The sequence below is a fragment of the Mytilus californianus genome, unplaced genomic scaffold (genome assembly GCF_021869535.1).
Source record: "Mytilus californianus isolate M0D057914Y unplaced genomic scaffold, xbMytCali1.0.p SCAF_6, whole genome shotgun sequence".
NCBI lineage: Eukaryota > Metazoa > Mollusca > Bivalvia > Mytilida > Mytilidae > Mytilus > Mytilus californianus.
The window spans coordinates 105,258,683-105,326,902 of record NW_026262712.1 but is presented as its reverse complement, the minus strand read 5'-3'; the positions used below and the strand labels follow the sequence as shown (position 1 = coordinate 105,326,902).

General features: G+C 32.4%; 3 long non-coding RNA genes across 3 annotated transcripts; 1 reads left to right on the top strand and 2 right to left on the bottom strand.

Annotated features, from left to right (window-relative positions):
- Window positions 1-16,636: 16,636 nt before the first annotated feature.
- Window positions 16,637-20,110, top strand: LOC127706304 (uncharacterized). Its single transcript, XR_007984406.1, has 2 exons — window positions 16,637-16,685; window positions 19,635-20,110. It is a non-coding gene; the product is annotated as an uncharacterized LOC127706304 (long non-coding RNA).
- A 10,925-nt stretch (window positions 20,111-31,035) lies between these two features.
- Window positions 31,036-32,602, bottom strand: LOC127706305 (uncharacterized). Its single transcript, XR_007984407.1, has 2 exons — window positions 31,309-32,602; window positions 31,036-31,260 (listed from the first exon to the last, which is right to left on the bottom strand). It is a non-coding gene; the product is annotated as an uncharacterized LOC127706305 (long non-coding RNA).
- A 732-nt stretch (window positions 32,603-33,334) lies between these two features.
- Window positions 33,335-35,954, bottom strand: LOC127706302 (uncharacterized). The gene is made up of 3 exons (XR_007984404.1): window positions 35,706-35,954; window positions 34,424-34,515; window positions 33,335-33,669 (listed from the first exon to the last, which is right to left on the bottom strand). It is a non-coding gene; the product is annotated as an uncharacterized LOC127706302 (long non-coding RNA).
- Between the last annotated feature and the right edge of the window lie 32,266 nt (window positions 35,955-68,220).

The following is a 68,220-nucleotide window of genomic DNA, read 5'->3' as shown; positions in this document are numbered from 1 at the left end:
AATTCTTATAGTTAAAACCCTCATTATACCACAATTTACTTTTTTAGCGAACGTTACAGTTTTAAGTAACTCCAATATACTTGAACTAGAAAAAAATATTTAGTTTTATATGGGATGGTAAAAAAGATAAAGTTAAAAGATATACATTGGTAGCAGATTACAACCAAGGAGGGCTAAATATGACCGACATAAAAAGTTACTTCTCCTCTCTTAAGATAAGATGGGTCTCTAGATTGCTACAAGCAAAACAATATAATTGGACATTGATCCCAAAGCTATTTTAAAATAAATTTGGGGCAAATTTCCTTATTTTTAGAATGAATTTAAACAACCAAATCTTAAAAAAAAACTAGATATAACTAAGGATATTCCAGATTTTTACTTAGATATAATAAAAAGTTGGAATTTAATTCATGAAACGTAAATCACAGAATTGAAAAACTTTGTCGAGATAAGAAAGCAAGTTATCTGGGGTAATAAATTTATTAAATTTCAAAACAAGCCGCTTATTATGCATAATTGGATATTCAGTGATTTCATTTATCTTAATGATATTATTGACGACAATGGAAAAATTGCCCAAGAAAAAATATTTAAAAAACTGCGAAACACCAAAAATTGGATATCAGAAATTTCTATAGTAAAAAACGCAATATCAACATCATGGCTGAAAGTTTTAGCTACGAAAGAATCCATCAAATCATATGTAAATTTCAATAGATTATCTAAAAATATAAACAAAGAAAATATTAAAATTGAAAATGTAAGCAACAAAAACATATATCAATACCTCGTTCAACAAAAAACTTCTCCAAACATTGGCATGAATATATGGAAAAAAGAACTAGAAATAAATTACAATTTTACCAAATATATGTTTAGATTTATACACAAACATTTAAAACTGAATAAACTTAAAATGTTTAGATGGAAATTGATAAGTTGCATTTTACCAAATAAAGAAAATCTTTACAAATGGAAAATAGAATCTATCCCATATTGTCAACATTGTAAACTTAAAGACACGTATCAGCACTTTTTTATTGAATGTGAATTTCTAAAAGAACTTTAAGAAATTATATATAAAATTTTATCTCAAATGAATTTTGATAAAAAAAAAATCAACTTAAAAGATATAGTAATAGGCTACAAAGTAACAGATAGCGAGTATATCGGATAAACCAAAGGAATACATCTACTAATGTATTTTTATGATATTTTTAAGCAGACAGATATCTTAACTATATAAATAATTAATTACTCACCTAATAAGTTTAAAATCCAAGAATAAAGATGTAAAATCGACAAATTCTACAATAAATATCCATTAAAAAGCATGCTCTCACCTTTAAACAAGGTAAACAATCAGATCAAGAAAATCGATATCCCACACCCTCAAATCATTCAATTGATAAACGAGATGAAGGGACAGTAGATAATTAATTTCGGATTAGTGTACTGTATTATTATTGAACATTGTATTTTATTGTATTATTCTAACATGGAATATAAGAAAATAATACTTATCTATATGAAACCCTGTTCTCATAGATATTAACAATATGAGGGTATCTTACGGTTAAAGCTGTAGCGGTAAGGTCATTGTTAACAGCTATAGTGCAATAAATCTATAATCAAGTGTAAAAAATTATAAAAAAAAAATATCAAATGTATTCTTTTGATTAATTCATGATACATGTAAGAGATGCAGACGGGATTACAGCCTCAGCCACCCAGTTTTGTAATCAATACATAAATAGATAAATATAAAGAATATTTCATGAACATTTGTTTCTTCATAAAAATATATCTTTAACATAATCATTATTATAATACACTCATACTCAACGTTAAAATACCAGATTATGACTGATGAATATGAGGGAGACAATTTACGCTATCCCATGGCTCAGTGGGAGATAATTTATTGTCTGATGGGATAGAGTAAATTATCAACCTCGTATTAACCTATCAAAATCTGGCATATTGACATGAAGTATAATAATCTGCTCTATCACCATCTCACGTATGTGTTATCTATATACAATGTTGTATACATAACTTAGAACATGTTTTGTCATCAGGTTGTTGAATCATTCTGATGTCGTTATGATGGCCTGATTGATTTAATGTTGGTTTCTTTACGTTCAGGGCCAAATATTTCATTCATGTTCGTGACGAGGCTTTCGTTATTCGATTCATGTTTACTGTTGAATAATGATACAATACTTAAGTTTTCACTGTATAAGCGATTCATTTCTAATAAATATGCGGTATATTTTAACAGTAGGAATCTTATTCATTTTCATCAGTTTTAATTCAGCCTACTCGCTAACAAACTAAATAAAGTCAGAAAGATTTGATAATTAATGCTAACTTTGTTAGTGAAAGTCTAACAAAGTACAAAAAGTAATTCCTTTAAAATTGCATTTATTGCTTTAATATTCAATTCCATTTTTCTTATGTATATATATATCTATTTATGTTTATATATATATATATATATATATGCAGATTTATGTTTATATATGCAGATTTATGGTTATATATAGGATATTTATGTTTATATATAGGATACAATTTGTCCATTACAATGAATCGGTGTTTGTTCTATATCTAAGGTGGCCCGAGAACACAGTTATTTCGTAGTGCATTTCTTTTAGACAATAAATGAAAATTAAAAAAATCCCACCTGCGCTTTCTCAATAATTCTTTTACAGAGTAGTGTACTACTTTTGGGACAAATTATATCAAAATTATAGAAAACTTCATCAGCTCTAACTCAGGCTCTGTACATCCCATTCTAATGAACGTCATTAATGGATCCATCTGGAATAATAAAGAGCGTTCACACAACGGCCTTCATTTTACGCTTGAGTGACTGGTAACATTTTTAGTTTGGGTTTATATCTATGGTGTTATGCATCAAGTAGCGATGCAACTTCCTTAGTGCGTATATCTTAGACATAAAAAGCTCGCCCAAACAACATGACTTATATTTCACGCTTGAGTGACTTTGGATACTTTATATGTCACATACATCTTACACAGTAAAGATCTTTCAAGCAACAATTGATTCACCTTAACTTCATGTTTGAATGTCTTGCATATTGTTGTTACAAATAATCAAATATGTAGTTTTGAAGTTACAAAGACATATTGTGAACAATTTATTGTTACAAGTTTTAATGGTTTTATATCAAGGGTATAACCGCCGTACAGTTGATTTCGGACGTTAATACGTATCGAAACAAAGCTGATAGATAGAAAGTCTAAATATTTTTCATATAAGTTATATACTTGCTGATCTATATTTAAAACAATGGTAGGCATCAGTTATTATGTAAACTGGGTCAAATACCAATTAGTAGATTACATGATATTTTCCAGGAATGTGACACAATTTTGTTCGTCAAACAATTCTATTAATATTCGCGTATAATTACAGCTTTTTGCCACCATAGACTGTTCCCGCGTATCGATGAACCTGAACATCATAAACGACACGATCAATTTTAGATATGATCCATATGTCCATTTTGTTATTACGGGGGGCCTCAATTTCGTTCAAGATTGAGAGGTTAAAAAAAAATTGAAAAAAGGACCAAAATATCGTCCTTCATCTAAAATAGATTGGAATCAGTGTCATCAGGTCACAAAAGACGAACTTTCATCGTATTGTAAACATTGGTGTAAACGGGAAAAATCTGATTAAATTTCTCTTGATTCTTATTTATATAAATGTATGAATGTTGTGGATATTCGAATATCACATTTAAATAAAAATCAGAAATAAATAAAAGAGTACATAATACGCCTATTTCTAAAATAAGAAACAAACTTCAAGTTCTTTCAAAACGGTTTGTGTTTGTACTGGCCGACAAAGCAGCCAACAATGTGGTGGTGGATTGCCGTAAATACTACACGGAAACCAAATCACAGATTAAGGCCTCTTCCGAACATTTGAAGGTCCCTACTATGTATTGGTTACCTAAACTACACAAAAAAACAGTAAAATATCGTTTCATCTCGGTCTCTAGTAAGTGTTCTACAACTAATCTTTCAGTGCTTTTGACTAGTTCCTTAACTACTAATAAAAAACTAATCATTAACTTTTGTAATAAAATATATGAAAATAGTGGAATTAACTACTTTTGGAGTGTAAAAAATTCTTTGGATGTTTTTTTTTGACTTTTCAACTCTTTACACTACACTTCCACACAATCTTATCAAACAAAAGTTTTCCTATTTAATTAGATAGTCAGTAATAACTGTCCTTTCCTAGATTCAGTTTTACACGGGAAAATCTACACTAAATTTTACACAAAAGGGACGATGTTTTGTTCCTATTGTTAATTTTTCCTTTTTTGGACGGCGATGTTCCTTTGGTACCAATTTACGGTGTTATTATATCACAACTCGTTCGCTATGCCCGAGTCTGTTGTAACGTCTTAGATATCAATGAACGTAATCTATGAATAACTGGTAAATTATTAAGTCAGGCATTTCGCTACCATAAGTTACTTGAAACCTTCACTAAATTTTTCCATAGATATAATGATTTGGTTTGAAGTTTGGTTGAACCTGTAGAAAACTTATTTCAAACGGGATAGCACATTTTCATTATTACGAAGTGTTGTTCACCTAGTCCAGAAATTTGGAAACGATCTGGGTAAACTTAACGATCCTTTAAATAATCTTATTTTTAAATGTTACCAATACAACACTGTAATTAGAACTTTGAATATTGTTCTTATTGGTATTTATATTGATTTTTTTATCAGTAAATTAAAATCAAACTAAATATTACACTATTTACACTAAATCAAATGGATGTTGGATGTGTACTGATTGATATTTTAGTCTAAGATGCATGATTTTCTTCATTAGTTGTTATTGGCTCTGAACTAGCTGTCAGGAACTGCGAGTACTCTCAATTCTGTACTTAGTGTTTTCTGTTGTGTGGGATGTATAAGTACCCGTCCACGTCCACGTCCACTCTGTAAGATGTATTTTTATTTGTATCCATCTGATGAGTTAAGCCTATTTCAACTGATTTTTATAGTTTGTTCTTATGTTGTACTGTTACACCACTGTCCCAGGTTAGGGGGAGGGTTTGGCGCCAGCGAACTAGTTTAACCCCGCCACATTTGATGTGCCTGTAACAAGTCAGGAACCTGTAATTCAATGATTGTTGTTTGTTGCTGTGTCACATATTTGTTTTTCGTTCATTATTGTGTACATGAATAAGGCTTTTAGTTTTCTTGTTTTGATTGTTTTACATTTGTCATTTCGGGGCCTTTTATAGCTGAAAATGCGGTATGGCCTTTGCTCATTGTCGAAGGCCGTATGGTGACCTACAATTTGTTAATTTCTGTATCCTGACTTGGGAAAGGCGCAAAAATGCGGCGAGATTAAACATGTTTGGTGAGATCTCAACCCTCCCTCTATACCTCTAGCCAATGTGACATAATTTCACACAGCAATTACACACAGATAAACTCAGTTCAAAAGAAGTCCGAGTCCGATATTAGAATAGGTAACAGAAAAGAAATAAGCAAAATTAAAATGATCAACATAACTTAACAAAGGACTACTTGCAATTACTGACATGCCAGCTCCAGACCTCAATTAAAAGTGATCGAAAGATTATGTCTTCATCATATGAAAATCAAAAATAATCCCTCCCGTAAGGGGTTTAGTATCATGCCATCATAAATTATACGAGAAGAACATAACCTGTATCATGACAACAACTAGTTTTAGAATGAATGTTTTTATACATAAGACCCTATGAGATAATCAATATTAATTACAAAAAATGCCATCTTTTATAACTTGAAAACAGTATCGTAACTATATTCCTTTCTTAATAAGTCTGTTTAAAGGTTCGGTAAGCTTTTGAGGTGAATGACCACATTTATTTTGCTTTGTACAGAATATTACCATAAAAAATGGGTTGTGAAATACCTTAAGGTATAAGATGTCTGCAAGTTGATTTATATTTACGAATAATGTCTATGTACCGATGATAAAATTTAGTAAAATTTTTGACAAGTTTATGATATCGAAAACCCTGGTGCGATTATTTTTCAGTTATACATTTGTACAGAAATTTCTTTCGTTAAAAATCATATACTTTGTTACATGCACGGGCGAGTCGAACAAGTTGCGAGATGTAAGATGTCAAGAAAACGTCACCATCTGAAAAATGGATAATTAAAATTTTAGTATGAAGATTCCCGATAAAGATATAGATATCAAGATTCTGGAAAGGGCAGTGTTCATTGTTAGTATTAGCTTTATTTCAAGTAACTCCAACAGGATACATCTCTTAAGTGTACATACTAAAGTCGTCATTATTGGGAACTAATATATCATCCAAATATCTAAAACTGGTATATTTATTTATAGCTTAATCAAATTTGTGTTACACAGTCTTTTTTCGAGATGTTTGCAAGTAATTTCATTCACATGTCTATCTAGAATAGTCACAAATAATAAGAAACTTGTGGTATATTTCATTTATAGATGTTAAAAGACTAGACTCCAATTTCGCCATTGGTTCCTGTTTTGTTAATTTGTTTATTTAGTACCATTCATTGCTAATTGCAGATACTACTCCACACGTGACGATAATTTTCCAATTTTAGTAACCACAATCCCATCTTATTTTCCGCGAATGTGACCTACCAAACTAGACTTAATACCGGGTTTGTACTTACATAAGCAAAACGACGGGTGCCACATATGGAGCAGGATTTGCTTATTCTTTAAAGACCAAAATGATGCAAACAGCTGTCCTAACGACATGACAAATATGGTGTTGTCCCCACAGTTTAACACCAAACAACACTGTTTTTGTGTGTAAATCACTTAACATGAATAGATTGAAAGACGAATTAGGTATTCCCCATTTCAAACTAATAGTCAAACTGAAAGGTTTGGTCCTGCTTTGTTTCATATAAAAGAATGGCCAACGCAGATACAAGTATCTTGTTTTAGGAAGGTATAAATCGTACTTTATAAAAAAAATCACTCTGATTCAGACAAAAAACTTCTCTGACACTGACATTATCAAGATGTTTGATTTCATGATTGAAAACATATTTGTTACTTTTGCAGGATGTGTTTTTCAACAATCGGCATTTCCATTGGAACCAACTGTGCTCATCTTCTGTCCGACTTGTTCCATTATTCATATGAGGTTGACTCAATACTGGAGCTTTTTTGGAAGAAAGAAAAGAAGTTAATATTATCCGTTAATTTCACTTTCCGCTATATAGATGATGTTCTCTAACTGAATAGTTCAACATTTGGTGACTATGTTGAATGCATCTATCCGATCGAACTTGAAATAAAGGATAGAATAGATACAGTTTAGTTTGCCTCATATCTTTGACTTACATCTAGAAATTGACAATGATGGTCGGTTAAGAAAACAAAACTTTACGACAAAAGAGATGATGTCAGCTTCCAAATTGTGAACTTTCCATTTCTATTAGCATTATTCCAGCAGCGCCTGCGTATTGAGAATATATCTCCCAGTTAATACAATATTCCAGGTCTTTTGTGAAGTTGAAATCATCCTTTTGTAAATTTTACGGACGAAATCACAAGTTGGTTGACCGTTAAAATATCTGTTTCACAGATGACAACAGATGTGTTCCAATTGTCATAATCACAATCCCGTCCTCTTTTCAACGAACGTGACCTACCGAATTAGACTTATCACCGGGTTTGTACTTACATGAGCAAAAGGACGGGTGCCACATGGGGAGCAGGATCTACTTATTATTTCGAAGCACCTGAGATCACCCCCGGTTTTTTGGTGGGGTTCGTGTTGCTCAGTCGTTAGTTTTCTATGTTGTGTAAAGTCATATTCTTATCAAATTGTGTTCAAACATACATTCATTCAAATAAATTATTTTGTATTTTTGAAGCGTAAACAACATTGTTTTCTCATCATCCTTTATTCTACTATAGTAATACTCACGTATGACAGTGAAAACTGAATCCGCACTTTGAAAACAATGATTAAATTCTTTATAACTTCTTCATTTCTCTTCACAGACTAAAATGTTTAATACATTAATTAAAGCTGTCAAACCCCTAGGCATTCGGGTGGTTCGAAATTTCATAGATTGCTTATCATTGAGTGTTTTGATTTATTGGTTAGATTGCGAATTGTGCAAAGTATTTGTAATTTGTCTCTAAAATAATGACATTTACCCGGTTATTACACAATTGTAATATTGAATTAATACTAAAACAGGGAACCTTAAAGTTAGGTGCGTGAACAAAGTCATGTTAAGGTTTTTTAAGATCAGTAATTTTATACACAAGTTAAGCGCTAAGTACCTGTATCTTGTAAACTACTAAAATGAACATGTTTCATAAAGAAGCCGATCTGCAATGTATAACATCTACTTGCCACTTTACGTCATGTACAACTCTAGATAAAGCTGATGAAGAAAGGCATTACTCGACTAACGAAAGCTATATTTTATAGCCTAGTTGCTCAAGTGGTCTAGTGCGCTGGACACAGTGCAGGCGGTATTGCCACGATGTCTCAGATGCAGGGGTTTGAATCCCGCTGAGGGAAAAACAAAATATTTGCGTAATTTGCAGATTTAACATTGTTGGGCTAAATTTTAGTATATATAAATTATGGTGTTATCCCAGTATAACAATATGTTGGGAATGTATTTGTTCGAAGTCTCTGTTGTAATCACGTAACTTTCGTCACCTGTGAAATTTTAGAATTGTACCAGTTCGTATCGCACATTACTTTTGGTTTTAGATGCATATCTATGTAGTACTTAACCTACGTCATTTTTTAAATTTTAGCATTATTTAAGCGTTGTTCGGTTTTTAAATATCAGTAAAGATTGTTTAAGTTAAAACTAAAATAGATTGATATGATTCATTTGATATCACCATAATCACACTGATGAATGATATCTGTTATCCGAAATATTTATAGATACTTACATTTATTGTTTCCTTTTTTAAGATTAGTGTTGTTTTGTACACTTTTTCTGGCGTATATACAGTTTATTTATTGTGTACATAATCGTTTCTTATAACGATCCAGTGTCATCGTAAGAAATATATTGACGTGTTATATAAATAAGGATATATCGTTGGAAAGCCTTTTTTCACCAAGTTAACAAAAAATTCAAATCTTTGACGAATAAATTTTGAAATAGAGACAGCACAGCAATATTGTTATAAGATCCCAAAGTGAAGATACGATCTATTGACACGAGTTTCTTACAGCGTTGCCACTGCAAACGGGTTCCTAAGCAAAACTGATACTTCTAAAGGCCTCGTCAAAGATGATGAAAACTTCTATATCCGCCTGACGATATGACACTTGTTATAGAGGACGGCTATAATACCTTCTTTTACATTACAGAATGACATTCCAATACCAAAGGGGGGCTTGGTGGCCGAGTGGTCTATGTAGTTCATTTATAGTATCACCAGCCTGTCAACGCTAGATTGTGCGTTCTACTCGAATCTTCATTGACAAGGATTGTTAGTTTTCCTGTCGAAAATTGGTGGTTCTCGTTGATCTATCCAATTCAAAAGACATTTCCTATAAGGCTAATCGACATTGTTGTCAGAATAGCTAAAGCTGTAGTTAGTACTGACATATATGAATAGCCATATCAGTCAAGTAAATGATTGGGAAATCAAAAGGAAACACTGACAATTAAGTCCTTAAACATTCACTCACTATAAAGCACAAGTGCATTCAAAAGTGTTATAGGTTAAATCTAATACAGTATTAGGATGTTTAATCCCTGTTAGGCAATGAATGGAGTAATTCGGGCGATCTTGTCACAGCTTGGAGCTTTTATCTGCGTCCATTGGTGCATACGAACTGCGTTGCAACAAAATAAGAGACAAATGGAGCTTTTCACAAGGAAAAATTTAGATTCCGCCAGAAATATTGAAATTAGTGTATTAACACCTGGTATAAAATGTCGTACAGGAATGAGGAAGAGATTACATTATACTAACTGCATTTGGCAAAGGTGCTCGCTACAATTACGTTGAAAACGTAACAATAACAAATAAAATGCTCCACTAGGCGCAGCTTGATACGACCGCAGAGGTCGAACCCTTAACAGTTGGGGCAAGTATAGACACAACATTTAAGCTTAAAACAGCTCTGAATTTAAATTGTGATTGAATATTTGACACAGCATAGGTTTGTGACACAAAATGAATGTGGTCAGAGAACTGAAAAAATTTGAAATTCGACATTTAGCTATTATGGTCCAATATCCAAAATCTAAGTACATGGTTGGAATCAGCATATCAAAGAACCCCAAGAATTCAAGTTTTGTTGAAATCAAACAAAAGTTTAATTTAGGACCCTTTTTTTTTGTAAAGGGGCATAACTCTAGAATGGTAAAAGTGACGCTACCCAAATTTGTACTTGATCTGTGTTTTGTGGTAATAAGCATTGTGTATAAGTGTCATAACATTTCGTTGATGCAAACTTAAGTTAGAGAACGGAAACGAAAAATTCAGCAATGTTTCCATTTGTAAAGGGGCATAACTCTAGAAGGATAGAATGACGCCACAAAAAATCAAACTTGATCTGTGTTTTGCGGTAATAAGCATTGTGTATAAGTTGGTTCATAACATTTGGTTGAGGCAAACTAAAGTTTACCAAAGAAAAGAAAAAATAATTTCCCAAATATCATTTATCATTAAAATAATGTCTTTAAAAAATTTATAAAACTTATCTGTAATTTTCTTCAAAATATATAATAATGAACAGTAAATTTCAAACTATATCTATACGAGCTTATCATCAACAACACTTAGGAAACACAAAATTTTCAAATAAATCTGTCACTCCAATTATAATTGTGTTATTGATAATTGCCACATGTTTTATTATCTTGATAATAGGTGAAAATTATTGAATGAATAAATTAATAGTAAATACATTGTACTAATCCATATGTACAGATGTGTATATTTATTTAAACGTAAAAATCTATTCAACAAATTGTTTTGTTTTATAGGAAGAAAAATGAAATTTTCAATTTCTTTTTGTAATGTACAGGGGAATTTCATTATAAACTTTCCTTCATTCTTTTTTATATTTAATTTCTATGATTAGGTTATAAAGATGTTAATTATTGTTCAAAATATCTTATAATGAACAGTAAACTTCAAATTATCTCTATACATATTTTCTTCTAGAAAATTAGATATGATGCTGTATCTATTTTTAACTATGACTCAACTTGGAATTTCGATTAAAAGTGCAAGACATCTCTAAATTTAGATTATGATTAATATTTGATAAAGCATAGTTTCTGACACAGAATGAATGTGGTCCAAGTACTTAAATAATTTAGAATTGGACCATTACCAACATGACCATTTATGGTCCCATATACAAATTCTAAATACATGGTTGGAATCAGCATATTACGGACCCCAAGAATTCTTTTGTTTTATAGAAATCCAACCAAGTTTAATTTTGGACCCTTTAGACCTCATTGTGAACTAATTTGATAACAGGACCAAAATTTTAAATCTAAATACACACTTAAATTCAGCATATCAAAGAACCCTATATATATTCAATTTTTGTTGAAATCAACCAACTTGAAAACTGTGCAAAACATTTAATTATATGCTTAGATTCGGCATATCACAGGATCCCAAAAATTAGTTATTGTTAAAATCAAACTAAGTTTAATTTTGAATACTTTGGACCTTAATGTGGACCTATTTGAAAAACGGGCACCAAAATCAAAAATTTAAAACACTCTTAGGTTACACACATTAAAGAACATCAATAATTTAAATGTTTGATGAAATCAAACAAAGTTTAATTTTGGACCCCAATTTGGACCAACATTGTAAACCAAGCCCAAAATCAAAAATCTAAAACATGTTGGATTGGGCATATCAAATAACACCAATAATTAAATTTTTGATGAAATCAAACAAAGTTCAAATTTGAACCCCAATTTGGACCAGCTTGAATACTGTGCCCAAAATCAAAATTCTAAATACCCGCTTAGATATAGCATATCAAAGAACCCCAACTATTATTTTTTTCTTAAATCAAACAAAGTTAAAATTTTGGACCCTTTGGACCTTTATGTTGACCAATTTGAAAACAGGCCCAAAAATTTAAAATCAAGATGCATGGTTAGATTCAGAATATCAAAGAACACCAATAATTCATTTTTTTTAAGAAATCAAGCAAACTTTAATTTTGGACCCCTTGAACCTTAATATGGATCAATTCAAAAACATGTTTAGATTCAGCATATCAAAGAACACCAATAATTCCATTTTTAAAGAAATCAAGCAAAGTTTAAATCCAAATAATAAATACCCAATTAGATTCAGCATATTAAAGAACCCCAAGAATTCAAGACTTTGAATTAAACCCCATTGAAATTGCTAAAGAAATAAGCAATTTAAAAATAATATTTTTTTTATTAAGATGTTACATAACAAAATGTATGGCACAATTGTATTTAAAAACTTCACTTACCTACACTTCCACTTTAACAGATGGACCAAGGTTTATTTTAATTTCCAAGGGAATTTTCAACCATAAGAAAATATTCAAACATGTTAACAATCTTTAAATAGAACATAATGCATTCACAAATATCACCAAAATTAATATATCTGAATCAGCAAATGACTCAATTTAAAATTTCGTTAATGTGCAATAAATCTATAAATGTAGAACTTGATTAAATATTTAATATCTCAACCCTCCTATTGTGGTATGGAACCTTGTGCTAACATTTCTAACACATTTATACACTTATACTAAAGTTATTGTCTGCGAACCAATTTATTTTCCATGAACCAGTGATGTAAACGCCAAAAATAGTTCTCTTAAATTAGATATAATGTTATATCTATTTTCAACTATGACCCAACTTTAAATTTCTGTTAATTGTGCAATAACATCTCTGAATTTAGATTCTGAGCAAATATGTAATAATAGCATAGTTTCTGACACAGAATGAATGTAGTATAAGTTCTTAAATAATTTTTAAATTGGAAATTTTCCAATTATGGTCCAATATTCAAATCCTAAATACATGGCTGGATTCATATCAGATAACCACATTGTTTCATTTTTTGTTAAAATCAAACTTAGTTTTATATTGGATATTTTGGACCTTTATGGGGTCCAGTTTGAAAAAAGGGCCCAAAATCAACAATTTAAGACACTGTTAGATTGTACATCAATGATTTAACAAAGTTTAATTTTGGACCCAAATTTTGACCAACTTTGAAAACCAAGCACAAAATCAAAAAATCTAAAAAATGTTGAATTGACCATATCAAATAACACAAACAATTTAATTTTTTAAGAAATCAAACAATGTTCAATTTTGGACCCCAATTTGGTCTATCTTGAATACTGTGCCCAAAATCAAAAATCTAAATACACGCTTAGATTCAGCATATCAAAGAACCCTCACCATTCTTTTTTATAAAATCAAACAAAGGTTAATTTCGGACCCTTTGGACCTTAATACGGACCGGTCATGCCCCAAATAAAAAATCTATATACACGCTTATATTCAGCATATCAAAAAATCCAAGTATTTGCTGGTTTTTTTTTAATAAAAAAAAAGTTGTATTTTGGACCCTTTTGACCTTTATGTGGACCAATTTAAAGACAGGTCTCAAAATAAGAAAAATCTGAATACACAATTAGATTGAGCACATAAAGGAACACCATAAATTTAATTCTTAAACAAAGTTTAATTTTGGACCCTTTGGACCTTAATAGGAATCATTTCAAAAACGAACCCTAAATTCCATAATTACCCAATTAGATTCAGCATATCAAAGACTCCCAAGAATTCAAGACTTTTGAATTAAACCCCATTGAAATTGCTAAAGAAATAAGCAACTTATACAAAGCTCTTTTAACTAAACCAATAGGGTCATAACCCCTAAATCAATCCCAAACTTTATTTTATTTAATAACACCTTGTGGCACAATTAAATAGTAATAAATATACTTATACTCAAGGTATTGTCTAGAAATCAAAAAATCTTGGTTTTTTTTGCCCCTTTTCATCCCCTTATTATTAAACAGTTTGAACGATGACCCCTAAAATCAATCCCAACTTTCCTTTTGAAGTATGGAACCTTGTAGTAAAATTTCATAGAAATCCATACTCTAATACACAAATTAGTGTCATGAAACATGACAAATGCTTGTTTTTGACCCCTTTTTGGCCCTTAATTACTAAAGAGCTACAACAAAAACCCTCAAAATAAATCCTAAACTTCCTATTGTGGTATTGAATCTTGTGCTTTAATTTAATAGAGATCGATACAGTAATACTCAAGTTATTGTCTGTGAACAATACAAATAATTGTTTTTGTTAGGTCCTTTTTGGCCCCTTATTCCTAAACAACTACTATAATAACGCCCAAAATAACCCCCAACCTTCCTATAGTGGTATGGGACCTTGTGCTAAAATTGAATAGAGATCCATTCACTTATACTCAAGTTATTGCCTGCAAACCAGATAAAAGTTTGTTTTCTGCCCCTTTTCGACCCCTGATAATTAAACTGTATGGGCCATGACCCCCCAAAAATCAATCAAAACTTTCCTTTTGAAGTATGGAACCTTGTGGTAAAATTTCATAGAAATTTATACTCTTATACACCAATTATTGTCCTGAAACATGAAAAATGTTTGTTTTCGTCCCTTTTTTTGGCCCCTAATTACTAAACAGCTACGACAATAACCCCCAAAATAAATCCCAACCTCCCTATTGTGGTATAGAACCTTGTGCTAAAATTTAATACAAATCCATATACTTATACTCAAGTTATTGTCTGTGAACCTGACAAAACAATTGTTTTTCTTAGACCCTTTTGGCCCCTAATTCCTAAACAGCTATGAAACCCCAAAATAAATTCCAACCTCCTTATAGTGGTGTGGAACCTTGTGCTACAATTTTGACCAGAGAAATATCTCTTATACTCAAGTTATTGTCTTAAAACCAGACAAATAATTATTTTTGGCCCCTCTCTGGCCCTTAATTACACAACAGCTACGACAATAACCCACAAAATCAATCCCAATCCTCCTATTGTAGTATGGAACCTTGTGCTAAAATTTCTTAAACATCCATACACTTATACTAAAATTATTGTCTGCGAACCAATTTATTTTCAATGAACCGGTAAAACTGACTTTTTTGGCCCATAATTACAAAACCGCTAGGACAATAGCCCTCAAAAACAATCCTAACCATCCTTTAGTGGTATAGAACCTTGTGCTAAAATTTCATAGAGATCCATGAACTTATACTCAAGTTATTGTCTGCGAATCAAAAATGTCTTCAGACGCGGACAACACCATAACATAATACGAACGCAAATAAATTTGCGGTCGTATAAAAAGTTACACGTATTGCCGGAATGCTAGGTTGGGTTAGGAACCGATTAATTAAGAACATAACAATAATATTTAAAAGTAATCGTATTGAGTGGCTTTTGCAAAACCTTTCGGAATTTTAGATCCTCAATGCTCTATTAAATTCACATCAAAAATGGGTCGCCTGATATACAGTACAGACTAAAGTAAAGTAAAGCTCTTGAACTCCATACTTTATTCGGCCTTTTATACCCGTTTTATAAGAGTGACAGTGATGACTAGATAATTTTACTAATCCATGTTTCAATACAGGAATTGTTAAGAGTTTAATGATTGTTTATAATACGTATTCTAATCCCCTGACATGCATACTTGTTATTATACATTGTGACCCAAATTGAACAATGTCCTTTTTTCAACCTCTGCCATAAGGGGTAAGGGTAGTATTTTCCTTTTTTCTCGAATCTCTCTGGCTGGTATGATTCAAATTTGTAGATAAGGGGGAAAATGTTGTATATTATTCTGCATTTTATTTTCAATTTCCCACTTATAACAGCATATTTGCCTCGAACAATAAAAAAAAAATGCAACACAAAAATCTGATATCTAAAAATTTCCCACTTCCTTCATTTTTTACTTTGAAAATTCCCACAACCTTGCATAATTCATCCATTTATAAACATCCTACATCCTGTTTGAAAAGAATGAAAAATCATAGATTCTATTGAGTTTGATCAGTTTCATATTTCAGTTGAAATTTTTGTTACAATTGTAATTTAATAAATCGTAAACATTTCACCAAAAATAAACTAAGTGTATATAGGGATTCTCATAGTCATTATGATATAGGGTGGCATTAGAAAGCCAAAAATCTTTTATCAATTGTATGATTGTACGTATCAATTTTTATTAATAGGTACAAATTTCAACTGAAGGTGTACTTTCTTTTATTTACAGAGTAAAAATTTACTTTGCATTAAATGTATAGAGATTAAGAAATCTAAGTATGAGGAAATATCATGATAATTATGCATCTATGTTCATATCTAATTAAATTCGAAAATATGAACAATTGAAATAAATATAATATGAAAACAAAATGTTCATCAATTATCCAAATGCAAAGTTGATAAAGACAGCTTTATCACAAATGAAGGGTTTTCAATCAAGACAACACATTTAATACAGAAATAGTAGAGATTTATCTTCCCCTGTCAATGCACTGAGATGAATAACATGAATTATGTTGAGCTAATGCAGTAGGTATGCAAAATGCATGTCACATGTATTGTGTGTCTATGCAATCAATATGACAAATATGATTTTACTAAAACAGTATATGGTGTATAGCAGGTATATGCAAATCAAACAGGTGCACATGCTTCTTAATTAGCATATAAATACAGATTTGAAATCTAAGTCAATGGGCGTATATCTCTGACTAGTACTTGAAAGATATAAAAAGAAATTTTACTTTCAAAACTAGATAAAAAAAAAAGCTTTGAATTTGAGCAATTATAGAATAACCAGGAAATCTTTGACACGAAAAGGTAAAATCTTGTCGCAGACATAAATTGTAAAAGTCAGAAAAAACAAAGTAGCACCTGATATGTTCGAGAAATTCAAGTCTTGCACTCTTGTCGGTATTCCGTTTTGTTCTCTCACCTTTTCAACTTTCAAAATATTAAAAAATTGTCATTTAAGGTACAATTCTACTTATTTTTTACTCATAACACACTTTTCGTCATAATAAGACTATTAGATAAAAAAGATATGAAAATATCCCGGTCATTATAGCAACCACATGAAACTGTGAAATGTAAACAAATGACATTGCTTGTTCACGAAAAACTGAATTAACACCTTTAAATGTACACTTGTATTTTGAAGAAATAAAAATACTTCTCAAGTACATGTATCAAACCTTGACCTATATTCAACACATGTATTGAATAATACCCTTCATATAATCGTTTGCTTCAATGCACAATACAACACATGATATTTAACATCAATTGTCGATCTTAAGAGACACTCACCACTAATAACAAAGCACATTAGTCTATTATTCTGAAAGAATATATCCTTAAACAAAATATATAGTGAGTCCTTTTTTCATGAATCCAAACAACAGATATTAGTATATAGGGCATATCTTAGTTCTATTTGATAAGTCAAATTAGGATCACTTAGGATAACTGCTTCTCCATTATCAAATTTTAATTGCAAATGTCAGTGACTCTGTTCTTTTTTGAAAATGTTTTTTTTTTTTATGGAAGACAAAGTTATATTTACATATAAGTTACCAGCAAAAAGGTGCAGATTCTGGTAATTAAACCAGAAAAAGAAGATATAATACAGGATTCATACTGATAAATAGATGCAAGTAAGATTTCATTCCAAATCATCAACCCTCAGTTTTAGTTTGTAACCCGGATTTGTTTTGTTTTTTTTCAATCGATTAACCAAGTCAGGAAAATGGTTATATTGTTATATTATAGTTCGTTTCTGTGTGTGCTACATTTTTAATGTATTTTTCTGTTGTGTCGTAGTTCTCCTCTTATACTTGATGTGTTCCCTCAGTTTTAGTTTGTAACCCGGATTTGTTTTTTTCTCAATCGATTTATGAATTTCGAACAGCGGTATACTACTGTTGTTTTTATTCTACAACATCTTCTGATAGTTTTACTGCATCTGGAAATTTTGAGATAATAACTCATTTCCTGTTTTATCAAAACTATTTGCTCTTTCCGAACAAGAGAAAAGATAAATTATTTATTTATTGCTTCTATGTAAATTAGATGTAATCGTCTCATATCTGATGGGCTATGGCCCCTTAGATATAAGAAGTTTACATCTTATATTTGTTGATATTTACACATGTTAAAAGAGTGTGCATTCGTTTTTGTATTTTAAAGTATCATGTTTCAAAAGTTCATCTACGATTGCACTTTACTGATGTCAACAAAGGCCAGCTTGTAGAAGAGTCACCAGTTTTCCTGGCGATGCTGACCGGAAACTTTAAATAAAATGACACTAGAGAAATAGAACTTCTCGATAAAGACCCAACAGCATTTAGCCATTTTCTCAGACATACATTACCTGGTTTTAAAGATTAATATTGCCTGGTAATCTTATACTTGATAAGAATTTTTAAAAATATTGAATTGCGTTGTAAGTTTTATAATTGTATCTGGTTACGTTTTATGACTTTTTAAGATGTATTCACAAGTTGAATTGTATTTAAATACCCACACCCTTTCTTAATTGTTGTGAAGATATCACAATTGTTTATAGATATCAATTTTTAGACACCATCTAATGAACCATCTAGGTGACCTCCGAAGACTGCCGACGGTCATATAACCGCTATGAACATAAATATCAATATAAATAGATAGCAAAAACGTGCAATTGGATTTGTCTAGGTCTGTTTTATTTCATATTATAGCTAGGTTAAAAAAATGTGTTAATCATCGGTTTTACATGTATAAGAATGAGGTTTTGTAGGTCAGATCAGTCAAGTAAATGGTTTACCCTTGTTTCACTTTCAATGTTCACACTATTTTCCTTTAAATAGCTGAACACGCCTAGTTGATGCGTAACCCATCTCTAGCTATAGAAGGTCACATGAATACGGGTTCAATGAGGTCGAATTATTCACTTGTAAGTGAATAATTTATCAGCGATGTTTCTTAGCTAATTTTGACAAAATTTAACCAAACTGGCTGCCTAAAACGAATTATCATTTCCCCATTTCACTTTCATTAACTATGAAAAGAAAAAAAATCATATATTTTTTTTTATATCATTTTTTATAAATGCCCCTGAAATTTATGATGTGCAATAATAAAGCACAGCCACTCAGATACAGGCATTTCTATGATTTCTTATAAGCAAAATGGTGCTATTATTTCAATTTTCAAGTTAGTCGTATCCTTGCCCATTTGATTTAGTTTACTAGTCTTCATATTTTTTAAATGATGGTTACTTCAGTTAAACATAACCTCCCTCCCTCGCTTAGTGTTATTGCTTTTTACATTTACTTTTAATGTTACAACAGTTGAAATATTTAATGATTCTTTGTTTTTTATAAAACCAGGTTAGTCACTAGCATTTTCTTTCCTTACAGCCTGAACTATATAAGAATATAACTTTTTCGTTTTACGATAAACCCTTTATCATGCATATGAAATTATTGTTATTTTTCAGAAAAGGACATGAGTAACAGACTAAAACGACATTGTTAAAAATCGACGAGGCTTTGGCGAAGAGCTTGAACGGAAAGGAATACAAAAATACAAATGAGCTAATTGACGAGATTTTAGAAGCTGAATTGTATGAACGACCAAGATATTTACAAGCATGTACCAAGAAGGAATATACACACTCTTACAGGGAACCTTTAAATGCACCAAAATTTCCTTATAAATCAAGTGATACCAAATTCACCGTTTTGTCGAAGAGATGGGAAAAGTTGGAGTCGGTGAAAAGAGAATATCTGCAGAATATAGAAAATATTACGATGGGTCTATGTTACAAGTGTAAAATAGAAAAAAAAAGTCGTATTATCGAAGCAGCAAATAGCTTACTAGGCAAATAAACAAAGCAAATGGCCTGTTGTTTTCAAATAAATTGTTTGTTTTAAATTGACCAATCAAAGCCAATAAAAGCCAAAGCTACATGTTTACCTAGCTTATATTTTGCATGTCATACACTTGTTTTGTCTACTATACGAACGTCACCGGTGATTGAATCATTACAGAAATATAAGGCAAAATAAATTAATTAGTTGAAGAGTAATGAAACTTATAAAGGAAGGGAAAATCTTATGAACTGATTTTAGTTGGATTAAAATATAATAAAAACAAAAATGTATCCATAGTACACGGATGCCCCACTTTCACTATCATTTTCCTTGAAATTGGGGTCAAAACTCTAATTTGGCATTAAAATTAGAAAGATCACATCATAGGGAATATGTGTACTAAGTTGCAATTTGATTGGACTTCAACTTCATCAAAAACTACCTTGACCAAAAACTTTAACCTGAAGCGGGACAGACGGACTAACGGAGAGACGAACAAACGAACGAACGAACGGACGCACAGACCGAAAAACATAATGCCCCTGTACTATCGTAGGTGGGTCATAACAATTGGTTTTATCTAACAATAGTATTAAAATAGGCTGTGATTACTTCTGTCAATAGTATTAAACAAGAGGCTTTCAAGTGACAGCAAACCGGATTTTCCGCCAGAGGTCGAACCCTGAACAGTTGAGCAAGTATGGACACAATATTTAAGCTTAAAACAGCTCTGAATTTGGATTGTGATTGAATATTTAAAATAGATAATTATATTATCTAATTTATAATGAAAATGATACTTGCTAATCTGAACCCCAAACAGGATCATGTAAAATTTTACATTAACACACATAACAAAAATAAAATACCACATAACAACTATGACATATCTTCATAACACACATTACTTAAAACAAATAGTTATAAAGAAGCTTTGATGTTATCATTACTGGTTCGTGGAATAAGTTTGAGTTATTTCCCTTTGAACAGAAATATGGTTTAACATAGTACTCTAACATTAGATATGATTTAATCACTAAAAATAGTTCTCTAAAATTAAACACAGTGTATATTTTCAAATTATAATCAAATATAATTAATAGTCCAAATATTTTTCTTTCATTTGTCACAAACTAATATAGATCTGCAACTTATCTATCAATGTGATCAACTTTAAATGTAATGAAATATATCTTTTAATTTTATAAAATTATCAATTCACAACAGTTTCATGCAAATTGGTGAAAGCGTTGAAGAGTTGGTGAACAAAGCATTTTTAGAGTTAATGGGCGTTAACATGAAAAAATCCCCCTTTTTTAATGAATAAAACCTCACATTTTGAAAATGTATATTATAAAATTCCTAAAAATCTAAAAGGGAGCTCACGTCAGTAGATAATTATAATCAATTCACCAGAGTTTCATGCAAATTGGTGAAAATAATACTGAGTTAGTGAACAACATGCTAGAAAAAGACAGATCAGGGAAGACAGACGGACAAAGGCAAACCATAATATTTCTCATGAACAGGCGTATGAAAACTGCAGGGTACCATTCCAGGCCAACACCCTCTGAAGGAAACACTATAACGGAGCTTCCTTTCCATTTTTATGGGGGAAAAAGGGGTAGTGGTGGTGGTTGAGGGGGGGGGGGGGGGTGGCAGGCTAGGATGAAAAATTTTGTCCTGCATTTTTTTTTTTTAGTTCGAGATGTAATCTGTCCTGCCTTTTTATTTTTCACTCTTTTTTGTCCTGCCTTTTTTTCTATTAGTTTATCCCGACTGTTTTTACATAAATTGTCATCCTGCATTTTTTTTTCATATTGTCTCATCCTGCCTTTTTTTCAAATTTCATCCTAGACCCCCCCTCCCCCTAAAAATCAAATGGTAGCTCCCTAAGTTAGCAAACAAATTATTTTATTTTTACATTGACAAACCTGTATGACCTTGAAGCAGTATTAAGTTCATGTATTATCCTGCATATTATTACATGTACATTGAACTAAAACAAATTGTGGTCATTGTTAAAATTATAGTTTACAGTTTACTTTTCCAATGCTTTCAATTTTAAGATTAGGGCATTTTTGTCATTGGAATTGAGTTTTGTAGTCGGAGATTACTCTAACCTCCAACGACTGTTTTGAGACACCAGCTAGGGCAGTGGGACTTCAGCTGGTCCCATATCAGATAGATGATATTTGCCCATCCAAAGTGGAGGCGACTGGATTCATATAAATCAAGCCTCAATTTATTCATTTTTCTCTTCATATAAGTAAGTTTGATCAACCTGCCACCCGTTATCTTTTCATATTTGAACAGTTTTCACATTGACCCATCAATACTGACATTTTAGAGGGTATGAATGCCCTTTACCGTCAGGCGTCAAACGGTCATTTTCGGCTACCGTTAGCATCAAATTGGTTAACATTTTACCGTGATTCGTCAACATATCCTTATCGTGATTCGTCAGAGGTCTCAAATAATTATCGTTACAGTTATTTTTGGGAAAAAATTAACGTGATTCGTCAAAATCTGTCGATTTTTTTTATCGTCTTGAAGAAAGTCTTCATTTTATCGTCATGCAACAAAAATAACTGTTAACGTCATTTGGCAAGATTTTTTACCGTTATTCGTCATGAAGATACCCCCATTACCACCCTCATTTTAACTTTCACTTTATAAGAATGTCACATGACCAATATTATGGGAACTGATTTATGCAAATGACCCATATTCCATAGGAAAACATAATCTATATAAATCGAGCCTCAATTAGTTCATTTTTCTCTTCATTTAAGTAAGTGTAATCGACCTGCCACCCGCTATTTTCTCATATTTGGACAGTTTTCACATTGACACATCAATACTGGCATTTTTACTTTAACTTTAAAAGATTGTCACATGACCAACAGAAAAAGTAATTTACAATTTATTACATGTATGAGAACTGATTTATGAAAATGACCCTTATTCAATAGGAAAACATAATCTAACACCTCGTTCATTTATGATGCAAATAAGCTGAATGGCCGAGTGTGTATAATTTGAAAATAAAGAGTCAAAATGCGGAATCGCAAAAACAGATGTTGGACATCAGAGTAATCTCGGACTATGAGTTTTGGGCAATTTGTAAGGGGGGAGGGTTCAAGGGAAGCAAATGCTCTTTAAATTATGCATGTTTCAAAAATTGGGGAAAAATTACACAGAGAGTTGAGTCATTTTTTTTCAGACTAAAAGAATGACTAATGTATACTTACCTTCTAATTCTATAAAAAAAATTCACAACTAAATATAAATGTAATTAAATGTAAATAACTTTGAGAAGACTTGCTGCCTTGCCCGGCACTGCGCTAAGTTTTTTGCGGGACCATACACATTCAATATGAATTCGGTTCCTTACTTGGAAGAAGAAGAAGAAGAACTACTGAACAGGAACAATCATGGTACTTTTTTGTCTATGAAACTACACTATGACATCTGATCTGCAAAACCTACAAACAGACACAGAAATATCATCAAATAGTGAAATATAAGATTGATTGCACCTTGTATGGATAGTTCCGACACGTGTTACATGGGGAGCCCGTTTGTTTACAAATAATGTCACGTGATCACGCACTGACCGTCACAAATTTTTATCCTCCGCCATTATTCTTATTACACAATATTACTGTACTTACACAATTCACAAATGCATAACCCATTTATCTTGCGGACATGCAATGGGAATGTGCACGGTTATCAAAAACTACAAAAATATTGCATGTACAGTTAATGAAGAAGTTATTTCATCAAATAGATAAGATTTTCACTCATGACACAAATCGACTGTGTGTCATCGCCATCGGGGATAATTGATAAATGGGATTAAATTGACCGCCAAGAAGGTGTAAAGAACCACCTCTGGTGAACCTTAACATTAATTAGTAATACTCACCAAAATTTCTCTATAATTAACGCTATTTTCTGTTGGAAAATTTCAGAAAGATGCTGATAAACTTATTTGGTGACACAGATTATTTTCTTGTTTTGGCGCGAAATATATTCTTACTCTTCATGCTTGACGTAACAAAATTTGTATAGAATTATATTTAACTAAAGCTCAGCGTAAATATGCAGAAGCATGACAATACATTAATGATAAAATGTGTAAATATTTCTGTAAAAGAATATAATTTTACTTTACCAGTATACTTCACTTAGAATTACATTTGAGCGCAAGAAAATCTCTATGTGAATCGGCTGAATCCCGGGGTCGAAGTTCAACATATCAACGGAAATTTTTGCGTGTGCTTGCGTTGCTTTAGATCGAGGCCACAGCTTTTCAACCAATCGGGGAATGTTTACTTGGGGCATACATCTATTTTTACTGCAGGTTTCGACATGTTTAAATAGGGATTATAGAAAAATGGAATGTTGTTGGTAGATACAAAACAGAAAATGATGAACACTTTTAGCAAAAGATAAATTGGATCGGGGGTCTGTGAATTCACATTATTTGTACAACTCTCCTTACTCTTGGGAAGCGTGTGCTTTACATCGAGGCTTGCAATGCTTTACATCGACGCCATAGTAGTTCAAACAATCGGGGAATGTTTATTTGGGGCATACATCTATTTTTACTGCAGGTTTTGGCATATTTTAATCGAAATTAGAGAAAAATGGAATGATGTTGGGAGATATAAAACAGAAAATGATAAATATTTTTAGCAAAAGATGAATTGGATCGGGGTTCTGTGTATTCACATTATTTGTACAACTCTCCTTACTGATGGCAAAAAAGGAATTTCCGTGACCTAAATGGTTCGGGAAAATTAATATTTTTATATATATATAGTAAATACAGTACTTGTAGGACATTCATACTCAAAGTCATAAACATCACATTTTGGGGAAGCTATTAAACCAAGAATTCCAAATGGTGAAGTTGAAATCATCTCTTTGTAAATTTTACAGACACCATCACGCGTTGGTTGACCGTTATGGAATAACCGTTTCACAGATGATATCGGATATGTTCCATACGTCGTTACTACAATCCTCTTCCCTTTTCATGAATGTGACCTACCTAATAAGACTATTTACCGGGTTTGAAATAACATAAGCAACACGACGGGTGCCACATGTTGAGTACTTTTGTCGCAGAAAGCTCGACACATGGATAGTGATCCAGCGGCGGCGGCGGCAGTAGCTAACTTCTTAACAGCTTTATATTTTAGAAGGTAGAAGACCTGGATGCTTCATACTTTATTTATGGATGCCTCATGTTACGAAGTTTCCGTCAGTCACATGTTCAATGTCCTTGACCTCATTTTCATGGTTCAGTGACTAAGATTTTTTGTAATGTTAAATTCTCTCTTATTATAAGTAATAGGATAACTATATCTGGTATGTGCGTACCTTGCAAGGTCCTCATGCCCCATCAGACAGTTTTCACTTGACCTCGACCTCATTTCATGGATCAGTGAACAAGGTTAAGTTTGGGTGGTCAAGTCCATATCTCAGATTCTATAAGCAATAGGTAAAGTATATTCGGTGTATGGAAGGACTGTAAGGTGTACATGTCCAACTGGCAGGTGTCATCTGACCTTGACCTCATTTTCATGGTTCAGTGGTTATAGTTAGGTTTTGTGTTTTGGTCTGTTTTTCTTATACTGTATGCAATAGGTCTACTATATTTGGTGTATGGAATGATGTTAAGGTGTACATGGCTAGCTGGCAGGTCCAGTGTCATCTGACCTTGACCTAGTTTTCATGTATCAGTGGTCAAAGTTAAGTTTTTGAGTTTTGGTCTTTTTTTCTAATACTATATGCAATAGGTCAACTGTATTTGGTGTATGGAAATTTTTTATGATCTATATGTCGTCGCGAAGGTTTTATTTGACTTTGACCCATTTTCCCAGTTCATTGCTCAGTATTAAGTTTTTGTGTTTTGGTCTGTTTTTCTTAAACAATAAGCAAAAGGTCTATTATATTTGTTGTATTGAAGAATTGTTAGCTGTACATGCCTGCTTGGCATGTTTCATCTGACCTTGACCTCATTTTCATGGTTCATTGGTCAATGTTTAGTTTTCTTGGTTAATGTTAAGTTTATGTGACAGTTGTAATAAAGCTTTATATTTAGGACTATCAACATAATATCAATGATTAGTAAAGAAGGCGAGACATTTCAGTGTGTGCACTCTTGTTAGTTTTCTATGTTGTGTCATGTGTACTATTATTTGTCTTGTTTGTCTTTTTCATTTTTAGGCATGGCGTCGTCAGTTTAATTTTGATCTATGCGTTTGACTGTCCCTCTGGTATCTTTCGTCCCTCTTTTAAAAGCTCTTTAAATGATAAACTGTTGATAAAGTTTTCAATTTAAGGTTACAGGCATCACTAAACATGATGATGCCCTTTTACATTAAGACATGTTTTACAGTTCAGTGATGTCATGTTGACACATTTGGGGGAATCGGAAAAGTTGGGGTGGGGTTGGAGATCACATTTCTAAGTGTTACATATGTAAACTAGAGGAGCCTGTGACGCTCACCTGATTTATGTTTAAAATTGATGCATGAAATAATGCAACTGTTATATTTTGCTTTAGTTTCATAGATATAAGTCAAAAACTGCATTTTACCCCTACATACTATTTTTAGCCATGGCAGTCATCTTGGTTGGAAGGTGAGGTCATAGGTCACATTTTTTCAACTAGATACCCTAATGATGATTGTGGATAAGTTTGGTCGAATTTGTGATATCTGTTTCAGAGAAGAAGATTACAAAATTTTACAAAAAAAAGTTAAAAATTGACATTAAAGGGCACAAATTCCATAAAGGGACAATTGAAAATTTTTGTAATGTTGACTTATTTGTAGATCTTACTTTGCTGAACATTATTGCTGTTTACAATTTATCTCTATCTATAATAATATTCAAGCCGTTATAACCAAAAATGGGGGGAAAAAAATTAAAATTACCAATTTAGATTTGTCTGAATTTTAGGGCAGATAAATCTTGACCTGATGAACATTTTTACCCCATTGTCAGATTTGCTCTAAATGTTTTGGTTACAGAGATATATGCCAAAATCTTCAGTTTATCCCAATGCTCTATTTTTAGCCATGACAGCCATCTTGGTAGGCTGGGTCATCAGACATATTTTTTAAACAAGATGCCCCAATAATGACCAAATTTGGTTAACTTTTGCTCAGTTGTTACAGAGATGATTTTAGTAAAATTAAAGGAAGGACGCCAAGTGATGAGAAAAGCTCACCTCGCCCAGCTAAAAAGATGATGTGAATTTTTTTAACATGCAAGTTCACAAGAAAGTCCTAATGGAAATGTGTCACCCTATCCCAGACTCAATATTTCGACTCCAAACACCAGCATGCTTAGCGTAAGAACCAGTATGTACCAATTTTAGAGTCTAGTTCCACTTTGCTGTGCTTCAAACACTGACAGGAGTACCAAAGCTGTTTTTAAAAAGTTTAAAAGAGGCTTGGATATAAAATGATGTATGCCATTATAGAATGGCTTAGTGACCCATTTTGTATGTTGCGTGTGAAGTACACCCTACACACAATTTCAGCATTCTAAGACTGATAAAACGCATATGATGATAATGAACTACAAACATGACAGCAAAGATACAGAAGAAACATTAGACCAAGAAATTTATATAAGACTGGAAAGCAAATTTTCTCAGAATAAAAGAAACATTAATATAGTGTAAGTGTGCTGATCACTGCATCTATAACTGTAAGATAATGCTGTTAAAATTGAAGAAAAGCTGCAACCCTATCAAGTCACTGAGAAGTGCTACAATGTTTATATATAAGCAGCACATAATCAGTAACAAAAAAGGCTGTTAACTTGTTAATTTTTGACAGCAGTACTTTTAGAAGTTAAAATGTTTACTCCAGATTTTTGAAGAAAATAAGAACTACACAAGAGAAAAAAGAAAACTGCACTTCCATTAGACCAGTACATCAAGCCCTTATAAAGAAATTAACATTCTCTCCCTAACTACTTTACATACAACTCTCAATATTACCCTCATCTACTCAATTTTTCCTTTTTCTCCCTATAGAACATATATCCATACATACCACTCTCATTATTTACCCTCATCCTCCCTCCATTTCTCTCTTATCCATATCAACCTTAACCACCTATATTAGCCTACTCTGTGTGTTAAATATCCCCATGAAAGTGTTAGTTGATGAAAAGATTTTAATCATGAAGTACCAGGCATGGAAGAATGAAAAATTTCAATACTGAAAAGAAGATCTAAATTTTTTATGTTTTTTTTTTAATATTGAGCTAATTTGGAGTTGTAGTTTTTATTTCAATATTAAATGGTTATCATTATTTTTAAAATTAAGGTAACAGCCAAAGTTACAATAAGCCAAAATGTGTGATGTAAATTTTATTTGAAGAAATTATCCTTGGATAACCATTTTGCAGCCAAAATATATATTTAATTGAAAGGTGTAAAAAATATTTAAAAAATATTTAAAAAATATTTAAAAAATTAAAAAAAAAAAATTAAAAAAAAAATAGTCTAAAGTAAAAATTGCCAAAAGTTTTAAAAATGCCAAATGGTACAAAAGTACCTGTCTGCTAATGTACTAGCCAGCTGGCCTGAGGGTTACCTGGACTTTAAGGTGCTAGTTCACCGAAACAAATGGCCGCAGTGACCACCAGTCTCTTCCTTTCGGAGTACCAATTTTAGAGTCTCTGATTCGACTAAAGCATGACTTATACAGCCAATATGAAAAAACCTGACCCATTTAACAAATTAAAAAACCCATCCCCAATTAAAATTTAGATAAAAAGTTAAAAACACCCCCAATTAAAATATGGATAAAAATTTAAAACATCCCCAATTAAAATTTGAATAAAACATAAAAACATCCCCAATTAAAATTTGGATAAAAAGTTAAAAACATCCCCAATTAAAATTTGAATAAAAGATGAAAACATCCCCAATTAAAATTTGAATAAAAGATAAAAACATCCCCAATCAAAATTTGGATAAAAAGTTAAAAACATCCCAAATTAAAATTTGGATAAAAAGTTAAAAACACCCCCAATTAAAATATGGATAAAAATTTAAAACATCCCCAATTAAAATATGGATAAAAATTTAAAGCATCCCCAATTAAAATATGGATAAAAATTTAAAACATCCCCAATTCAAATTTGAATAAAACATAAAAACATCCCCAATTAAAATTTGGATAAAAAGTTAAAAACATCCCCAATTAAAATTTGAATAAAAGACAAAAACATCCCCAATTAAAATTTGAATAAAAGATAAAATCATCCCCAATTAAAATTTGGATAAAAAGTTAAAAACATCCCAAATTAAAATATGGATAAAAAGATAAAAACATCCCCAATAAAAATTTGAATAAAAGATAAAAACATCCCCAATAAAAATTGGATTAAAAGATAAAAACATCCCTAATTAAAATATGGATAAAAAGATAAAAACTTCCCCAATTAAAATTTGGATAAAAATTAAAAACATCCCCAATTAAAATTTGGATAAAAAAATATTGACATAGCCATGGGGCTCTGCCAAACTTGTACCAGTAAAGCGGATACATGGTACACAGTCTGACCAAGTCATGCCACTCGGTCTCATACCAGTACTTGCGGATACTTGATATGTATGGTACTTAAGACCGTGACTCGGTCGCAGTCTGACCAAGTCACCCTTGGTCACGGTCCAACTGAGTGATCGATCTCACTCAGTTCATGCATGGTACTATGGAAAAGGTTTAGACCACAACTTGGTCGCAGTCTGACCAAGTCACCCTTGGTCTGACGGTCAGGGTCCAACTGAGTGATCTATCTCCCTCAGTTCATACCAGTACTAGCAGATACTTGATATGTATGGCGGGGACGTTACTATACCTAAATGGGAGGTATAGTATCTGTGAACCCTAAACACAGATGGCGACTTAACTTCCCATACATGTAATCAAGTATGATAAGTTATATTATGTTTATAAAATAACTAATGAAAAACCTACCACAATAATAAGATAAAAACATTGCATCCAAGTTTCCTGTGGCAAGAAGTGAAATATTTTTTTTATACAAGTTCAAATGTACTAAGTAGTCCAGTTTTAGTTGGTTTCCTTGAAGGTTTTCAAAAGGCTCCAAGAAGATGTCACGTTTTGGGTAAATACAATGTGACAGTAACTCAACAATTATAGAGTAAAACCAAAAAAAAAGCTATGAAAATGTCAAAGTACAGTCTTTCCCAATAAACGATAATAACTAATGGTATCTTATTCTTTTTGCCTTGCAAGTCTTTGCATGAAAAATGTCACATTTATGTCATACAAATGCTAGTCAGATACCTCCACATAGCTTTGAAATAACTATCAAATGTTGATTATTGTCTAATGACAATGTACCTTCATTTTAAAGGTATACTGTGCATAAAACATAACAGGTCCTGATATTCTTGATCCGAGGTTTACCACAAATGTCAGATGACAGACAGTGTTATTACTATATACTAGTAGTACAAATTAGTAGGAACTTATTTCATGATGTAGGTGTTAAAAACTATAGGTCACTGTAAGCAAGTTGTAAGAGGTGCCAATATAACAAAACATGATACAATTTCAAATGCAGAAACCATTATGGCCTGATATATGTAAAAAAAACAAGCGAAAAAAAACAATTCGAAATGATTACCATTGAATTAAAAGTGAACCTCAAAATCGACAGGAATCACCATACCCCAAAACATAATTCAGCAGATGGAGAGTTGTCTCATTGGCACTCATACCACATCTTCTTATATCTATAGAATCACTATACCCTAAAATATTATTCTGAAGGGATAAATATAACCTGAAATATTATTACAAGCAAATACCAGCTTTTAGTCTTGTGTTTTCTGACCCAGCCAGGGATTTAAACTCAAAACTCTTCCTCACAAAATAACTGAAACAAGATTATTTCTAAAAAGCTGAACAAAATATTATTTTAATAATATTTTAAAGAAACATAAAAAAGTTCAAATAAATGTTATTTATTAAAATGAGAAATGATTTATGTAGCAATCACCTTATATAATACTGCTACTTAAGACATAAGAATATGGCAATATTGAAAAAAAATACACCCTGCTTTAAAAAAACTCATACATTGTAGGGAAGAATCATAGGTGTTTAATTGTTACAGAAATTTCAACCTTACAATCGTTATGAACTAGCAAACAGGGAAATTAGGTGATGTTAACTTTACAATTGTTATGAACTAGCAAACAGGGAAATTAGGTGATGTTACTCCACTTGATAATAGTAAATAGGAAAACAAATAATAATATATTACATTTTTAGTGACCACTAAACATACAAGTAAAACAATACTAGCATTCTATAAAATATACCATTCCTTCTAATGCATTATGAAATACTATTTGACATTTCATTTAAACTATTGCAAAAGAATTCACTTACTTAAATCAAGAGGAGCAATGTTCAATTTCATGGACAGGGTTTTAAATATTATTTTAAAGCTAAGAAAAAATTTACGAAGTCACAGGATTTACCATTAAATTTAAAAACAAGTTAAATCTTCTTTTCTACAAAAAACAAGAGTTGTCTCCTATTTGCATTAGCCTTATCATGATATACTGTTACCAAAAGTACCTACAAATATGGGAGATAACTCATTAAACTTAAAATGAAGTCATAATTGGGAGGAAGGGGCGTTTAATATCAGATAATATTGAGAATGGAAGCACTTTTGTAGATGATGACGACGTAAATATAATTTGAAATCCCAATGTCAGACCAATCCACTTAATGCATTATCTAGACCTGTTTACAAGCCGATTTTATTTACAGAGCTCTAAATAATACTGTCATCTTACTTTATTTACATCTTATATAGCATATCTAACAAAAAATATATAACAATTATATATAAAACTAATACATTCTAATTTATTGCAGGCCTTCCATGCAGTGAACAAAACTAGCTCATATGAAGAGATAAACAAGTGTATTTCCTCCCCTTAACCCTAAAACTCAGCCTGCTAGTTTTCATTCCTCACAACTTATGCTCAGTTTGTTAAATTTAAAAACAAGTTAAATCTTCTATTTGCATTAGCCTTATCAGGAAATATCAAAATATCATAAACTGTTATCACAGAGATATGTCTCGCCTTTTTGTAATTTTGATTATGCAAATGTTGAAATCAAAATAGCAATACTTTAACATCTTACACAAGTTATGCAAATATTCAAAGTCAATGAACCATGACTGAGTTACATGGCTAAACAATCTCCATGTAAATGAGATGTGCCAATGCTAATACAACTGCATACCAAATACCATTGACTTATTATAAGTCGTTCCCAAACCTAAATACAAATTAACTTGTAAACTATGTAAAAGTTTCAAAGTCAATGAACCATGAAGAGGGGTTGGGGCTATATAATCTCCATGGAAACATTATACTTGCAAATGCCAATAAATTTGCATACCAAATATCATTGACTTAACATTAGCAGTTCATCTTAAACTGATCTAATCACAAACTAATACATGTAAACTAAGATAAGTTTCAAAGTCATTAGACTGTGACTGAGGGATGAGGCCAAAAAATTCTCCATGGAAATGAGATGTGCCAATGCTTATACAGCTGATTACCAATTAACATTGGCCTACCACTAATCGTTCCCCTTGAACTGACCTAATCACAAACTAATACATGATAACTAAGAAAAATTTTCAAAGTCAATAGACCATGACTAAGGGGGCGGAGCCAAATTATCTCCATGGAAATAAGATATGACAATGCTTAAACAACTGCATACCAAATATCATTGACCTACCACTTGTTGTTCCCCATAAACTGACCTAATCACAAACTAATACGTGTAAAATAAGCAAAAGTTTCGAAGTCAATAGACCATGACTTAGGGGGCAGGGCCAAATAATCTCGATGGAAATTAGATGTGCCAATGCTTATACAACTGCATACCAAATATGATTGACATACCACTTGTGGTTCACCATAAACTAGACCTAATCACAAACTAATACATTGTTGACGCCATCGCCGCCGACGCCGGAAACAGCATACCTATGTCTTGCTTTTTGACTCCGTCAAGGCGAGACAAAAAGTACCTACAAATATGGGAGATAACTCATTAAACTCTAGGAGTAGTTATCTGGAATAGCTGTGAATTGGATGGAGAGTTGTCTCATTGTCACCAATTTGACATCTTCTTATATCTATATACCTATAATAGGATGGTAGAGCGTAAGGGCAGGAGTAAAACAATATGCCCCCCCCCCCCCCCCCAAACTGAAAGGGCATAAAAATAGATTTAAACCAATGGCAGCTGATTGTTCTCACAAGTCACATCAAAGTCTTACATTAAACACCTAGTACATGTATTAACTAAGACCATTTAGGGGGGAACTGTAGGCCTATGAAATTCGAATGTAATCAACATATCTGGTTTAAAAGAATAAATCTTTACAACTGGCTCTCCCCCCTCTTTCTATCTCTCTCTTTAAACATAATTGTATTACTACATATTTTTCTTGTCAATAAGTGTTTCCAAGTTCCTCAGATCAACAGAATCCATTCTTCTGCTTCAGTTGATTTCTAAATTAACAAGCACGCTTTGTCTACAAATAGAAAATAAAATTTCATTCAAAACAAACTAAAATTCACAAAATAATATATATAATGTTGATGTCAGTAGATATTTACATTTTATCCATATATGGGGTAACCAGGAGACAGAGGCTAAAGAAATTCTTCATATAAAGCAGTTCAGAACTGTATTAAATCTTATGGCATCTTAAGTATGAAATGCCACCATTGTACTTACATTTTACTTCAGATTTGTTTAAAATAAACATGTCAATTTTTTCAGGCACCATGGATTAAAAATTTTCATTTAACCAAAGATTTGATGGATAAGGACAATATATGCCTTCAAACTAGTTTAACCCTGCCACACTCTGTATGTGCCTTCAATTCAGTGGTTAATGTTTGTTGCTGTGGTAATGTTTGTTGCTGTGGTAATGTTTGTTGCTGTGTTACATATTTGTTTTGTTCATTATTTTGGACATGAATTAGGCAGTTTGTTTTCTCGATTGAATTTTTTTACAATTTTCATTTTTTGGCCCATTTATAGCAAACTATGTGGTATGGATTTTAATCATTTTTGAAGGCAGAATTGTGACCTATAGCTGTTAATTTATATGTCATTTGGTTTCCTGTGGAGAGTTTTCAAAATTGCAATCATACCACATCTTCATATTTTTATATCTGTAATTGGGTATTGTATTATTATAGAAGCAATAAACTAGAACCGTTCATTATCTTTAATGTTACCTTGAAACAAGGATTTAATGTTACCGTCAACATACATACCTTAAAGTTGGTATTATTTTACATCCAGGTCCTACTTTCCTTCGATTTTCCTTCAGTAAACCATTTACGTGTTTTCAAAATATCCAGGATAACTGAAAAAAAATTTAATCCATCAACTGTGATAGTTTTAAACACTTATTGAAGGCCTGTATGTTGACCAATAGTTGTTAACTTGTATATCTTTTAGTCTCTGGTGGAGTCAGTTGTCTCATTGGCAACTATACCACATCTTATTTCGATATCTATACATGTATATGGAATTTAGTCAATTAATCAACATCTAATCATAGCAGTTAATACAGATAAATTAGATACAATATTGCTAAAGTGACATATAGGTCCAATGGGCCAGGTGTAAATATCAAATTGCTATGTATATACATGTAATTGTTTAGATGTATGTTATGATACACATGTCACTATAATAAATAATAACTTATAACTTACTAATACATAACATTTTATCTAATAAATATACATAGATATAAGAAGATGTGGTATGAGTGCCAATTAACATGGCATAATAATACTTCTTAATTTACTAGGCTAATTCTCGTGAATTTTTAGTTTTTTATTTTTAGTTTATGCATGATTTTTTTTCAACCTATGAATTCTTATTTGTAATACATATTTTGGTCATAACTGTTAATTGTGACTTGTGGAGCAGGAACTGTGTACCCTTCCTATTCTTTCAGGAGCACCATTGTTAAAATTCTCCATTTTGTTGGGTTGATATTAGGGGTCATCCATAATTGTCAACCATTTTCCAAAGTGTACAAAACATACACTTTTTCAGACCCCCTACCCTCCCTTAAAAAGTGTACATCAACCATTTTCAGATTTCAAGACAAGATTCAATCATTCTTAAAAAAAATTAAGATCCTGTCTATTATAGTTTAGTTTAATATAGAAATTTGCATTGAAAATAACTGAAACATATCGGACTGTTTTATTTGATAAATAAAAAAAAGCATACTTTAAAAATGTTGATTTTTTAACCCCCTCCCCCCAAGTGTATGTTTTGTACACTTTGGAAAATGGTTGACAATTATGGATGACCCCTTACTCAATCTGGTTTTCTGGTTAGTGTCAGATTGCTCCCTTAGAAATTTATCCCTTTTCTACACTAAAACAGAATATCAATGAATATTTTTGGTGCTCCATGTTAATTATCTTGTGGACTTATGGAATACTATATCCAGACGTGAATTTATACATCAAAATCATAACTACTCAAATGAAATGACTAGACATCTACTATATGTACCTTATGCATATTTACCTTGTCTTTTGAATGTTAAAGCTTCATGCAGACCCGGTTGTGATGTTCCTCATCTGGGAGATTAATTGGTATATAATCATTCTTCCTTTTTACAAGGATAGGTTGTTGGCATATCTCTCAATCCCAAACCTGGAGAACCAGAGAATCTTTACTCAAGCTTTTTTTCCTTTAGATCAATTGCAGACCAAGGCTGACGAGTCAAATCTACCAAAAATTTCATATCAGAGTTTTCTTCTCCTAGACATCCTTTCAAGGCTGATAACCATCATTCAGCCGGCTATTTAACCCATAACTGGGGCAAGGTTGATGAGTGCTAGGGATGTCCGCACGTTGATCGGCCTACACACTTCATCTCTAGGGTCCTTGCTACTCCGAGATCCTCTACAGTTAAGCCTAGGACACTAGATCCTAGTTACCATGTGCTGTCACGGGGAGGCACTGTAGAAGTCTTGTTAGTGTAGAGGCTATGTACTGGAAGGAAAGACTTACGCACTCAGCTTTCTTTTCACCTATGAATATAAGCTATCCAGCGGCAGTGTAAGAGTCTATGACTCCCAACCACACTAGACGCATACACAAACCTGTGGTAACACCACCAGCACACAAAAAAAAAGGGGTCATTATTTCAAATTTAGAAAAAAGAAGGTTATTTATTTAAATTTAGAAAAAGAAATGGTTATTTATTCAAATTTAAAAAAAGAAATGGTTATTTATTCAAATTTAATAAAAACAAAGGTTTATTTATTTATAATTTTAAAAAAGGAAAGGATTACTTATTTAAATTTTGAAAAAGGAAGGTTTATTTATTCAAATTTAGAAAAAGGAATGGTTATTTATCTAAAAACTATAAAAGGAATTATTTATTTAAAATCCAGAAAAGAAAGTGATATTTATATTTAAATTCAGAAAAGAAAGTGTTATTTATTTTAATCCAGAAAAGAAAGTGTTATTTATTTAAATTCAGAAAAGAAAGTGTTATTTATTTAAAATCCAGAACAGAAAGTGTTATTTATTTAAATTCAGAAAAGGGAAGTGTTCATTATTTTGAAATTTATAATGCATTTCATCCAAAAGTACAGGGTTATTTGAACTTCACAAACTTTAAAGCAACTAAACAGTATCAGAACAGTGTGAAATTACAACACCAACACATTACTTACTTCCCCTCCTTACCCAGCAACTTCTTCATCTCTATTACACTAGGCCATGGGGTAGCCCTCCCCAACCTCCAAGCCCTTAAATACACTGGACTTTCATAGGTTAACCCTCCCCGACCCCAAGCCCTTAAAAACAAGTCCCTGGATTCCCATGGGGTAACCCTCCCTGACCCCAAAACCCTAAAAACAAGTCCCTGGACTCCCATGGGGTAACCCTCTCCGACCCATAACCCTTAAAAAAAAGTCCCTGGACTCCCATGGGGTAACCCTCCCCGACCCCCAATCCCTTAAAACAAGTCCCTGGACTCCCATGGGGTAACCCTTCCCAACCCCCATCCCTTAAAAACAAGTCCTGGACTCCCATGGGGTAACCCTCCCTGACCCCCAATCCCTTAAAAACAAGTCCCTGGACTCCCATGGGGTAACCCTCCCCGACCCCCATCCCTTAAAAACAAGATCCTGGACTCCCATGGGGTAATCCTCCCTGACCCCCAATCCCATAAAAACAAGTCCCTGGACTCCCATAGGGTAACCCTCCCTGACCCCCAAGCCCTTAAAAACAATTCCCTGGACCCATGGGATAACCCTCCCTGACCCCCATGCCCTTAAAAATAAGTCCCTGGACTTGTTTTGGGTTAACTATCCCCTACCCCCTTGCCCTTAAATACAAGTGCCTGGAGTCTCACTCTCCCTTTCATCAGACCCCTAGGCTTCTCCTTCAAGACCTCTGAGCTCTTAAATTCCAGTTCCTGGACGTTGCCTCATTCCACCCAACCTGCTCCAAAGCTCAGTCCCAGGTCAACTATATATAAAGCTGTTGCTATGTGGGGCGAGGGGATAACTAAAGAAAACGAAGAAGAAAACATCAGCAAGCCAGTATAAACTTTACCTTTTATTCTATTCATACAGTGTTAATGGTTGTGGGTGTCATGCTAAGTGAACGTGCTTGGGTATTGTGATTGGGTATCGTGATTGGGTATCGTGATTGGGTATTGTGATTAGGTATCGTGATGGGGTATAGTGATTGGGTATGGTGATTGGGTATGGTGATTGGGTTTCATGTCTAGTTTATAGGTAATGTTCTACTGACTTGCTAGTGTTCAATTTTTAAACATTTTAAAAAAAAGTAAGTAATGTATTCATGTTGCAATCATACCCTTTAATAATGCAGTATTGTTAAATTCAAGTTGTTGGAAGTCCAAATCTCAGTGAAACACTGAAAATTAAAATTTTCAAACTAATTTAGTTATTGTGAGCTAAATTTTGATATCTAAATTTAGGAAATGGAATGGTTATTTATTCAAAATTGGAAAAAATGAACAGTTATTCATTTTAATTCAGAAAAAGATAATTACTTAGTTATGTCTTTAAAAAAGCATTTTTACTCTTTATCAACAATTACATGGATATATTTTAATGCTTCTTTAATAAATTTTAGTGATTTGTTTGAAATTTAATTAAAAAAAAATTAAAAATTGCCAAATTTTGTTTGAAATCTAACAAATTTTGTTTTTATTGTTAAAATTAATAAAATTTTGGTGATTTTGTTTACAATTTAATAAATTTTGATGTTTTTATTCAAAATATTTTAAAGGAAAGTTCCCATGAAAATAATGTATCCATTACTTCATCACGATATAATTCAATTCCGCCTTCCCATGAAAATAATGTATCCATTACTTCATCACGATATAATTCAATTCCGCCTTCCCATGAAAATAATGTATCCATTACTTCATCACGATATAATTCAATTCCGCCTTCCCATGAAAATAATGTATCCATTACTTCATCACGATTTCATCAAAATCCTGATGATGTTATGTGTTTCTCAACCACTATCCAGTCTATCAGAAACATTCTGAAATTAAACTGAAGAAAGGATTAAAATACCTGAAAAAAAACTATTAATAATTATACATATTTATTACAGTGTATTTTTTTTTTTTTTTTTTTTATATATTTTTTTTTTTTTTTTTTTTATATAAAAGTAGAATGTTTGTCACCACCAAATTATCAGAGACCATCTTTCCAACACATTACTTCAAATTAAAATTAAATATATTGCAGGTTACTTTTGATATTAATTAACAAACATGAAATAATAAAAACGAATTTTATGTTATTTTTTATCACAAATCTGCAATGTTTTGTGTTTGAATCAGTCCCAATAAAATATCTCAATGAAATGTTACTTTCAGCTTTCAGGGAAAAAACTACTGACCAAAATATTAAAAAAGTATAGACTTTTGCATAAAATACCAAGTAATGTGAGGAAACCAATCGTATGCAGGAAAAGCTCAGTTGTAGTGACTTTTATTCTCAGTATTACTAGTGACAGAGAAGTACTGAAACTTGTACTTACAAGAGATCTAAACACCTCTACAACTATAACCTTCACTGGACAATTGTAAGTTCTAAAATAAAACAAGAATGGACGTCATGCAGTCAGATAAAGCAGAGGTATCTACTGCGCCAACTGTAGGGAAAAATGATTTTTTACCAGTGTATATGTCTTTATGTTTTACTTTACTGTACTGTCAACTCCAAGAACTTTTTTTGTTGGTGACTGTCATATTTCTTTGCTTGTGTGATTTTTTTGTGTGTGAATTTTTTGTGTGTGAATTCGTTGTGTGTGAATTTTTAGTGTGTGAATTTTTTGTGTGTGAATTTTTTGTGTGTGAATTTTTAGTGTGTGAATTTTTAAGTCAGTTGTGTTGTATGTTTACACAATTTTGGCTCCTCCGTCGTAATTATTGTACTCGATAACCAATTATGTCAATAAAAAGAAACAAGTAAGGCAAATGCCACTGGTTTTTAATTTGTTCAGGTTGTCATCATGGAGTGGACCATTTGACTTAACCAGGTTTTATAGAATTTACCATGAAGTGTATGTAAATAGATATGGCACTATGGGATGATTTTTAAGGTCATATTCAAAGAGGAGACCCTGAAGGTTGATCAAGGATGTCAAGGTCAGAGTCATGCCCTTCAGAACGATGTTCATAATACAGCATCTATACTAAAATAAAAACCTATAAATAACTGGTCTGAAGAAAAAGTTATGAAAATTAAAAAAAAAAAATTATGAAAGCTAAACACAAAACAAAAATTGAATAAATTCATTAATATTGACTTTAAAATCTACTGGAACAGTTATACATTTAATCTGACTCTAAATTTGACATTAACCAATTTTTCTTTGAATAGTAAATTTTTCCTAGCTCAGAAATACCAAACTGTTCTGAAAATTACTAGAATTATAAACATTCCTAAATAACTTCCCTCCACAGAACAGTACACAATACCCTTAAGATATCTGTCTCTCTGCTCTCTATTATTATCTCATTCATTCATTCATTCATTCATTCATTCACACATCTTCCAGACAACCTATTTAGAAAGTATCATGTTAGTTATCCCACCCAGGTTAGTTCTTGATACTTTGTGAATAAAATGGTTTTATATTGATGTACTAGACATGGAGGGATGATTAAACAAGAAGTTTCATTTACCAGGTTTCCAGGTGTAAGGTGCATTAAGAGCTAATTAAAAAGGGTGTTATTTTATTTTACATTTTACAAAATAGTTTAGAAAAAATCCAAATAAAAATAAGTCATGTTTATCAAAAAGAAAAAGATATTGTAAGATGGCAACGATAACTGGGAGAACATAAACATGTGACCTTTCTAAACCTTATCTCTAAGACCTTGGCAATTTGAGACTTTTCTTATCTCTAAGACCTTGGGAATTTGAGACTTTTCTGATCTCAATCATTTACTGATTCATTTCAGTTGTACATTGTCACTACATCTTCTATATAGTTTTTTTTTCCACAAAACAGATCTCGTCTTGCTGATAATTTGTAAATTCTTTTAAAATTTTTCTCTCTCTATAATATAGTTTTTATTCATCTCTCTATAATATTGTTTTTATTCTATCTCTCTATAATATAGTTTTTATTCTATCTCTCTATAATATAGTTTTTATTCTATCTCTCTATAATATAGTTTTTATTCTATCTCTCTATAATATAGTTTTTATTCTATCTCTCTATAATAGTTTTTATTTCTATCTCTCTATAATATAGTTTTATTCTATATCTCTATAATATAGTTTTTATTCTATCTCTCTATAATATAGTTTTTATTCTATCTCTCTATAATATAGTTTTTATTCTATCTATTTATAATTTATAGTTTATTCTATCTATTTATAATTCATAGTTTTTTGTATCTATAAATAGTATATGTCCAAAATATGGTAAAAAAAAAGGTCATTAAAAGGGAAACAACACCAAAAAATGTTGACCGACAAAGATTGATGATCGGTACCAAATTTCTGCTGTTTTTTTTTTTCAAAGTCTGATCCATATCAAATTTGAAGGTGTGCATTACTGATAAAGTCAGGTGTGTTGAGTTCAATGATGTTGTCATGTGATAATTACAAGTTTTACCTTGATTACTGTACATATGTCGAAGGTCTCTGATATCCTAATGATGATAACATACTACAACAACATTATACATCTACCTTTGGTAACATACAATGTCTGACTTAACTTAAAATTGTATTAAACATTCATGCTTTTATTTACACATATATATACATATATATACAAAGAAAGTAAGGGTAGAGTACATGGGTAGAGGGGGGGGGGACTCAGGGAGTAAGACTAAGGGCAGGTTTACTTCTATCTTTTTATAGTTTTCATTTTTGCCAGAGAATTCCTAACCTGTTATGACCTATTAAAAGACCAAACCGTCAATGAAGTGTTCAAGATACAATCATCACTAAAACATCAACCAACGGATCAATCAATACCATCAGTCATTCATTTATTACTTGTCAGGTAATTTGGGGGCAACTGGCCAAAAGTGACAAACTAACAAAAATACAAATTTGAACCTACTCTTCTCAACGACACACAATACTAAGCTGAAACATCCGACACCTCAAATTGTACCCTCTAAAAGTCCTCCAAAAACCATTCAGACCATGACTCTCCATGAAATGCCTCCTGAACCAAACTCTCCTCATAGCTGCTCTGCCTTCCTCGTCCCAAATCACAACTCTATCCTGCTCACTAGTAAAGACCTCGTCATCCTCTAGAGACAGCTCCTCCACATCACTTACACCTTCTTCTAAATCCAAAGGACCACAGCAAGGTAAAACCCTGGAGATTACATACTGCATCTGCAGATTTCGACCCTCACTTTCCAAGTTTGCGCCAAACATCTGCAGAGTCTCATCATCACTCTCCAACCTGTGTCTTACCTCACCACAATCCTCGGATAGGGCCTCCACCTCCTCTGAAACCTCAAGAACTCTCCTCTCCAAATCCTCCCAAAACTCATCAGCCTGCTGCTGCTCCTGTTCCCAGGTTGAGAAAAGGTCAGCATCATCTATGTCGAAGACCAACTCATGTTCCTCTACCTCCTCAAACACCGCTGTATCATTTTCAACAGTGTCATCCAAAGTAGAAATGACTTCTACCTCAAATGGCATTGCTGAAAACAATGCAACACGGGGTGCTTCCACCAAACACTGCTCGGGGTTAGCAGCCCTTGGTAGCTCAGGAGACTCTACCACAGGGGAAGGAACATGCTCATCACGACACAAACCTTGAACCTGGGGTGAACTACTCTCTGGCTCAACACATGGTCTAACCAAGGGACCATACGGACACAGACCTACTAAGTCGACGAGCTCTCTCACCATACATAGTATACCAATCATTTTTCTTGCTTTTTTTGTCGTTTTGTCTGAAAATACAGAAAAGTAAAATGATCTTAGTTATGCTTGTTAATTAATAGACAACAATATGTTACAATAAAACTTCGCTGAGCACAGCCTGATACGACCCCAGTAGTCAAACCCTGAACAGTTGGTGCAAGTTTGGACACAACATTAAAGCTTAATACTGTCTAAATTTGGATTGTGATCAAATTTTTGAAATAATATAGGTTTCTAACAAAAAATAAATGTGGTGAAAGATCGATCTTTAAAAATTTGAAATGGGTAGAAATATTTGTATTTATTTTCAATTGAAGATTTCTTGCTATTGTGCAATACTGTGCAATTGAAGATTTATTGCTTTGGTGCAATATTGTGCTATTGCACAATAGTGTGAAATAGAAGATTTCTTGCTATTGCGCAATACTGTGCAATTTAAGATTTCCTGCTAATGCGCAATACTGTGCTATAGCACAATACTATGCAATTGAAGATTTCCTGCTATTGCATAAGTTATATATATATAGCACGCCTTTTACGAATTAACTTATTTAATTCACGAAAATCGTAGCTTTGAGTGGATTAAATATGTTAATGAGTAAGGCGTGTCTATATATGATTTGTAACATTAATGGGCTATGACACATGTTAAAGGTTAAACCCTAAACAATAAAACTTTTCTGCACTTTTAGATATCATACGTCAATAAAATAGTGGCGTGATACTATATATAATTTCAGAAAATTAATGTCAGTTGGATTTGTTTGTCCGATAACGGTACGTTTAAAATTCAAAGAATTGTTGCCGTTTGATTCATACTCTTTTCTTCCCAAAAATTCTTGAAAAAGGGCTTGTGGTTGGGAGAGAAAAGGGGGGGGGGGGGGGGGCAGGGTAATGCAAAAATTTATTCTATGATTATTTGCCATCAAAACATAAAAAAGACTTGTAGTTTCAAAGGACGCTGTGATAAAAAGGAAACATATACCTAATACCAATTATGAAGGTAAATCAAAATGTTCTTTCATTCCCTAAAACTGGGGAAGATCAGTTAATTGATTGTGTGTTGAATTCACGTAAGGTCCAGGGACAAATGTTTGAAGTTTGTTCAATATATGAAAATAGAATTTTATGTGGGGGGTATGTTTTCTATTCTTCTAAATAATATTCTGATCCTCAATTTGATGAAAAGTTATTTATTCTGGTCAATAAATTCTGAATCCAGATTTTCCCAATAACTTATAATGTTAAATATTGAAACTAGAGGCTCTAAAGAGCCTGTGTCGCTCACCTTGGTCTATGCACAAGCAGCATATTAAACAAAGGACACAAATTATAAACGAGAATAGAATTCATGATAAAATTGTGTTTTGGTCATGATGATGTGTTTGTCAATCTCACTTTACTGAACATTCTTGCTGTTTACAATTTTCTTTATCTATAATGAACTTTGCTCAGAAGTTTCATAGGAAAACATTTTGTGAAAGTTTACCAAAATTTACATAATTTACGAAATTGTTTAAAATTTACTATAAAGAGCAATAACTCCTTCAGGGGTTAATTGACCATTTTGGTCAAGTTGACTTATTTGTAGATCTTACTTTGCTATACATAAATGCTGTTTACAGTTTATCTCTATCTAAGATAATATTTAAGATATTAACCAAAAACTGAAAAATTTTCTTAAAATTACCAATTCAGGGGCAGCAACCCAACAACGGGTTGCCTGATTTGTCTAAAAATTTCAGGGCAGTTAGATCTTGACTTAATGAACAGTTTTACTACTGTCAGATTTGCTCTAAATGCTTTGGATTCAGATATATTAGCCAAAAACTGCAATTTACCCCTATGTTCTATTTTTAGCAATGTTGGCCATCTTGGTTGGTGTGCGGGGTCATCAGACACATTTTTTAAACTAGATACCCCAATGATGATTGTGACCAAGTTTGGTTAAATTTGTCTAACTAGTTTCAGAGAAGATTTAAAAGTTTACTAAAATTTTAGAAAAATGGTTAAAAATTGACAATAAAGGGCACTAACTCCTTAAGGGGTCAACTGACAATTTTGGTCATGTTGACTTATTTGTAGATCTTACTTTGCTGAACATTATTGCTGTTAACAGTTTATCTCTTATAAATATAAAATTATTCAAAATAATTACCAACAAGAATGTGTCCCAAGTACACGGATGCCCCACTCGCACTATCATTTTCTATGTTCAGTGGACCGAGAAATTGGGGTAAAAACTCTAATTTGGCATTAAAATTAGAAAGATCATATCATAGGGAACATGTGTACTAAGTTTCAAGTTGATTGGACTTCAACTTCATCAAAATCTACCTTGACCAAAAACTTTAACCTGAAGCGGGATGAACAGACAGACGGACGGAAGAATGGACAAACGGACGAACGAACAAACGAACGAAAGGAAGAACGGACCCACAGACCAGAAAACATAATGCCCCTCTACTATCGTAGGTGGGGCATAAAAACTGCAAAATTTGGTTAAAATTACTAATTCAGGGGCAGCAACCCAACAACGGGTTGTTCGATTTGTCTGAAAATTTCAGGGCAGATAGATCTTGACCTAATAAACAATTTAACCCCTATCAGATTTGCTCTAAATGCTTTCGTTTCAGAGATATAAGCCAAAATCTACATTTTATCCCTATGTTCTATTTTAGCCATGGCAGCCTTCTTGGATGGTTGGCAGGGTCATTGGACACATTTTTTAAACTAGATACCCCAATGATGATTGTGACCAAGTTTTGTTAAATTTGGCCCAGTAGTTTCGTCGGAGAAGATTTTTGTAAGAGAATACTAAAATTTTAGAAAAATGGTTAAAAATTAACTATAAAGGGCACTAACTCCTTAAAGGGTCAATCGACAATTTTGGCCATGTTGACTTGTTTGTAGATCTTACTTTGCTAACATTATTGCTGTTTTACAGTTTATCTCTATCTATAATATTATTCAAAATAATAACCAAAAACTGCAAAATTTCCTTAAAATTATTTATTCAGGGGCAGCAACCCAACAACGGGTTGTTCGATTTGTCTGAAAATTTCAGGGTAGATAGATCTTGACCTAATTAACAATTTTCCACTGTGTCAGATTTGCTCTAAATACTTTGGTTTCAGAGATATAAGCCAATATCTACATTTTACCCCCTATGTTCTATTTTTAGTCATGGCGGCCATCTTGGTTGGTTAGCCAGGTGATCGGACACATTTTTTAAACTAGATACCCCAATGATGATTGTGGCCAAGTTTGGTTAAATTTGGCCCAGTAGTTTCAGAGGAGAAGATTTTTGTAAAAGATTACAGACGCAGGATGCCGGACGACCGACGCTAAGTGATGAGAAAAGCTCACTTGGCCCTTTGGGCCAGGTGAGCTAAAAAATAATTTGATTGATAGCGTTGAAAAACTAAATAAGATTGATCGCGCTTTGTGCGAAAACAAATTTCCGACTGAGACAATAAAAAACATAGTTCCCTTGAAGTTCAAATGGTTGCTCCCTAATTACTACCCCAAGGAGGCGAAGCTAGACTGTGCATTAACAACTTTTGAGATGGAAGTTAATGCACTGGTTTAAGCTCCTCCACTTCTTTGCTTTTCAAACGAGAAGTTCTCTACGGCGGGATTGGAGAGTGAAATAACTAAAAATTCATTCAGTTAACGCACTCTACTAAAACTAACCGAGTTAACTCACCAGAAGATCAAAGGAAAATTTACCATTCATGTTACAATACTTTATATAATAATTTACACATCATATTTGGTGTGTATAATCTTCTGTCATATCAGTATTTTTTGCCTTAATATACAAACAAGAAAAATAAATCAATGGAAAAATGGAAAATTTAAAGAAAGAAAAAATCCCCACCCCCATCCCCCAATTTTTTTAACCCGCCTTTCATTTATTACCCACAAACACAATCCCAGCTTTCCCTTTGTGGTATGATACCTTGCTGTACAATTTCAGAGAGATCCATACACTTATAATGACCTCAAGTAATTGTTTGGAAATTAGAAAAACGTTTGTTTTTGGCACCTTTTTGACCCCTAATTCCTGAACGTTTGAGGCAATTACCCCCAAATTTAAACCCAGCCTTCCCTTTGTGTTGTGATAACTTGCAATACCATTTCAGAAAGATCCATACACCAAAACACAAGTAATTGTCTGGAAACTATAAAATTACTTGTTTTTTTGCCCCTTTTTGGCCCCTAATTCCTGAACTGTTAGGACTATAACCCCCAAAATCAATCCCAATCTTCCTTTTGTGGTTTCAAACCTTGTGTTTAAATTCAATAGAGATCCATTCACTTAAACTAAAGTTATTGTCCAGAAACCAAGTGTCTTCAGACAACGCAGACGACAGAGACAACATGATACCAATATAAAAAAAAAATAGTATACAATGTCATTTGGAATTGTATTTTTTTAAATGGCAATATTAAAGTCTCTAAACTGACTAATCTGTCAGGTCAACATTTTTTTTCAATTTGATTCAAATAACATAGTAAGTTAATCAAAGTACTGAAGTACTGACATCGGATGACCACAAGTTCTTGTGGTTGGTCAAAAGCACATGTCACAGAAAAAGATCACATCACTATACCTGAAACTGAGGTTAATGTTCAGAGATATATTTTTTTCTGAGACAAGTTCGTGCGTGGATGATGAATAAATGACAGGAAATACAACCGCACCGTAATAACTATTATAATGTAGTGATACAAATCAGTATACCTGGGATTATTATACTAAAATAATAATAATAGTCCCAGAGTATACACTGCGGTTTGTTGTAATATACACTGTGTATCATGGTACAGCGGATATCGGTACTAACCAAGCAGAGTGACCTTACACGGAAATGAAAATCTTTGTTTTGTTCACAAAAGATCAATGTGTACTTCAATCTAAACATAATTGTTGTTTTAAGAAATGATTTGGTCTTAGGTTGATAAGAGATGTCTCATTATTTTCCCAAAACAAGAACGATTACTAAAAACTTGTGCAAATACTTGTTGAAGAAGTTGGCGCTCGTCTTATCCAATATAATTCTATATTCATTGCAACTCTTTTTCTGATAGAAGGCCACTGTGTGTGTGTAATAAGTATGGCTGTTTCAATAATTGACATTGAAATCTTTCATTCATATGTTATTTTTCGATATTTTATTCCGAAAAGAGAGTTGTGTACGGTGTTTAGCTGACCACAAAAATTCTTCTGTACCGTGCATAGTTAAGTTGCTGTACACCGTACACAAAAACTTTATTTTCATACTCGTTTATTACCCAAAAAGTTCAAGGAATGAGTAATCACAGGTAGGTTTATGATTTGTAACTATTACTTTTTAACAACTGTATCGAAATTGAAAGTTGGTGTTGAAATTCAAAACTATTTGCGCATGAGCAAGTTAATTGTTTTTATTAGAATATCAAAGTTGTTTTATAAATAGGAAAATCGATGCAAAAATTACTTGGGAGCAGGAATTTCAAATGTTGAGAAATGTACATTTAATATTGATAAAGCAAAACAAAGATTTTCGTTACCATGTAAGGTCAAAATCGATCATGCCCACTTGGTTAGTACCTATATCCGCTGTACTGATGATACACAGTGATATATTATATTAATATAACAGTTGCATGTATAAATAATTTTCATCCATTTGTATATCATTCTATTCTACTATTCTAATAATAGTGCAGTGCAAGTGCATGGTGGACTGTGACTCTTCTGTAAAAAAATCGGTTTTTCTAAAAGATTGGATATGAGAAGCCATTCATATTTTCCCACAAAAACATTTACAGAGTTATTGGTCCTTGTCGGGAGTGTCGCAAAACGTTATCGTAAACAGCTTGAGATATTCTTCCGCAAGGTGTGCATAGATATTATCAATATTTTTTACTTATATATATATATATATATATGTGTGTAAAGACAAAACATTTTCATATTATTAATTGTGTTTAAAAAAAAATATTTTTAAGAGTATCCATTGAAAAAATGAATTTAAAACAAGCGATAAGTAATGTTATTTTGCACTAGATAATGTCCGCCGATCTATAATTTTTATAGATCGGTCGAAAACCCAAAACTAATTTGCATAATTGAAATTTGGGCAATGGCAATACATCGGAATGACCTCATGGTCATCTTGATGTAAAAATCTTCATGTCTTCCCTACTCTTTTAGATGACATACATTTCATGCACTTGACCAAGCACTTGACATAAAATAGGCAACTAACTGATCAAAGGTTGCATGTATATGGACCAAAATGAGGTGGAATTTTTGGCTTTCAAGACAATAATATTTTGAGCCATCTTTTTATAAATTGAAACAACATTTGTAACTGGTAGCTAAGAGAGAATTATTATTAATCAATACTTCTTTTTATAAATGTTTGAAATCAACAAAATTCATAGCTACAACAAATGACATGAAATGGCAAATAATCTTAATGCTCCTGACAAATTTTATCTCATTTATATCAGCCAACTCCCCTGCATTAAATAATGAGGATGACAACTTTCAATTCCAAAATTGAGCATGCACATTATTCAATTAAACAAGTGAAACTCACTCAGCTGTATTTGGTGATTTTGAGAGTTATTGGTAATAAGGTATACCGTATAACAGGTTATTTTTGCGAGTGTAAAATTGCGTGATAATTATTGAATAAGGTATACGAAATATTTTGGCGGATTCAAAACTTGTATCAATACTTATAATGCATGTACACTTTTAAATTGGCGGAATTTATTTTGGCAATTTTGTTCTATCTGCGAAAATAAGCAAAAATTTACACGCCGCGAAAAATAACCCGCTATATGGTATTATGTTCAACAGAATTTTTCCTGAAGTTGTTTCCAACCTTTGAAATAAGACGTCTAAATGTGTTGTTGACAGTTGTTTTATTAAGATGGAAGCTAAAACCAAACGCAAGACTTCACAATACTTTTTCAAAGGGAAATAACTCAGTTTTTCAGATTAATTTATTATTGACAATGAAATTCTAGTAAGCAATTGCAAAAATGTTTCAACTTAAGCACCATTGTCTTTTAAAAGTGATGAATAATATTTATATTATCAGTAAATAGGCATCCCTTAGGAGTCAATTGGCTATTTGGATGATTTGACTTTTTTGTAGATCTTTCTTTGAAAAACATTCTTGCTGTTTACAGTATATTTCTATTTTTAATAATATTCAAGATAACCAAAAACTGCAAAATTTCTTTAAAACTACCAATTCAGGGTCAGCAACCCAACAACGAAGCTGTAAATTTCAGGTTGGATAAATCTCAACTTAATCAACATTTTTATCCTTGTCAGATTTGCTCTAAATGCTTTAGTTTCAGAGATACAAGCCAAAACCTGCATTTTCCCCTATGTTCATTTTTTAGGCATGTCTGCCATCTTTGTTTGCGGGCAGGATCATCAGACAAATTTTTAAACTAAATACCTTAATAATGCTCAAAAATTTCATCTAGGCTATATCTACTATTAAAGATTAAGAAATTTCTAAATCTAGACTGCAAAAAATTATTCTATAATACTTAGGGATGACATCAAAAGATCAATGTAGGATAACAAACTGAAATCAAATAGTTTGGGGGTGGGGGGCGTTGAACTGCTGCAAGTTTTGGTTATCCGACATTGATTTTTACATATATCCATATTGGTCAATCAATTTTTCCCAAATTAAGTTAAGAGGGGGGTCAGTTATCCATCATTGAACTTTTGATGTCGTCCCTAATATCTTGCCACTAATTGATTTTGTTGTATAGTTTGGAGTAGTTGCAGCTGTGAGGGTTTAAATAGGATATTAAAATTACAAAAGAGAGCTGCTAGATTAATACCAGAAACAGACCCTTTTGCTCCTTCCGAGCCCTTATTTAAACACTAGATGACAGTTGAACAGAGAATAAAATATCACAAGTTTTTGATGACATTTAAATGAATCAAAAATAATGCCCCATCATGTCTTATTATTAACAAATTCATCATGTTTCAGACAGAAAATCATACCCCTTGGAGAGTTGTTGTTCAAGGAAACCTCAAACTCCCTAAACCAAAAATAGAATTGTTCTAAAAATCTTTTGTATATTCTGGACCATTCTTGTGAAACAATTTGCCAATAGTTTTAGAATATTACAAATGTTAATTCTTTCAAATACAAAATAACAGATCATTTATTGAAATCAACATGTTGAAAATATATTGAGAGCTTATTGTCATGTTTATTTTTTCATCACATTTTATCAAGTTGTATTGAACATTATTATCATACTTGACTTTTATACCATAAATGTATGAAATGTATATGTTTGCATTTTGTTTGAATTTTTATATTAGTTATATAGCTAACTGTGTAACCCTCTTAAAATAAAGTATTGTTCTTGTGGTTGTTGCAGTAATTGGAAAAGTGTTAAAAAATTTGTAAAAGAAAATCAAATATTGTTGAAAATTTTACAATCAAAATATTCTGACTCTATCAATTTTATACAAGTTTCCCCCATAAAAATGCAAAAAGGGTAAAAATCATCATTTAAAGGCAATAAAAGATGAGAAAGAATGAAACACATACATTTGACTGTATAAAGAAAAAACTAAATATATACACCCATTTCATCAAAATCAATCCAGTACATTAATCTTCGGTTTGACTCCTTTGAATTAAATTTAAGCAAAAACTCGAAAAAGTTTAATATCTTTATATTAAACTGAAGCAATTGGTTTTTGATTAAATATCCAAAGCAGTTGATAGATATTATTGGTTATATAATTTGATATAGACAATATACAAGGGAGACAATTTTAATATCATTTCAATTAGATAAGAGTTATCTTATTGTATTTCTGCATGAACACTGGCTAAGTGGATTACATGCAGAGCTCCAGTTAAAAATTTAACAATTAAGAGTTTTTACTCATCATTTTTAATGTAATTGAGTGAAATATTTCTTCCTTTTGCATTATCTGTTCAAGTTCACCCCTCAGGCAAAGGTTGAATTGGCTTTTTCACTCCAATTATTCCTGAATGTATTTTTTTTTTCTCATGGTTTTCAAATTGAGACATTTACTCTGTTTGGGTAAAGTTGATTCATTGTCATGTGTATGATGTCGCAGTATTATAGTTCTGTGAATGTGTTAAAACATTTTAACATCATTCATGGAAAGTTATTTTAATCACCCAATTTTAGTGACATAAACCAAAATATTGTCCATGTAAACAAAACAGTCCCTATAAATATATGATCATAATGATGGATGGTTATTTAATGACCTGAGTGCCATTGCACACAGAGTTATTCCTTTCTCCATGAGTGAATCAATAATATGGGTGACATTTCTATATTCCTCAGAATAAGTGTCAGTTTTGAGATAATTTATATAACTATCTCTTTGGCACAAGAGGTGATTTTCTATTCCGCGTAAATTAAAAGAAATTTTATGAACTGTTGCCGATTTTTTATCGTTACAAATGATTTAAAGATTCATATTAGGACTCAGTTCTGCCATTTGTAATTTCTTGACCCATATTGTTTCGGTTACATTAACGTTAATGTAAGTGACCAAGAATGTCCCAGAAGTTACTATTGCTTTTTGATTGGTGCTCACTTTTAATGACGAAAGTATCTTTCTTAAAATTACAAATAAATTAATAAATTACGCAAAAATAATTCATTATTTAGGGTAAATAACGCACTTGACAGCGGCTAATAGGGTTGGTAAGGCATAGTTTTAATAAATAATTTGGTTCTCCTTCGAATGAATTGGGTTTTTAAACACTGAGGAAAATTGAATTAAGTTTTCTTAGTAACTGTTTTATAATAATGCAACAAACGCAGCTGATTAGGAGCTCTAGATATGTTTCTCTTAATCACAATAATAATTTGTTTTTATTTATTATTGGCATTTTCTTCTTAACATTATGATCATCTCAAACTTTCTGTTTTCTTTTTTATAACATTTGTCATTTTTACTTATCAATACAGTATTACAGTGTACTCATTGTGTAACAGGTAGCAACTTGCAATATTTGCACCAGATTTCAAGGATACAACAGAGCTATTATCACAAAATATTCTAAGCATAGTTTTACTAACTCTTTAATTTTATTTTATATTCTCAACCAAAACACATGTTAGGCAAACTTAAGGATGTACTTAGGTGATCTAAGGTAAAATCAAATAAATCAAGAATTCAAAATTGATACTTTAAGCTGGAAGAGTATTACATGTAGTTAAGAATCAAAATAAGCTAAAAATATTGATAGGTCATGGAGCTCCTTTTCGAGATATTTGATTTATAAAATATGGCGGGAAAAGGCTGACTCGGACTTTTACCTTATATTTCCATTGGTATTATTTGGGTCTCAAATCAAAAGAAAGAAAATCAAGAATCTGCTTAAATTTTGTCAAATAACCTTTTATGAGCTATTAAGTCTTATGTTGAAAAATAAATAGGTGTTATGGGGCAAAATATTTCACCTTGTATTGTATGGAAAAAAACCAAGGAGTCCGAACATTTGACACTTATTCCAAAACCTCACCGAAGTACATCCTCCAGTTAGAGAAAGAAAACCAATGTGAGACCGACAGGACTGTCAAATTAGGTAACATGCAACGCCCCCTTTGCCGAGTGACAGGGGCATGAAACATAGCAGATACACAATAAATTGTAAATCAGAAACAAAGTAACAACACTTCATCAGCATCTTATAAGGAACATTTATGACATGTTTAGTTTCATTCCAAGTAGTGGTTCTCTAAAAGAAGAAATTTATATGTATTTCCCGTAGGGTCCTAATTGTTAAGCTAAGTCCCCTGCTGGCAGCCATCTTGGATGATGGATCAGCTACAAAGAAACAACACTTGGTCAGCACCACATAAGAAATATTTATGCTATGTTTGGTTTCATTCCATTAGTGGTTCTCTAAAAGAAGACATTTGTATGCATTTCCAATAGGGTCCTATGTTAAACTAAGTCCCCCCTGGAAGCCATCTTGGATGTTGGATCGGCTACAAAGTAACAACACATGGTCAGCACCTCATAAGAAATATTTATGCTATGTTTGGTTTCATTCCATTCAGTGGTTCTCTAAAAGTAGACATTTGAATGTATTTCCAATAGGGTCCTATGTTAAACTAAGTCCCCCCTGGAAGCCATCTTGGATGATGGATCGGCTACAAAGTAACAACACATGGTCAGCACCTCATAAGAAACATTCATGCTATGTTTGGTTTCATTCCATTCAGTGGTTCTCTAAAAGTAGACATTTGTATGTATTTCCTAGTAGAGTCCTATGTTAAACTAAGTCCTCCGCTGGCAGCCATCTTGGATGTTGGATCGGCTACAAAGTAACAACACTTGGTCAGCACCTCATAAGAACATTCATGCTATGTTTGGTTTCATTCCATTAGTGGTTCTCTAAAAGAAGACATTTGTACGATTTCCCATAGGGTCCTATCTTAAACTAAGACCCCACTTGCGGCCATCTTGGATAATGGATCAGCTACAAGGTAACAACACTTGGTAAGCACCTCATAAGAAATATTTATGCTATGTTTGGTTTCATTCCATTCAGTGGTTCTCTAAAAGAAGACATTTGTATGCATTTCCAATAGGGTCCTATGTTAAACTAAGTCCCCCCTGGAAGCCATCTTGGATGTTGGATCGGCTACAAAGTAACAACACATGGTCAGCACCTCATAAGAAACATTCATGCTATGTTTGGTTTCATTCCATTCACTGGTTCTCTAAAAGTAGACATTTGTATGTATTTCGATCCTAGTAGTGTCCTATGTTAAACTAAGTCCTCCGCTGGCAGCCATCTTGGATGTTGGATCGGCTACAAAGTAACAGCACTTGGTCATCACCTCATAAGGAACATTCATGCCATGTTCGGTTCTATTCTATTCAGTGGTTCTCTTAAAGTAGACATTTGTATGTATTTCCTAGTAGAGTCCTATGTTAAACTAAGTCCTCCGCTGGTGGCCCTCTTGGATGTTTGATAGGCTACAAAGTAACAACACTTGGTCTTCACCTCATAAGGTACATTCATGCCATGTTTGGTTCCATTCCATTCAGTGGTTCTCAAGAAGAAGTTCAAAATGTAAAAAGTTAATGACGGACGCCGATAATGACGGTCAACGACAACGCCGGAGGCCAAGTGATGAGAATAGCTCACTTTGCCCTGTGGGCCAGGTGAGCTTAAAAATTCGTAAGGGTTCCGTGGAACCCAGTGTCTCACCTACTTTTGCTGTTAATCGCAGGCTCAACAAAAATGAGGAAAAAAATTAATAAAAATATTCCTCTCTATACTATCTTTTGATTGCAAGTAGCTTCTGTCCAAGTTTGGTAAAAATCCAGGATGGTTTTTGAATCTAATAAATGATTTTAAAACTTTTAACTGCAGACTGTATGTAAAGTTAACTGGAAGAAAAACTAAGTCCATTTATAAGCAAAATACGGAAAAAATGGAATTTTTATTTTACAAAATTTACCTCTGGATACTATCTTATGATCATAAACAAGCTTCTTTCCAAGTTTGGTAGAAATCCAGGATAGTTTAAGAAAGTTGTTAAAATTTCAAAAACTTTAACCACAGAATGAATGTAATGTTTCCTGGCAGAAAAACTAAGTCCATTTATAAGTAAAATACGGAAAAAATGGAATTTTTTTTTTACAAAATTTACTTTTGAATATAATCTTATGATCATAAACAAGCTTCTGTCCAAGTTTGGTAGAAATCCAGGATAGTTTAAGAAAGTAATTAAAATTTCAAAATCTTTTAACCACATAGTGAATATTTGTGGACGCCGCCGCCGACAACGACGACGACGGCATGTAGGATCGCTATGTCTCGCTTTTTCGACAAAAGTCGAAGGCTCGACAAAACGGAATAACTTTTAATCTAAAAGTCACTTAGTCAAAGTAACTAATTGTCTTTTGTGGGAAATAATTTAGTTGATTATTTAGGGAATCCTTAAAGCATGACTAGAGTGAGCCCCCTCTTTGGCAGTCAGTGGGTGCCCCTCATGAATATTTTTGGATCAGCCAATTCTACTAAAGCCATTAGCTCTATCGAATTAGTTGCTTTTTATAAGCACTGATTTTTAAAGTGCATTCTTTACTGTTCCTATTATTTGGCCACTGATACAACTAATCAGGGGTCTACGGCCAGGTAAGATACTCACAAACCATGTTAAACATGAATGGTCAAGTTTTTTCAATTGAAAGAAGGCATTTGGTAAGTGAGAACTACATAGTTCATGAATATGATCTACAAAACATTCATTCTGTTAAAGGTTTTAAGAATAAAACTGAAAACTAATTTGTTCAAACATGCTTTTTCATAATTCTTAAAATATTTCTTTCTAATGGTAATTTTTTAATTTATATTAATTAAACATTTTTAATTAGTAGAGTTTATTGTATCCTTTATTCTCCCAGGCCCATTTTATATATATTTTATTTTGTTACGGATTTAATTTTTTGTTTCACTTTTTTTAATAGTTACAATGTGTATGTAAGTGATCGTGTTTTAAAATAAAATTCGTAAGGGTTCTGCGGAACCCAGTGTCTCGCCTACTTTTGCTGTTAATCGCAGGCTCAACAAAAAAATTAATAAAAATATTCCTCTCTATACTATCTTTTGATTGTAAGTAGCTTCTGTCCAAGTTTGGTAAAAATCCAGGATAGTTTATGAATCTAATAAATGTTTTAAAAACTTAAACTGCAGACTGTATGTAATGTTAACTGGAAGAAAAACTAAGTCCATTTATAAGTAAAATACAGAAAAAATGAAATAAAATTTTAACAAAATTTCCTTCTAGATACTAGCTTTTAATCATCAACAAGCTTCTGTCCAAGTTTGGTACAAATCCAGGATAGTTTAAGAAAGTTGTTAAAATTTTAAAAACTTTAACCACAGAGTGAATGTAATGTTTCCTGGCAGAAAAACTAAGTCCATTTATAAGTAAAATACGGAAAAAATGGAATTTTTTTTTTACAAAATTTACTTTTGAATATTATCTTATGATCATAAACAAGCTTCTGTCCAAGTTTGGTAGAAATCCAGGATAGTTTAAGAAAGTTATTAAAATTTCAAAAACTTTTAACCACAGAGTGAATTTTTGTGGCCGCCGCCGCCGACGGAATGTAGGATCGCTATGTCTCGCTTTTCAACAAAAGTCGAAGGCTCGACAAAAATAGAATTATTGAATTTTAATGTAACAGAGAGACACAACTTTGTTTGAATTACATCTTTGATGTTTTTCATGACTAAAATGTTCAGAATACTTAGTATAGATACCAGTATACTACCATTTTGGATTGTAAAATAGCAGTTCACCAGTGGCAGATCCAGAGGTGGTCCAGGGGTTGGAACCCCTTTTTTTTAAAACTATCAATGCATTAGAATGGGGACATATGGTTGGAACCCCCTCCCCTCCGCTTTTGAAAATGGCTGGATCACATGAGTTCACTATAGGTCTAGTTCTTTGCTTAAATCTGTAAATTTTTAGACAGATTGGCAATTTATGGGTTCAACTGTTTATCTGAATAAAGTAAAACAAGTGATTTATTCTGATTTATGAAAAAAACAAATAAATGAGTTCTTTCAAATTCAAATTGTCAACTTAGTAATTGAAGGGTAGATAACTCAAAAGGTAATTTTTATTAAAAAGAAATGATAGAGAAATTGTCATATTTTTTTGTAGCAAGAAAACAAGGTCAGTTATTCACCATTTTTTATTTTTATTTTCTTAAAGCAAATTTGAAATAAAATAAAAATAGAAACATGGAATTTATCAAAGAGACAACCTGACCATAGAGCAGAAAACAACATTCAGCCATTAGTGTAAATATATTTTATTAATTAAATTCAGGTTAAGTAATGTACACAAATTGGCATTTACATATTAATACAAGTGAATAATTAATAGGATCCAAAAACAAGCAGTTAGCTTATATTAATCCGTTTCCTAATTCAAATAAGAACATTTCATATTGTAATACTCAAGGAGTAGAGTGTAAAAAAATTAACAATGTTACACTAGATGGAAAACAAACAAAACATATACATGTAATAAGGTTGTGAACACAAAATAGAAAAAAAATTATTTTTTTTTACATCAGATATACAATAATAAAGTGTATGTTTCTGAACGGACACAATTATTTAAGATATAAGTATTACTTGTTGAACAAGATGATTGTAATCATATGACAAATCTTTTGCTACTGTGTATGAATGTTTGAACTGCCAAGAATATTTCAATGTTTTGTTCGTAGCTGAAATCCGTTGAACCGTGTAGCAAAATTTCTTCCGACAAGAAATGTTTGATATTGATGCTATAAAAATGCTGTTCACGCATGATGTGAAATCGGGGGCAGTGCATTCAGCCATTACCTTAGTACCTTCTAATATTTTATTTCAAAATTCTATCTCAAAAATTTTATTTTATTCACAAAAAAGTGTTTCTTTAACAATCTACGCAAATTTAGGCAGTTTTGACCGATACTTTTTATTAAATATTTTTTCAAAAAAAAAACATCAGCAAATCTATCTTCTGGCATTGTATCAGAAAATTCTATCTGAGCTAATATATACCAAAAATTACCATTAAAAATGTTTTTTTCAATAACTTCCACGAAAAGATATACTTAAAGAGCAACTCTAATTATTTTGTAAATGTCAAATGTGTAGAATCTCTTTTCTTTATAAGTGGTATTAAAATCCGGAATGCTTTGCCATATCATGTAAAAGGTGAATTCAAAAACATAATTTAACTTAACATGTTTGTTAAAGTGATGATAAATACATGTAATTTAGAAGTAACAACATTGATACTTACAAAGCCATAATTTGTACTGATTAAAGAGGGTATTTGAATTTAATTTTTCATTATGTCAGAAATTTCAAATTATTTTACAATGTACATGATGCATGTTGTTTCAAATATTTTTATTTTGTTTACAATTAAAGAACCTATGTCAGCATTCTCACCTACTCAACCCCCCCCCCCCAACATTGTCACCGAGCAAGCACAATCTCACCAGTCACCAGATTCACAAGTTCACAGACTTCCTACATAATATAACTAGAGGCTCCAAGAGCTGTGTCGCTCACCTGATATTTTTGTTCACAATTGTTGCATGAAACAATGCAACAATAATATTTTTTAAAGTAATATGTCTGGATCAAATTCTATTCTTTCCTTTCGTTTTAACCGCTTTCAACCCATTTATCATTTTAAGTTTTCAAGGTTAAAACAAGTACGAGCTAGTGTGTGCTGGTGTTTCATGAACATACATTTTATAATTTTTTTTGTAAAAAGTTACTGGTAAAAGATCATCAAGTAAACTTTAATTGATTTTGCCATGTTTATTATTAGTTTTTAATTGGTTGTCAGCAAAGTTACCAATCACTATGGAGACTGACAACAGAATTGTTCTATTTTTAGTCATGGCAACCATGTTGGTTAGCAGGCAGGGTGTCAAGACACATTTTTAAACTTTACATTCAAATAATGATTGCAGCCAAGTGTTGTCAAATTTGGCACAGTTGTTTTAAAGGAAGAAGATTTTTGTAAAAGGACAACTGACGACAAGTGACGAGAAAGGCTCACTTGACCTTTCAAGATAGGAGAGCTAAAAAAAAGATGTGGTATGATTGCCAACGAGACAAATCTTCACAAGAGACCAAATGACAAACTATAGGACTGTACAGCATTCATCAATGATTTGATTTTTTTGATTTTTGGTGTTTTAACGCCACTTTTGAGCTCCGCAATTAGGCTATGTTGTGGCGGTCAGTTTTTATTGGTGGAGGAACCCGGAGTGCCCGGAGAAAACCACCGACCTTCAATAGGAAAACTGACAATCCTAGCCAATTAAGATTGGAGTCCAGTGCACCCGCATGAGCGGGGTTGGAACTCACAACCTCAGTGTTGACTGGCTAGTGATTACAGTAGTAACTACTTAGACCACTCGACCACCGCATTCATCAATGAGCAAAGCCCATACCACAGTCAGGTATAAATATTATAAAGTCGTTGGATCAATTTTTTGTGGATATTAAAATCTACATATTTGTGTCCTTATCTACAAAGTTTCATGAAACTCTGTAGTGTTGTTTCAGAAGAGTTTTGATGACAAACTATTGCCGTAGTATATCAAGATCAAAATTCTAAGTTTTAAGTTGCTCAACTCCTAAAAAAAATGAATCATAAATTCCTGTATATATACACATACACATGTACTGATCATGTACATGTAGTATATCCTAATTATCTGCAAAGTTTCATGAAATTTTGTAGTTCAGATTCAAAAGAGTTACAATGACAAACAGCAGCATATTAAGTAAATTTATGCAAAAATTCTTAGTTCCAAGGGACATAACTCCAAGAAAAAAGTTGAATCAAAGTTGCCTGAAATTCTGTTAGTAGTTTCAGAGAAGTTGTGATGACAGGAAGAGGATTGAGGAGTCAAAAACATTAAATTCAAAGTAAATTTGTTTTTGGGGGTTAAAATAGATGGCATATAATGGATATTTAGCAAACTTGACATTTACTTAAACTTAGCCTTATGATAAAAGAATCACAAGACACACTGTCAATATCAAACAATAAAATACAATACATGATAAATTAAAAACCTGATGTGTACATATCAGATTTAACTCAACTTAACAAGTAATACCATTGCCCCTTAATTCAATATTATGTTCTGAATATACACAAAATATTTGCCACTGGACTTCCAAGGGGTTAGACCTAGCAGTGGCTGATCCATGAATTTTCATAAAGGGGGGGGGGGGGGGGGGGGGGCACTGACTACTTAAGAGGGTTGCTTCATTTTATATTCAACCAAATTTTCCCCCTCAAAAGTTTGGCAGGGCCGGGACCCCCGGGCTTTACCCATAATCCACCTCTGCCTAGGAGAGTTGACTCTTGAAATATCAGCTGAAAGTTTTTATTGCATACTAATAATAAAGAGAAATAATTGTGTGGATCAATAATGAATATTCTTGAATAATTCTTATATTTGTCAACAGGTCAAAATAACCATGTTTGTCAAAACTTTATGGAAATTAAATGAGCCAAATCCATTTTAGTCAAAATTGTTTGGTACCCTGCATAAAGAAAAAGACTCAAGCACACCCAAATCATCTTTCATGGTAGTTTATTTTATTTGACTGATCTTCACATACATTGAAATTAGCTGTGAATCAAGGGCTTTATAGCAGTAAAATGCCACCTTTGGTAACTTAAGCACGTTTAATTCGTATCAACAATTAAATATAAGATCTTTGTAATAGAGTCGGACATTTTATATTTTCTGACATTAGGATGTTTACGTTTATTGGATCATTTATCACTCAGCAAGTATGTATTCATGTCTAGGGGTGATTTCTTATAGCATATACAGAGATTGACATCGACAGCAGTATAAAATTCACAGGAAAAGTTGAAATACATAATTATACTCTTTAATCTCAGGGATTTGTACTCAAGATTATGATATTTTTACCCATAACTGTAGTAAATTTAAATGATCGATCTTTTTATAAACTGTGTTGTAACTATTTCATTGTCAATTCAATGTTTGTATTTGCCATCATTTAAATTCTTTTTTTTTTTACTTCAAACTTAAAACACGTCTAACTTACTCAATATTTCTCGAATTAAGGGAAAGAGTTAAATTTGACATGCGTGACAAAATCATTTCAGTAACCAATCAAATTAGCGAATCTAAGCAACGTAAATATGCCCCGGGTGTATTTCTTTACGGTTGAGTATCCCCGAAACTTAAGGAGTTTTAAAAAACAATGAACTAATTAGTGATTTATTTTTTATAAAATTCCAGATTTTAAAAATGCACAGTGAAAAATTGTACATTTAATGGTGAGGATACCACAGGAAACACGAGAACAAGAAAACAAGGAGCGGAAACAAGAATCAATTTACAAACACGAAACAAAAATAGCGAAAACACCAAAAACATATTCATTTGTTGTGAAATTGCCTGCCCCTGCGATTTTGCTGCTACGTATTCTCTCATCTGCAGTGATTTCCGTAAACGTAATTTCGAATTCTGAAAAATTATTTAATTTGTGAATTAGAGTCCTTGAAAACTGTCCTTTTCTTATCCTTCGATATAACGAAACCGTCACTGTTAGCGATGGCTTTGACGTAACATGACGTTACTTAAAATTACGTATTATCGAAATCTGCCATAGATTTGGAGAAAACAAAAACAAAACTGCCATAGATTTATGATTTGTTTGACGTTTGTGATCAAATGAACCATAGATTAGAAATTTGCCATAGATCTGGAACCCACCATATATTTGAGTCTTATATATATATATATATATCCCGAGCCACCTGTAATGGCTTTCCGTAGGCCAAAAAGCCTTAAAGACTTGCTTGTGAGAGCTGATTTATCCTCTCAAGTAGGCTCTTCATCTGTGGGCTCTTGCAAGGGTTGCGGAAACAAACGATGTCTGACTTGCAAACAAATACTGGATACCCAGACTTTTAACAGTCACTCCACTGGTACAGAATACACCATATTTTGCAATGTTAATTGCAAGACTTCAAATGTTGTGTATCTCCTACAGTGTAAATGTGGTAAACAGTATGTTGGCGAGTCAAAACAGCCGTTTCACAAACGAATGAACGGTCATCGTAGCGACTACCAATGCAAGCCAGACCTCCCTCTCAGTCGACATTTGAGATCCCCTGGCCACACTAAGGCAGATTGCAATCGAATGACCAGTACAATCATTGACCACAACACTGCTTGGTATAGGGAGGAAAGACTCACTCGGGAAAGATTTTTGATAAGAACATTAAAAACCGAATGGGATAAATGAAAAGAGGTAGTTCGAATTCGCGCAGTGCTTTACAGTTGGGTTATATTTTTTAAAGCGTTGGATAAAAACCAGAAATTTTTATACGTGTGCATGTAAAACAAATTTCGTTGTAGAATGGTCTAAATACAACACATACAACAAATTTACAAAAGACCAAAAAAGTGAAAAAGTATATTTTAACAAAACGCATTTGACTAAGGGGACGACCATTTGATATTCTGGCGGGGGGGGGGGGGGGAGGGGGGCAGGAGGATTTTGAAAATAAATAACTCAGCCTTGATAATCACAAAAATAAATGGTTTGTTCTGTGGTAGTTTGAAAATAAATTACCTGACTTGCAATGTATTTAAAATAAATAACTCAGCAGGTCTAATCGAAAGTATGAGATGGCCCCAGATTCTTCATAAATTCATCTTTTTTCCTAAAAAAAAATCGAGAAACACTTACCAAATCTTCTAATAATAAAAGTATAAATATTATTTAAATATACTTGAAATGTCTGAAAATTGGGTTCATTTAACTTGAGGAATATTGTCTCAGGAACACTTACCTCACTTTTATTTACAGGGCCGTAACTACAATGAGGCAAATGCCTCATGTATAGGAAATTTCAAAACCAAACGCTTGTCTCCATATCAAATTGTGTTCACAGCTCGTGCCTTGCAAGAAGCAAGTTCTGTTCTCCCTCAGACGTAGCCCTGATTTTTCGTGATCGATGTTTCTTATTTATTTGTCTTTTGTTCATTGATTACCCCTCTGTATTCTGTTAGTGTTGCATTCCTTTTGTAATCTAGTAATTTTGTTATGAACTTGATCATGAGTTTAAAAAAAAAACAGCAACCACAGACTTAACTACTAGTATGTGAATTCCATTTTTGCTTTATCATGCATATTGGTCTTTTGATTTGAGACCAAAATATTGTCAAAAAATTATTAAAAACAAAACTTGCATTTTCAGATTAAGAAAGGGTCTGGGGCACACCCAGAAAGCATGATTTTGCATCATTTGTTCTATATCTTCTTGGGCCTTCGGCGGCTCCCAAACCCTTCAAAAATAAATTTTTGCCTCGCTCCGCTCGGCGAAATATGTTTGACAATAAAATTGAGAATGGAAATGGGGAATGTGTCAAAGAGACAACAACCCAACCACAGAACAGACAACAGCAGAAGGTCACCAACAGGTCTTCAATGCAGCGAGAAATTCCAGCACCCGGAGGCGTCCTTCAGCTGGCCCCTTAACAAATATATATACTAGTTTAGTGATAATGAACGCCATACTAAACTCCAAATTGTACACAAGAAATTAAAATTAAAAATAAGACAAGACTAACAAAGGCTAGAGGCTCCTGACTTGGGACAGGCGCAAAAATGCGGCGGGGTTAAAAATGTTTATGAGAGGGTAAAAATGCGGCGGGGTTAAACATGTTTATGAGAGGTTGAGATCTCATAAACATGTTTAACCCCGCCGCATTTTTGCGCCTGTCCCAAGTCAGGAGCCTCTAGCCTTTGTTAGTCTTGTCTTGTCAATACGCACATTAAAATTCAGTTCAAGAGAAGTCCGAGTCTGATGTCAGAAGATATAACTAAAGAAAATAAACAAAATGACAATAATACATAAATAACAACAGACTACTAGCAGTTAACTGACATGCCAGCTCCAGACTTCAATTAAACTGATTGAAAGATTATGTCTTCATCATATGAATATCAGGCACAATACTTCCCGTTAGGGGTTTAGTATCATACCATCATAACATATATGAGAAGAACATAACCCGTGTCATGCCAACAACTGGTTTTTAAATAAATGTGTTTAGTGCCGATGCAAAGACCCTATAAGTGAATCAATATTAACGCCAAAATATGCAATCTTTAATGACGTGACAACAGTATCGTAATTATATCCCTTCTTAATAGTCTATTTAAAGGTTTTGTTAGCTTCTGAGGTGAATACTGACATTTTTGTGCTTTATAAAGAATATTTCCATAAAAAATTGGATGTGAAATACCTGAACGTATAAGAAGTCTGCATGTTGAGCTATATTTACGAATGATGTCCTTATACCGATGATAAAATTTAGTAAATGTTTTGACTAGTTTGTGATATCAAAAACCCTGGTGTAATAATTTTTTCAGTAATACATAAATTTCTCTCGTTAAAATCTAAAACATTGTTACATACACGAGTGAATCGTACAAGTTGGGATATATAAACACCGTAAGATGGTGACAAGGGAACATCACCATCTAAAAATGGATAATTAACGATAGGGAATGAAAAATCATCTCTTTTATCATAAATTTTAGTATTAAGCTTTCCGTTAATGATATAGATATCAAGATCGAGGAAAGGGCAGTGGTCATTGTTAATATTAGCTTTATTTAAAGTCAGTTCAACAGGATACATTTCTTTAGTATACATACTGAAGTCGTCATTATTGAGAGACAAAATATCATCCAAATATCTAAAAGTATTATTAAATTTGTGTATCAGATGTTGTTTCGATTGGTCTTTGCTGATTTTTGTCATAAATTGTAACTCATAGCAATACAAAAACAGGTCCGCAATAAGTGGTGCACAGTTAGTCCCCATTGGAATTCCGATAACCTGACGATATACGGAATCTCCAAAGCGAACAAAAATGTTATCTACTAGATAACATTTTTGTTAAATGATAAATAACTATATCTGCCCTTGAATTTTTACTAGACTAGTAAACATTCAAGGGCAGATATAGTATCAAAGCATGTCCAATTGACATAGTTTTTTTGTTTATTGCTACTAAAAAATGACCTAAAAGAGTTTGAACATATATATTCACATTCTGATTTTTTAAATGCCCATTTAATTAGGTGTGTAAATTTTTTCTTAATGAGAATGTGAGGCAATGTGGTATATAGGGTAGAAAAATCAAAACTTTGAACAGATTCAAAATCACCAATATAAGCATGCAATTTGTCAAGTACTTTCAACGAGTTCTTGACGCTCCAAAAGTAATTAATTCCACTATTTTCGAAGGCCTTATTTGAACAATTTATTATCAGGTTTTTGATTGTACCAAGTGTACTGGTAAGAAGAATAGACAATTTAGTAGTTGAACAATGGCTTGAAGACGAAATAAATCTATATTTGTAAGGTGTTTTGTGTAGCTTCGGAAGCCAATACATAGTTGTGACTTTCATTGTATTTGGTTCTGCTTGTAAAACGGTAGCTAAAAGTTTATGTTTGTTACAGATGTCGTTTTCTGAAAATGGAGTCAGTTGGAATGTTGGTGAATTGGTGATTTCTTTTTGCAGAATCTCAATGTAAAATTTACGTCAAACAATACTAATATTATTAGCAGCTTTATCGGTCGGGACAAAAACAAATTCCTTGGCTAATTCTTTTAGTTTATGTTTGATTCGAGAAATAGGTTTATTATGGTTATTGTTAAGAGTAAAATGTTCTTTAAAATGTTGAATACGTATTACTATATCAACTATGTTCATTACTGAATTAAAAAAATTAGTCCAAAGATTTTTTGTCAATTTTTATCCGTTTTATCCATTTCGAACAGTAAGTACGGAGTGAGTCGTGGATGATATTACGACACTCATTCCAATTGATAATTGACGGGGGCGATATTTAGGTCCTTTACTGAGGAATGATTTTAACTCTCGGTCTTGAACGATGTTAAGATCTCCTGTTATAACATGGGAAATGGGTCCATAAATGTATTCGGAATTACTGTAATTACATGAAGTAGGTGTATTTTCACTGATATTAACATCTTTACACAATTGGCTATAATTAAACACAAATTTCAGGGTAGATTTCTTGTAAATATAACTAAATAAGAGGGAGCTCAGTATTATCAAAATATCCAGGAATTTGTTCTTTAACAGAATGGTCGTTAAAAATACCGGCAATATTTACAAAATCAAAACCTTTATTTACATAATTTATTTTAATGAAATTTTTTTATGATCTTCAGGGCGATCAATTTTGGGAAACAGTTTAGAATAACAATATGCCATTATAATTTGAACGATTTCATACTTAGGACTGCTATATGAAATTGTGTTGCAATCCTCTAAAACTTTATTTAACCTATTAACCGGTAATGAACACAGCTTTGTTAACAGATAATGTCTGCCGTTGTTTTTTGAAATAGAAATTAGGTCCGAAATATTGGTATGATTGGTCCGAAATTTTCTTTGATTGCGATTTTTTCTACGACCATGAGAACGGTTTTTACGAACAGTTTTAGAAACTATATCCAAAATGTTAACAGAATCGGTTCTTGATATATTACCAATTCCCATGATATTATCATTAAGACCGAGAGGGTTGACTGTCTGTAATTTTTTAATCCAATTTGATTAAATTATTTTCCGTGATCGTACAAACTTTGAATGAAATTCACCAGGCTGCTTATTTACTACTTCTAAAGGTTGACCTGCTAAATATTTAATAGGATGATTGTGCTTCTTAAGGTGTTGATAAATGATACTTTTTGAATTTATTGGGTCTTTTAAAACGATACAGATGTTCTTGAGTGCGTTTTGATAAATATCGTCCAGTTTCACCTACGTACTGAATACCGCATCCCGGTTTGTTTCATGTGAGTAAATAAATAATACTGTTTGTTTTTCAAGTTATATCAGTTTCAATATTTAAAATACTCTTAAGAGAGGCTAGTTACAACCAAACTTTAATACTATGTATGTATGCAATACATGATGCATGACATGTATATGCAGTTGGGAATATAGAAGATTTATTTCTGCAGAGGATGATGATTAATTCTGATTAAATGGTACATAATCACTTGACTATACATGTATTATTTATAATAAACAAATAATTTAAAAATTGTATGTTTTCGAATATCATAAATATAGTTGAATATCAAATGGTCGTCCCCTAACAGGTCGAACAACCTATGTTCTTAAACCCTGCTGACTGCCATTGACGATTGCCAAATAAATGGATTCCAAGATGTAACAAAGACATAAGTGGATCTTTATATACTAGTTATTAATTTAAGGCGAAGTGTACGTAATTGCACGCCTCTAGCGGAATTTGGGATAAAAAACGTGCGTCGTTAGTTACGCGGGTTATCTCCCCTACTCCAAGAAAGGAAAATGAGCACATGAAAGAGAAATGACTTCGTGCGGTCTATCATGAATTCAGACAAGTATTCATGTGCTATCTCACAACTTCAAAGAAATTATTAGAATGACTCCAATCAGAAATCTGAGTATCCTATTGTGAGTTAGTCTGACTCTATTACCACTGATTTTGTTTTAGACACGCAGGAGCAGGTACACAATACGACTCGTGTTTATTTCAACAGAAGGTAAAAACGCCTGAACAACAAAATTATAACCAATTAAAAAATAAACCAGTGACAATTCTGCTTCTATTCGTATCAAATTCATTAAAAATCAAACCTGAGAATTGACCCCACAATATTTATTGAAAAACCATAGTTTTGAATGAAATTCACAGTGTAGCGTAAAATTGTAGGTAACGATATATTGCATGTGAATTTGTGTGTTGAACAACAAAGACGTTGGCATGTCCGTTTTTATTCAATTGAAAATTTTATGATGTTTTATATTTTATTATTTATGTAAAAAGTATAAAAGATACTAAGGGTAATCGACCACTAACTAGTACAACATTTATAAGCCGAAGAAAAAGCCAACAGCAAAAAAAAAAAAAACCCCATCAGA